The 71,334-nt window shown below is 38.5% G+C and overlaps 4 protein-coding genes across 5 annotated transcripts; 3 read left to right on the top strand and 1 right to left on the bottom strand.

Annotated features, from left to right (window-relative positions):
- Window positions 1-28,011: 28,011 nt before the first annotated feature.
- LOC130720931 (uncharacterized) lies at window positions 28,012-32,726 on the top strand. The gene is made up of 6 exons (XM_057571636.1): window positions 28,012-28,193; window positions 28,666-28,818; window positions 29,346-29,481; window positions 29,640-29,797; window positions 31,416-31,482; window positions 32,435-32,726. The coding sequence occupies exons 3-6, from the start codon at window positions 29,350-29,352 to the stop codon at window positions 32,531-32,533; spliced, it is 456 nt and encodes a 151-aa protein (XP_057427619.1). The 5' UTR covers window positions 28,012-28,193; window positions 28,666-28,818; window positions 29,346-29,349; the 3' UTR covers window positions 32,534-32,726.
- A 13,338-nt stretch (window positions 32,727-46,064) lies between these two features.
- LOC130717175 (glucosamine inositolphosphorylceramide transferase 1) lies at window positions 46,065-51,236 on the top strand. Its single transcript, XM_057567312.1, has 4 exons — window positions 46,065-46,626; window positions 46,991-47,113; window positions 48,862-49,029; window positions 49,158-51,236. The coding sequence occupies exons 1-4, from the start codon at window positions 46,282-46,284 to the stop codon at window positions 50,841-50,843; spliced, it is 2,322 nt and encodes a 773-aa protein (XP_057423295.1). The 5' UTR covers window positions 46,065-46,281; the 3' UTR covers window positions 50,844-51,236.
- Window positions 51,237-53,771: 2,535 nt separating this feature from the next.
- On the top strand, window positions 53,772-60,817 carry LOC130718170 (3-phosphoinositide-dependent protein kinase 2-like). The gene is made up of 11 exons (XM_057568679.1): window positions 53,772-54,475; window positions 55,663-55,843; window positions 56,008-56,060; window positions 56,417-56,518; window positions 56,592-56,700; window positions 56,789-56,867; window positions 57,111-57,276; window positions 58,623-58,766; window positions 58,894-59,060; window positions 59,915-60,137; window positions 60,378-60,817. The coding sequence occupies exons 1-11, from the start codon at window positions 54,284-54,286 to the stop codon at window positions 60,459-60,461; spliced, it is 1,500 nt and encodes a 499-aa protein (XP_057424662.1). The 5' UTR covers window positions 53,772-54,283; the 3' UTR covers window positions 60,462-60,817.
- A 2,148-nt stretch (window positions 60,818-62,965) lies between these two features.
- Window positions 62,966-65,182, bottom strand: LOC130720876 (probable phytol kinase 1, chloroplastic). 2 transcript variants are annotated; one of them, XM_057571577.1, is made up of 6 exons: window positions 64,806-65,182; window positions 64,574-64,641; window positions 63,987-64,118; window positions 63,777-63,892; window positions 63,575-63,689; window positions 62,966-63,325 (listed from the first exon to the last, which is right to left on the bottom strand). In XM_057571577.1, the coding sequence occupies exons 1-6, from the start codon at window positions 65,124-65,126 to the stop codon at window positions 63,139-63,141; spliced, it is 939 nt and encodes a 312-aa protein (XP_057427560.1). In that variant the 5' UTR covers window positions 65,127-65,182; the 3' UTR covers window positions 62,966-63,138. The 2 variants fall into 2 exon arrangements, with proteins under 2 accessions (XP_057427560.1, XP_057427561.1); XM_057571578.1 differs by lacking the exon at window positions 64,574-64,641 and having other exon boundaries at window positions 63,987-64,123.
- Between the last annotated feature and the right edge of the window lie 6,152 nt (window positions 65,183-71,334).

The raw sequence follows: 71,334 nt of genomic DNA, 5'->3' as shown, positions 1-71,334 counted from the left end.
TTGAAAGAAAGAGGATCTTGGGGAATGTGGTGGAGAGGTGGTTTGTGCGGCTGGCTGGGATTCAGGAATAGGAGTGAGGGGATTTGAGGAGTGTTGGAGCAAGGCAGAAATAGGAAGTGCATCAAATAAATTCAAATCATCATCAGAAGCAAGTGCAGGCTTACTTGAATGTGCTGATGATCGAGTCACTCTGGCAGGAGGTTCAGTCCTTCTGACCACTGCAGCAGCTGGTTCCACCCGAGTAGGCTTCACCACAATTCTGACCTTCTTCTGCTTCTTCTTTGGAGGACCATCCTCACTATCACTATCATCACCATCATCAGGCTTTCTCTTTGCCTTCTTGACCAGAGGGACATCAGATTCCTCAGAAGATTCGTCCATAACCATCTTCCTCTGAGCTTTCTTCTTTGAAGGAGAAGGAAACTCTGGAGCTGGTGGTAGTCTGCTGACGAAATCATCAAGGTCAATTTCGAAACCTTGAGCCCTGAGGTCTTCAACATAGCATCTGATGGCTTCAGGATGGTCTGCTTGTGTCCACAGAGGGTAGTCATTCAGAGGCATCCTTCTGCTTCTGATCTCAGAAAGTGTGTCTTCATGAGCAGGAGCAATCTTCTTCTGGATTAAGCCCATCTTCTTCAAGGAGTTTGCAGTGAAGACATCACTGACAATTGTGCTCAAATCCTCTGTGCAACCAGCATTGATCAAATCTTGCACCAAGTTGCTTTCAATGAGAAAGTCTGATAGCAGCCTCCCAAAAGGGATATATTTGATTGCAGACTTGATGGAGGCGGTGGTGCGAGACTTCCGGATGCATTCCTTTAAGTAGGAGAACAGGAAGTAGGGAAGGCAGATCTTCTCCTTGTCTTGAATGAAGAACAGCATCGCCTTCTGGTTGAAGTTGATGTAATCTGGGGAACTGCCCTTCGGTCTCTGATTGATGCAGTTGAGCAGGATCTTGTGCCATATTCTGAGTTTGGGATGAAGATTCATCACCTTGTAACTCGTCTTGCCCGATTTGAAGGTGGTGTACAGGGCCTTGTTGACTTTGTCTTTGGTGCTGGGTTTCAGCTTGGATTCCGTCAGTTGGAACCGATACCCATAAGCAGTTTCTGCTCCTAGCAGATTCACGAATGACTTCTCAGTGATGATGATCTTCCTGCCAAGAATGTGAGAGACCACTTGAGTATCATCGCAGTCTGCGTGCTTCCAGAATTCCTTTACCAATTTTTCATATACCGGTCCTCGAAGTCGATTGAAGTAGTTTCCCCAACCTTGAGCTTGGACTTCAGGACGAAGATCAAACCCATTTGCAGCCAGGTTGTCGAGGTCGAATCTCCATTCTGCTAGGACTTGGAGTTCCTCAGGCGCAAATACGCAGTGAACGGCACAGCCCCGTTCTGCAATTGGAACAATCTGCTCTTGAACTTGAACTTGTTCTTGTGCCGGGTTCTCAGAGCCCCTTTGACCCGTTGCCAAACCAACTTCCATGTGAGGGAACTGAGGTGCATCTGCAGTAGATCTTCTGGTTTGTCTCACCATTTTGAGGAGGTTGAAGGTTTGAGGTAGAAGATGAAGTTTGAAGGATGAAGAGAGATCGAGAGAAAATCAAGAAAGAGGCGGTTTTGAAAAGCAGAGAGTGCGAGAGTGAAAACCGGAAGTGAACGAGGACGTGTGTGTATAGTGGGTTTTATCAAATAACCGTTGTTGATTCAAAAAGCACTTTAAGATCAACGGTTGAAAATTAAAGATAGATAGTAAAATACACAATCACACACAGGAGATAAGCATATCTACGCGCAATCATAACAGACTGTCACACGGGCACAAGGAATTATGCATCAGAAATTCTGACACACGTGTTGTTGTCTCAGCTTCAGAGTCAGTACCAGTGGGCACACACACTCTGATTGAGTTACCTTCTGGACTAGACATCTTCTGATCAAGAAGTATCATAGTCAGAGGTTCTGATCCATCTTCACTCTGGACAAAAGTCCATGTTTAGATTTTTCAGAATAAAATTAAATCTATCCTCTGCTAAGGGCTTTGTAAAGATATCTGCCCATTGATGGTCAGTATCAACAAACTTGAGAAGAAGTACGCCCTTCTGCACATAATCTCTAATGAAGTGATACTTTACCTCAATGTGCTTTGCCCTTGAATGCAAGATAGGATTCTTGCTCAACGAGATTGCAGCAGTGTTATCACAATAAATTGGGATATTGCTCTCAAGGATCTGATAATCCTCCAGCTGATGTTTCATCCAGAGCATCTGAGTGCTGCATATTGCTGCTGAGATATATTCTGCCTCTGCAGTTGATAGTGCAATGGTTGATTGCCTCTTGCTTGCCCATGAGACTAGATTGCTTCCCAGAAATTGACAATTTCCAGAAGTACTTTTTCTCTCTGTTCTATCTCCAGCATAATCAGCATCACAATAACCTGAAAGCTTATACTCTGATGTTTTCTTATACATCAAGCCAAGGTTAGTGGTGCCTTTCAGATACCTTAGGATCCTCTTAACAGCAGTTAAGTGGGTTTCCCTTGGATCTGATTGGAAACGAGCACATAAGTGAACACTAAATAATATGTCTGGCCTAGATGCAGTTAAGTATAGAAGTGAACCTATCATTCCACGATAGAGCTTCTGACATACTTTACCACTTTTATCTTCTTTCTCCAAAATGCATGTAGGATGCATTGGAGTCTTGGCCACTGTAGATTCCAGCATATTGAACTTCTTCAGAAGTTCTTTAGTGTACTTGCTCTGATGGATATATGTTCCTTCTGGTGTTTGATCAACTTGTATTCCCAGAAAGTACTTTAATTCTCCCATCATACTCATCTCAAATTCAGCCTGCATCATCTCAGAAAATTCTTTGCATAGAGATTGATTAGCAGAACCAAATATAATATCATCAACATAAATTTGCACAATTAAGATATCATCTTTATAAGTCTTGCAAAAAAGAGTTGTATCTACTTTACCCCTTACAAACTCATTCTCCAGAAGGAATGAGCTAAGTCTCTCATACCATGCTCTGGGAGCTTGCTTCAGACCGTAGAGTGATTTCTTCAATTTGAACACATGGTCTGGTTTCTTTTCATCTTCAAAACCTGGGGGTTGATGAACATAGACTTCCTCTGAGATATAACCATTTAGGAAGGCACTCTTTACGTCCATCTGATGTAGAACAATGTTGTGATTTACTGAGAAAGAGATCAACAGTCTGATTGCTTCCAGTCTTGCTACTGGAGCAAATGTTTCAGTGTAGTCTATTCCTTCCTGCTGGCTGTAGCCTTGAGCAACTAGCCTTGCCTTGTTTCTGACTACATCTCCTTTCTCATTTAGCTTGTTTCTGAATACCCATTTCGTTCCAATAACATGGACATTCTCAGGCTTCTTCACTAAGCTCCAAACATCGTTCTTGGAAAATTGATTCAATTCTTCTTCCATGGCCAGAATCCACTCCTTGTCCTGAAGAGCTTCATCTATGGACTTGGGTTCAATTAAGGACACCAATCCTTTCAGACTAAGCAAGGTCTCTTCAGAGGGTCTGAAGGCAGATCTGGTTCTGACTGGTTCATCTTTGTTGCCCAGAATCAATTCCTTAGGGTGAGCTGCAGTGATTCTGCTCTTCTTCAGAGTTTGTGAGTTAGAGGGACCAGCTTCTTCCTCTGGTTCATCTTCCTCTGGCTCAACTTCCTCTGGAGCTTTGCCTTTGTCAGAAACATTAATGCTTAAATCTGCAAACTTTTCAACTAGCTTTGACTGGTCAGAGTCAAGCTTATCATCAAATCTAACATGAATAGATTCTTCAATAGTCTTAGCATCAGTATTATAAAATCTAAAACCTTTAGATCTATCAGAATAACCAAGTAATAGACACTTAGAAGACTTAGCATCAAATTTATGCAATCTATCCTTAGTATTGAGAACATAACAAACACAGCCAAAAGGATGAAAATAAGAAATGTTGGGTTTTATGTTCTTCCACAATTCATAAGGAGTCTTATTCAGAATTGGTCTCACAGAGATTCTGTTCTGAATGTAACATGCTGTATTTACTGCCTCTGCCCAAAAGTGCTTAGCCATGCCAGTTTCTTGGAGCATGGTTCTAGCCATCTCCTGAAGAGTTCTGTTCTTCCTCTCAACAACACCATTTTGTTGAGGAGTTCTGGGACAAGAGAAATCATGTGCAATTCCATAGGAATCAAACAGACTCTCAAACTTGTCATTCTCAAACTCTCCACCATGGTCACTTCTGACACGCACAATCCTACAAGCCTTCTCGTTTTGCACTTGAGCAATGAAGGTAGAGAACACAGCATGAGACTCATCCTTGCGGGTTAGAAACTTTACCCATGTCCAGCGGCTATAGTCATCAACGATAACCATCCCATATCTCTTGCCACCTATAGACTCAGTTTTCACTGGTCCAAAAAGGTCGATATGCAGAAGTTCCAACGGCCTTGAGGTTGAGACAACATTCTTTGCCTTGAAAGGGACTTTTGTGAATTTGCCTTTCTGACATGCTTCACAAAGAGCGTCTGAAGCGAACTTCAGATTGGGTAAGCCCCTGACAAGGTTTAGCTTGCTCAGCTGAGAAATCTTTCTCATACTGGCATGCCCTAACCGTCTATGCCATACCCACTGCTCTTCATTAACAGACAGAAGGCACTTCACATTCTGAGCTTCCAACTCAGATAATCTGATCTTATAAATGTTGTTCTTCCTCTTGCTGTTAAACAGAACAGAGCCATCGATCTGACTTACAGCCCGGCAGGACTTTTGATTGAATATAACATCATAACCCTTGTCAGCTAATTGACTTATAGACAATAAGTTATGTGTTAAGCCGTCTACCAATAAAACATTATCAATGCATGGACTACTATCTACACAAATAGTACCAGTACCAACAATTTTACCCTTTTCATTTCCTCCGAAGCCAACTTCGCCTCCAGGCTTAAGTTTCAGCTCTCGGAACATACGTTTTTCTCCCGTCATGTGACGCGAGCATCCACTGTCCAGATACCATGATTGGTGTTTCAGTGGAGCTATCAAGGATATCTGCAACATAGATAATTTTGTCCTTAGGTACCCACTTTCTGGGTCCTCTTTTGTTAGTTACCCCAGAGGTTCTGATCACCTTGGGTGTCTCAACATAATATTTTAAAGGAATATTTGCATGATATTTAGTCATAGAGAAAGATCCCTTTTTAAGAGGATGTTTAGCAACTTTAGCAGGTACAGGATCAGGCAATATGGTACCAGAGGGAACAAAGCATTCATACAGGGATTTAGCTTTAGACACAGAAGGCTCATTTCTAATTGGTTTAGAATAGCCAATGCCATGCATTCCATTTCTGCTTACGCCATAGATCATGGAAGCCATTAAGCTTCTATCCACGCTTTTAGCTAGGAATCTTTGAAAAGATTTTTCATACTTAGATTCATTCCTACAATCAGAGGCATCACAGGCAACAATTTCTTCTAACTTAGCAATCTGGTTCTTAAGCACAGAGTTAGAATTTACCAAAGCATGATTTTCATTTTTCAAATCTGAAATAATTTTCTCATGTTCAGAAGGAGTCTTGGAGACAGCAGATAAGTTCTTTTTCAACTTTTTATGCTTAGACAGTAAAGAGTTATACTTATCCATGATATCAGACAAAGCATGTTTCAGTTCAGAGGTAAAGAAAGAAGCAAATACCTCATTTTCATCGTCTGAGTTAGGATCTCCTTCTGATTCTGAGTCAGAGTCAACAGCTTCCTTTGACTCTGATCCTTTGTCTTTGACAATGGCCATGAGTCCTTGGACTTCACCATCAGAGTCAACATCCTCTGACTCTGATTCATCGAATGTCACCATCAGACTCTTCTTGGTCTTGAAGTGCTTCTTTGGCTTCTTGTCTTTCTTCAACTTTGGACAATCATTTTTGTAGTGCTCAGATTCTTTGCACTCAAAACATGTGACTTCCTTGATTGAAGACTTCTTCTGGCCTGAGGACTCATACTTTCCTTTTGCCTTTCCAGAGCCTTTGAACTTGCTCTGCCTGTGCTTCCAGATGCGGTTGAATCTCTTGGAGATCAGAGTCAGCTCATCTTCATCAGAATCTTCTGATGCTTCTTCAGATTCTTCTTCTTCAGCTTGAAGAGGCTTTGACTTCTCAACCTTAGCCTTTTCCGATTTGGATTTCAAGGCTGTGGACTTTTTCTTCAGATCTTGCATCTCTGAGCGCTTCAGCTCATGGCATTTCAAAATGCTGATGAGTTCTTCTAAACTCATATTCTCAACGTCTCTCGTGAGCTCTATTGAAGTCACCAAAGGCATCCAACTTTCAGGAAGACACCTGATGACCCTTATGACATGATCTTTTGTTGTGTAGCTCTTGTTGAGAGGTCGTATGCCAGCTACAAGCAATTGAAATCTGGAGAACATTTCTTCAATGGACTCATTTGGCTCCATGATGAAGGATTCATACTTTTGGATCAAAGACAATGCCTTTGATTCTTTGACTTTCTTGTTTCCTTCATGAGACATCTTCAGAGAATCAAAAATGCCTTTAGCAAACTCACGATCTGTAATCTTCTGGTACTCCTCATAGGAAATAGCACTTAGAAGAATTGCTCTTGCTTTGTGATGTTGTGAGTACAGCTTCTTTTGATCTGCAGTCATCTCTGACCTTGGGATCTTCTTGCCATCTGCATCAACTGGACGCTCATAGCCATCCACAATAATATCCCAGAGATCTGCATCGAAACCCAGAAAGAAACTTTCCAGTCTATCTTTCCAATATTCGAACCTTTGACCATCGAACATAGGAGGCTTTGCGTTGTAACCATCTCTTTGAGTTTCACTGGTGGTGGCAGCCATTGTTTTTCACACCGGCCCGGATCACTGAACACTGTTAGGTGTGGTAATCAGAACTTGCGCTCTGATACCAATTGAAGGTATGAAAAACGGTAGAAAGGGGGGGGTTTGAATAACGTTTTCAGTACAAAACTTCCACCTTAAAGATTTTGGCAAATCTTTCGAGAACTTAAGTGCTAAAGATAAGAGATAGAAAAGCACACAAGGATTTTATCCTGGTTCACTTGATAAATCACTCAAGCTACTCCAGTCCACCCGTTAAGGTGATTTCTTCCTTCTTAGAATGAAGGCAATCCACTAATCAGATAAGAGTTACAACTGCACTTGAGACCTACAAGTGACTAACAATTACACTGACTTAGCTATCACTAAGATTCACTCTCTTAGTCTTCTCTAGGATCCGATCAACCTTGATCTCCTAAAGGAATCACCACTAAGATTCACTCTCTTAGTCTTCTTAAGGATACTGACCTACCCGGTCCCTTAAGGAAAATCAAACAACTGTTTGAGGTTGGTGTTTACAAAGGTTTTGCTTCTAAATAAGCTGAGTGTAAACTAAATGAATTTCAGATGAAAGAAAGCTTAGAATATTTTGAATATGTCTTGCGCGTGTGTATTGCTTCTTCGTAGTTTCTTCTAGCCGCTTCTTTCAATCTTCAGCCTCTATATATACTCCAAGGATTAGGGTTGAGCGTTGCATGGGAAATGCTACCGTTGGAGGGCAGTTCTGGAAAATCCAGCTTCTGCTGTGGCTGAGAACGTTAGGTAGGTCGTCAGGAAGGTACACTTGCTTGTGTACTTGGATAGCGACTTGACCTTTTAACCTAGGAGACTTCTGATCAGGGGAATACTTCATATTGGAACTTGTGAAGCCGGTTGATCAGAGTCAGAGGGAAAGCACAGATCCTCTGACCATTGTATCTTCTGATTCTGAACTCAGAGGGAAGAACATGGCCTTCAGAGTTTCTTGCTTCTGGACTTCAGAGTTTCCACTATTCAGCTTCTGGATCTTCAGAGTCTTCTACACCATCAGAACATCTGAACCTTCAGTGTTTCTTGGTTATCAGAACTTCTGGATCTTCAGAGCTTCTAGCGACTGAGTCCACATCAGAGTTTGTATAGCTTCAGAACTTCTGAAGCTTTTCCACTGTTCATACTGAACATGGTGAATGCGAAAGCGTTGCTTGGGTTACCCTTTATACACAGTGCTTCTGATTTGTGTGAGATTGAGTTGAGGTCAGAGCCTGTAAATAGCACACTCAGAAAAACACGTTAGAGTACCACAATTGTTCATATCAAAAGGTTAACTTGTAATCATCAAAACATAGAGTTGTACTACTAGATCAAAACTTGATCTTACATTTTACACTTCCAACCGTTTGATATATGAACATAGAGTGATAAAAGGCCATTAAAACCACTCTTTAACGTCATATGCACGTTGATAAGATAGAGTGTAACTGATATGTTGTATTCTAACATATTGATGCAATAAAATAATAATAGAAAAGGTTGTAACATATTAACTCCGTTCCTAAATATAAGACCTATTTTAAAAATTTGCGCTTATTAAGAAAACACTTAATGTGAGTATGTGACTAATTAGTGTATTAGTTTTTTAAAAATGCATACATTCTTCCCTATTTATCCTTTATCATTTTCTCTCACTAATAATCATTGCATTTATGAAATTGAAAACATACAATTTATGTGTGGGGTAAATATGGAAGAGTACAAAACTTTTTGCTAGATTATTCTAAGAGGTCTTATATTTAGGAACATGAAGTTTTGAAACTAGGTCTTATAATTAGGAACGGAGGGAGTAATTACTTAGTATCATTTATCCTTCATAGATTACTCTAGAGAAAATCGGTCGCTACTTTGCATTGTTATTTTTATTCTATTTCTTAGCGACGGAAATTTCGGTCCCTAACATTTTAGCCGCTAAATCGGTCGCTACTTTGTATTGTTAGTTTTATTCTATTTCTTAGCGACGGAAATTTCGGTCGCTAACATTTTCGTCGCTACTTTGCATTGTTATTTTTATTCTATTTCTTAGCGACAGAAATTTCGGTCGCTAACATTTTCGTCACTAAATCGCTACTTTGCATTGTTATTTTGATTCTACTTCTTAGAGACAGAAAATTCGGTCTCTAACACTTCCGTCGGTAAATCGGTCACTAATAGCGACATATATATCGGTCGCTAAATAATTCATTGCTAAAACGGTAGCTACTTTGTTTTGTTATTTTTATTCTACTTTTTAGCGACGGAAATTTCAGTCACTAATAATTTTGTCGCTAGCTCGGTCGCTAATAAGTCTAATGTGGAGTATGACCAAAATATCATGGATTCCATCGCAAAATCTGTCGCTATTGTGACTGAAATATTTCGGTCGCTAAATCCGTCGCTAAAGAGCGAATTTCTAGTAGTGAGGGTTGTATAAATGACTCATGAGAACGTTTAGGTTAAATAACCCATCGTTCACTCACATTAAAAATAAGTAAGTTGAAATTTCTAAATTTTGCAAAATAAAAATGTGAAATAGCGTCGACCAAAAACCAATGTTAAACAACTAAAAATCAATGCAAAAGCTGATTTAGAGTTAGCCTAGCGTCAGCGTCGGGTGGAAGTTGAAAGGCTCAAAGCTAATTATTTGAGTCGGTCGGATGACCAATTTTAAGAATTAGGGTTACCAGCCGACTCAAAGCCGACATAACTCGTTGGAGAAACAAACTAATGTAACTTTAAAGGATTGAAACCATCAAAATGTTGATACAAGGATGGATTCCAAAATCTCGCTATAGTTCAGGGACCTAAAACTTATTTAACCCAAAAAAAAAACATAACTAATACTGAATTGACTTGTAGCATAATGTGCTGGGAAGCACGGATACCGCGCGTAACCGCCGTATCGGCGTATCGACACGCCCTAGATACGGGAACGCGTGAGATACGCCGTGGAAACGTGTCGGATACGGCGGGAAAGCTCCGGATACGGCAGCAAGAACGGATACGGCGCGCGCGGCGTATCGGACACGGCAGGGAGCGACGGATACGCGTCTCGTCAGTGACGGAGCAGGGGAAGGAGAAAGAAGAAAGTGGGAGAGGGAGAAAACCTGGTAGTTGACGGCTGGAGGATGATGAACAGTAGCAGAGGCAGAAGGTAAAAGAAAGGATACTAGGGTTTGGTATTTGGGCTTTCCTAAAAAAGAGTTGGGCTAAAGTGGGCTGGTGTTTCTTTTAAAACATTTTCAAATTGGGTAAAAAAAACAATGACTGGGTAAACATTTTAAACTCGTTTAGTTTTTGAAAAAAAAAACTATAATATTTAGTTAATATATATATTTTAAAAAGTGTGGCCATATGTAATCATATTCTATGCTCCAATATTTTTTTAAAAAAGACACTTATTCTATTAGAAAAAAAATTATCCCCATATCCTACTTTTGATAATATGTTATATGACATGCTTTCTTTATTTTAGTTTATATATATATATATATATATATATATATATACCGTATTCGCGTATCCTACTTTTTTGATTTTAGCCGTATCGCTGTATCCGTGTGTCTGTATCCGTATCTGTATTCGTATCCGTGCTTTATAGATAATGTGTCAAATGAAATGTGTGGAAATAAAATGAAAGAAAAAGTGAGTGTGAACGAATCATTACTCAATTTAGGAATCTTATGGAAACGACTTATGGTCTACTATTATAATTGTTTTGAACTTATTTTGTTGTTTATTGGGTTGAAGCACATTTTGTTCTTCCTCTCAAATCTCAATGCATTTGGCTTTTCCGAAAGAGCCCCTCAATCTTAACCGCCGCACGCCTCTCCCTTGGGATTTGGGTTTAACACCCAACCCATTAGGCCCCACGCCCCACCTGAAGGGGCGAAATTACCAAAAAACCAGTTAATTAATAACGGTAAATGATTACCCGACACTATAACGGGTAATCATTTACCGATCGTGTTTAAAACATATAAACTCGACTGTTTGGGTTTTGAAACCCATTATTTCAAAACCCAAATTTCCCTCCCCAAATCACACCCTCTTCAATCTCTCTCAAAGCTCGGTTCCACCACTTCAATCTCCCTCAAAGGTCGGTTCTAATCATCATCAAAGCTCCCTCAAAGACCCATTCCATTACATTCAAAAGGTAAGTTTTGATTTCAATGATTCTCACATTTCAAGTTTGAATTAGGGTAATGGTTGAACACTAGGGTAGTGCATTTGTGATTAGAGGTAGGTTTTGTTGTGTTTTGTTGCCTGAAATTCCATGAAATGAGTATGGGCACGAGTGGGGTGCATTTGGGTCTGTTTCTGGGTTCACTGTAATATCGGAAAATCAATTTCCGATATGATAATGGAAAATGATTTTCCGATATGATAATGGAAAATGAATTTCCGATATGACAGTGCAGACTTCCAAAATTTATTTCCAATATTTAACCATAGCATGTATTTAACTTCCAGGATTACTTTGCTGATTTGTTGAGAATTGGAAAAGATCAAGATATATTTGAGTTCCATATTCTTCATGTGTTGTTATTAGGAAAGTTGTTTCTTGTTTTTGTTTGCTTGTGATGATGGTTGCTTGACCTTAACACAGTTAGAAATTTAATTTATTCACATTCACATGCAATGTTATTATTTAGAGGTTTTAGCGTCTTGATATAGAAATGACGGTTGAGTTAGAACTTACAAGTTGTCCTTTTTGTTAATTCTCTATTTTTTCCTTTTCATATGGTTAGTTGCTAAATGATTGGTTGGAAATTTCCTGATTAAGTAAAAAAATGACTCAAATGATATGCTCATATGTGAAAATGCTTTACTTATTATGACAAGTATTGTTAAATTTGTTTGTTTTGCAGAGATAGCGAGAATGAAGGGCGGGAGGAAGAGGTCGCACATGCTTCTACTAGTGAGGATCCAGCGGATCGACACGAGTGCTTGCATGCTTCTACCAGGCGCGGCGACCATATTGCAGCCACTCAGGCGGTAGAGGCTTCGGCTCCGTCTCCATCTCCATCTGCTACTCCGGTCGGGGCTCCGTCACCTACTCCGGCTCCATCTTCTACTCCGGTCGGGGCTCCGTCAGCTACTCCGGCTCCGTCTCCTACTAAGGATGCGGCTGAGCTGGATCCTACTCCGTTGTCTCTGATGGCTGAGTTACCTCGTCAGGAGACATCTAGGGAGGAGTCTTCTTCTGAGCCTAGTGGCGAGAAGTCTTCTTCTGAGCTTAGTGGTGAGGAGGAGGAGCCTCTTATTCTCCAGGAAGAGATTGATGCTGCTGATGTCGTGCCAGAGGAGGGGGCACAGGGCGGTGTGGATGACCTCATCCAGAGGGTGGCACCGTTTCCCGGGGGGCCTGAGGATCTGTCGCTTCTTGCGCATTTTCCTGACCACAAGGCTCCTTGGACATGGCAGGCACTTCTACGCACAGACCCGCGGTACGATGATCGTCGGACACTGAGGGTGGCCACTGTTGGGGGGAAGGTATGGAACCTCCCCTGTGATGGCGATTCAGAGGCCCATACACATGTGCGACAACTGCTGCAGCAGACGGGTTTGTATCACCTGCCTTGGTGCGGGTTACCGGAGACAGACCCACCTCTCATACTGGACCTTGTTGAGAGATGGCATGAGGAGACGAGTAGCTTCCACATGCCGTTCGGGGAGATGACTATCACCCTGGACGACGTGTCGGCTCTTCTCCATCTTCCCACTATGCTTCTCACACCCCCAGAATGACATATTCTTTTCTTCCCTTCGCACCACTATCAGACTTTGTTGTCACCAAAACAAAATTATTTGTCATAGAAATGTCGCGAACCCATTTCATAAGATCATCTTTCAAAGGGAAACGCTGTTTCAGGATAAACAAGGCATAAGGCATAAAACAAGGCATAAACAAAGCATAAACAAAACATGCAAAAAATTGTGTAATGAGTACCTGTTTACAGTGTTTTTTGGTAAACAAATATCCTCTTAGTTCGACTAAAGGAAGTTTAGATTCAGGGTCCTTTTGGGAAAACGTCTTGCCAAAGTGTTGTGTGTGAGTTGATATTTTCGACAACGATGAAAAATTCGAAAGAAACTGGATTTCATTAAACACGGATCAATTACATGAAGATCAAAGTGTAACAAAGTGAAAAGAAAACTGCCAGAAACGTAAATTTCGACAGGAAAGTAAACAACAGGACTAGTAAATCCCAGGAAATTAACAGGTAACGCGACAAGCTTAAATGCAGGAAAGATAAACAACTGGTTCTGCAACGTACTCCTCCATCATCACGTCTTGTTCCTTGAGTCTCATTGACGCGGACATTAGAGCGTTTTAGTGAGTTTTTCAGAGTTGAGTTGGGAACCCCTTTTTTGACTTGAATTCTCCTATTTATAGAGCATGTCCTTGGCGGTTTTCTTCTTCTTCTTGAATGGGTTAGTGGGTCTGATCCCCTCTTCCCACGATCTGCAGTTGGTTTTGGAAGTTCCTTGTGCAGTGGTGGAGATCGTGTGCCTCAACTGCTTCAACCGCTTCTTGGCCACGTATTCAACCATCGTGGCGAGAATCTGACTTGGTCAATGCTGCACATGTTAAATGTGCCCGTGTTTGTAGCAATGGTCCCCGTTGTCGAATTCGACTGCTTATTTAACTTGGTGCATTTTTCCTTTCCTTTCTTTAGTCCGAATTCGACTGCCTTGTGTGCTTTGGGCCGAATGTCCTTGGGCCAAAATATTGGGCCAACAGATGCCCCCCAAAAATGTTGATTCTCAACTACCAGGTCTTGGAGGGATCAAGCATTTTTGATTGTGAATTTCGAACGAAACTGATGGTCATTTGCAACTTCTGCCTTTCTGACTTCAAGTCCCATCAGAGATCCTATCATTTGACTTTTGCCCCAATCAGAAGCTTTAGCGTCTGACTTCGTTTGTCATCTGTCGTCTCTATTCTTAGGGTAATCATGGCCACTTTTTAGCCTTTATGTTAGGGTTTGCGGTTATATAATAAAATAACCGTTGGATTTCAAAAAAATTTATGCACCATCCCGTAATGCAGCTTCACGTCCGAATCTTCATTTGCCTATAAATACGCCATTGTTGATTCTTTACAAGCTTTACAATTTTTCAAACATTCAAGCTTTGTCTGATTTTACTTGCGATCATCTGCAATCGACTGATTTCTGCTTCTCTGTTGCATTGCATTCTCTGACTGCTTCAATGGCTTCCGGTTCTGACAAAATTATGCCCTTGGCCGCTGCTTTCGAGATGAATGAGGCCAAACGAGTTCCCATTCCAGACCCACCGTATGAGGCGGAGAAGAGGGCAATCTGGAAATCCCAGGTACTTATTCCTATTTCTGTTAATGGCGCTCTGCGTGCCATTTTAGGTCCTTTGAAGAAGGCGAAGAGGAACAAGCCTGATAGCCTTCCGGAAGGTTACGAGCAGTTTCACCCTAGTATTCGTGGGGAAGAGCTCATCCTTGCCTTTAAACCTTCTTACCGCTTCCCTTTTCTTAAAGATCCTAAGAGGACTTTTAGGTCTGCCCCACCCAATCCAACTGCTGGTGATGGGGCCTATTTGAAATGGCTCGACAGGGTAGAAGCCAGTAAGTCCGGGCATTGGAAAATCGCTGGGATTTTCGACCTCATTCAGTTGTCGAGGTTGCCGATTTCCTACAATCCTGCCATGCTTCTGAGCTCTCTTTTCTTTTGGGAGCGGTCTACCAATAGCTTCCATGTCCCCTTTGGTATGCTCACTCCCACTCTTCTTGATGTTGCTGCCATTACTGGCCTTTGGGTGGTGGGTGATGATTATCATTCCTCTGCTGCGCCCACCAATCCCATTGCCATCTCGACGGACAACGTAGCTTTCAGTAAGTTCATCAAAGATCACTATGTCGAGAATGGTGAAGTCTCTGACGCTGAGCACGTCGCGTTTCTTCTATATTGGCTTTCTGCCTATGTGTTCTGCACCAAATCCTTGAGGATTCCAGCTAAACTTCTTCCTTTGGCCAATCTGTTACATGAAGGTCGAAAACTCGCTATGGCCAGGCTTGTGCTTGGCAATCTTTATCAGATGATCAATGAAGCGATAGCCGACATTAGAGATCGTAAGGTTGTGTCTTTCAATGCGGCCGGTCCTTTCTGGCTACTTCAGCTTTGGATGAATGCGGTCTTCAAATCATTTCTTCCGGCCAAGAACCCTCCTCCAGTGGTGTCTAACACAAGGGTTGATGCTTTCAGGCTTGAAGCTCTAACTCCCCCTTATGACGCTTCCACTTTTGAAGCCGACTTTAAGAAGTATTTTACCATGTTTTTCGAGCTGAAGCGTTTTCGCTCGGTCTTTGCGCCGTACAGCAAACTTTCTTACGACCCTCGGTGGCTGAAGAATTCTTACCCCAACCTTCCTGGCTCAAAGAACCTCTCTGAGCATCAAATCGAGCTTTGGCAAACCATCTTATCCCCCAGGGTGTTGACTATCAATTTTGCCAGCAATGACTTCACTTTGTATGGCTACAATCCTCAACTTGTGTCTCGACAATTTGGGCTGAGTCAGGATTTGCCCAACACTTTGTTCGACCAATCCCTGGTCCTTTATCCTGGTGCTATTACCAGACGCAGTGCCTTCGACACTACCATCGATTACTACAATAATGAGCTGCTCGGCCTCAGCCCTTTCAACTTTGCTCCATCTTTTTTCATCACCAAAGCGTTTAAGGCTTGGTGGTCTGCTTGTTGGAGTGATATTTCGATACCGATTGAAGATTGCTTCCGACGCATAACGAATGTTTGTCTTTTGCAGAAGCAAGCTCCGAAGAAGACCAAAGGTATGCACACGTCTGAGATCAACGCTTTCCAGCAATTCTTCGGTGTAGTATACTTTCCGGGTCCTCGACTCCAAGAGACCGTTGCCAAAGCAGCTCAAGTTTTAAGGCAAAAGTGGGAATTTAAAGCCAAGAAAACTCGATTGATCGTTCGTTCTGGTGAGGATGGTCTTTCTTTTGTTACTCGAAAAACGGGTTTTAAATTCCCACCATTGCCTTCTTGTAAGTATGCTTTGGCCTTTCCAGTGGTCCTTCCTAAATGGGTTGACCACGTAAGTATCAAAAACTTTTACCATAGTGCATTGCCCCCTCGGCAACGGGTGACCTGGACCAAGCGTTACTTATGGAATTTTCCTCTCCATGTACCGGTCGAAATCTTCAACCACATATCGATAAGAACGCTTATTGGTCAAGGTAATTAGTTCGACCTGGCATCTTTGTGATACTTATGTCTTAACCTTTTTTGTTTTTCTTTTGTAGCTGAGCCAATTCCTCGACCAACCCCTCAAGCTTCCCCCCGGGGTGACTTCTGCTACCATCGAGATTGAGGATGATGATGATGATGTTACTCTGGCGGATAAGCTCAAGATGCCTAAGGTAGTGTTTAAACTGTGGAGCTTCTAGTCTTTATTCGATGTATACCCTTTGTGACCTTTTGCCTTTCGTTTCAGAGTCAAAAACGGGGGGGGGCACACCTACCACTTCTGCAAGCCAGAAAAGGACCAAGGGTGCTGGTGAATCTGCTGTGGGAAATCCTTCTCCTGCCAAGTCAGCTAACCAACATGACGAAATGCAGCAAGGTGGTGATCAGGGTGTTGATCAGCAAGCTTCCAGCCTTCTTCTTCAAGACACTACACCTATTCCTGTCGAGATGGCTTCGGCCAAGAAGACCTCCAGGAAGAAGTCTAGTCGTAAGTCTGGCAGCTCCTCTTCCCGCCACTCCAAGAGCTCAACCAGTTCCAGTCCCCTCAAAGAGTCTGGCCCTAAGGTAAATCATTATGATTCACATCTTGTCTTAATTTACTTTCTTTTCTTCCCTCTCAACCATTTCCACTTTTATTCTTCAGAGGGTTGGCATGTCTAAAATGGCTGTGCCTCGAGCCACATGGTTTTCTTCGAAACCCCCACCAGTTGTTCCGTCTAGCTCTTTAAGCAGTTTAGAAACCTCGAGCTCGAGTTTTGACTCTAATGAGTCGGACCCTGTGTGGGACAAGTTGACATTCTATTTTAACTCGAAACCAATTGCTTGGCAGCATCCTGGCTGTGAACCTTATTATACCAAAGAATGTCGAGATAACCTTTCTAATTTTCCTCCGCAGGATATTCAGAACGTAGCTTCCCCTGCTCGCGAAGAGAGTGCGCCACATGTCAAGATGCAGAGTGGCGAAGGTCAAGTGCCCCCAATCATTCAGCCTGACCGGGTGATTGGTGTTATGCCCCCACCAAAGGCTGATGTTCCGTCCTCGACTCATTCTGAACCTTCTCCCCAACAGCGTCAGCCTTCTCCCCAACAGCTTCAACAGGATGCCAGGGTCATTTTGCTCTCTCCTCACGCTAAAGGAGGTTCAGCTTCTTCTAAGAAGGCTGCCTCTTCCCACACTTCCGGTGAGAGGCTTAGTGCTCTTTTGGTTGAGGATCCTCTTTCCATCTTTCAAAGCTTCTTTGATGGTACTCTGGATCTCGAGTCTCCGCCACGTCAAGCTGAAACTACTGAGACTGCTCAGTTTGGTGGAGCAGTTAATGATAGCCAGATTGAGGAAGCTTTCAATAAGTTGAAAAGGCTGATTTTCGACGCAGGCTTCGTCGACGGGATCCAAGCTAACCCTCAGCTAGGCCAGGAAGTTAAAGAGCTGCTTGCCTTCTTATTGAGCCAGCGACTTGACCAAACTCGGGCAGATGCTCTCGTCGAGCTTCAGACTCTCTTGGTTAATATCTTGGCCACACTTGACAAGGCCACTGTGGTGGAACGACTCATCGAGACCAAAAGGGCACAAGTGGCTTCCAACACCAATGGACTCTTGCCGGCAAAGGATGAAATTCTCAGGCTGACCGCTAGAAAAACTCTTATCGCGACTGAGTTGTCAAGTGTTGATGCTCGACTGGATGAGCTTCAGAGGGAGATGGCAAGACTCGAGAAATAGAGAGCAGCGTTGATTGATGAAGGCCCGGCTATGAATTCCCAGCTAAACACTCTAGCTGCCGAGTGCACAAATGTGATGTTGTCGACATCTCAACTCTCTAAGGAGGTTGCAGCGGAACAGCGTGTGAAGCAAAGCTTGGATTCCAGGATTGCTGCTACCAGGGTTCAACTTGAAGCTTTCAAGTCGAGGGTTTAGGTCTTGTAGTTTTTATTCGTTGTAATGGCCATGGGTATGTGGCCTTTGTTGCCAATATTGTAATGTCCAACCTTGTAACTTTGACATTTAACAATGAATGAATTTCGTATTGGTGATATTCGACATGATTTACTTTCTAATTGCATTATTGTCGATTTTTCATCCCTTTGTTAGAATACTTTCTGCGTAGCGTTTCATACCATTTAGCTTGACATTTAATCTAACTTTTCATCTTCCAAACCTCCTTGGAAACCATGGTAATTTATGACGCTCTTTTACCACGTTCTTGTTCAACGACTTAAGGACTTCCTCCACTTACGGTAGTGGCTGACGTGGCTTGCCGTGTTTGGCTGACGCTTTGGAAACTGCATGTCCTGCATTAATGCGGGTGTTTGTTACATCCCTATTATAAATGAAGCCGCTTTTTACTCTTTTCTCATCAGTAACTTTCCTTTTTTCCATTCTCATCTTCTTCCTGCTACTGAGAACCTTCATCCTTGACTATGGATAGCAGGCTCATTCTTCGTCGTATTAAAGACCCGGCTTTCCAGGATAACCTTTTTCAGGGCCTGTATGAATCTTCTTCTTGCCTTGATGAGCTTTTAGGGATCATTGATCAACTGCTTCACAGGCCCATCATTGCCCGTGTTAAAATTCCTCTTCAGAAGTTCCGGGGGCTACTCTTGGAAGCCAAGCCCCTGTTTGAAGAATTCAGGGAGTTTCGGTGATGATGTTCTTTCAGGAATACCAAATAGATGAATGGAAGGAGAAATTCGATTTTCTCCAGGCCTCTTTAGACCAGCAAGACCCGGAAGGTCTCGTTCGACTAGCCGTCGAGATGTCTGCGGTTTCCTTTGAAGACCTGGCTGGTCGCCAAAAGAAGGCTCGACTTGAGGGCCAGATGGCAGCGTTGGTGGATCGATTAGCACCCATGCAGGCTAGATATGATGGATATAAAGGCAGTCTCCCATTTTAGGCTTCTAGTTTATTTGTATTTTGCCATACCTGTAATGTTCTTTTTCAATCAATGAATGCAATTTGGCAATTTCGACGCTTGTTTTTCATTCGATTTTGATTTCGTGCAACATTGGCTTATATGCTTTTAGATACTTGCCATTTATCGTAACGCACTGACGCCGATCGCTCAATTTCTTAATCACGTAGGCATTATTAGGTAACGTTTTTTCGACTTTAAATGACCCTTCCCAATTAGGGGTCCATTTCCTGTAGGCCCTATCCTTCTTATCCATTGGGAGGATAACTTTCCACACGTAATCTTCTGTGACAAAGGATCGATTTTTAACCTTCTTATTGTATGCTTTAGCTATGCGATCCTTTTGCCTCGTTAGAACGTCTAGTGCCAAGACTCTTTCTTCGTCGAGGTTAACCAATTCGTCTAGCATCATATTCCAGTAAACTTCACTTGGAATTTCCTCTTGTCTTTGAATTCGACACGATTGCAAATATACTTCTGCGGGTAGGACGACTTCTTGGCCATAAGTTAGTCGAAAAGGTGTTGTTCCTGTCGCTTCCCTTGGCGAATTCCTGTAAGCCCACAGGACTTGGCTCAAAGACTCGTGCCAGCTTTTTGGCTTTCTACCCACGTGCTTTTTTATTAAGCTTATTAGAATTTTATTGGCCGCCTCTACTTGGCCGTTCGCCTGAGCGTAGTAGGGGGTCGAGGTTAAGAGCTTGATGCCCCAGGATTCTGCGAAGGCTGCCACTTTGCGTCCCACGAACACTGTGCCTTGGTCCGTCGTGATTGACTCTGGTAATCCAAATCGATACACAATGTGGTTCTGTATAAAGTCGATCACCGTTTCTTGTGTCACGTTTTGTAGTGGAATGGCTTCGACCCATTTAGTGAAATAGTCAACTGCCACAATGATATATCTGTGCTGCCTTGACAAAGCTGGGTGAATCTCACCAATTAAATCTATTGCCCATCCCCTAAAAGGCCATGGCTTGATAATAGAATGTAATTCGCTAGCTGGCACATGTTGGATCCCTGAATGTTTCTGACAATCTTGGCAGCCTTTTGCATATTCGATGCAATCTTTCATGATAGTTGGCCAATACAACCCTTGCCTAAACAGAATCCATTTCATCTTTGCCCCTGCTTGGTGAGCACCACACAGTCCATCGTGAGCAGCTGATACGGCTATGAATGCATCGTCTTCGCTTAGACATTTCAACAATGTGCCATCGACGTTCTTTTTGAACAACTCATTACCTAGGATAGTGTAACTTAGAGCCCTGTACTTGACTTTTCTATCAGTTGACCCCACTGGGTTCTGCAAGTATTCGACAATTGGCTTTCTCCAATCATTGGGGGTCAGGTTATCAATAACCATAATGTCGAGATCTGAAGGGCTCAGCTTTTCTTTGATCTTGATTAACTCTTTCAATTTCAGCTTATCTATCATGTACCCAGAAGCAATCTGCGCCAATTCGTTGGCTTCCTGGTTGTCTATTCTAGGAACGTGACCTATTCCCACCTCGTCGAATCTAGCCAACAAATTATTCGCTTTTACATAATATCTGGCTAAATTCTCGCTCACACACTTGTATTCTTTGGTGAGCTGCTTTACTACCAACTCAGAATCTCCTTTTACGACAACGTTCTTCGCCCCAAGAGCTACCAAGATCTCGAGACCTGATATTAACGCCTCATACTCAACTTCGTTATTTGAGCAATTATCCTTGATCCTAAATTTGAATTTAGTGGGGATGCCCTGCGGGGACACTATGAACATTCCAATTCCGGTTCCATCTTTATGGCTGGAACCGTCGAAAAATAACTTCCAAGGCTGGATGCCTACGTAAGTTATGATTTCTTTAGGCAGGGTATGATCCGCCAAGAAATCAGCCACTGCTTGCCCCTTAATTGCTTTTAATGGGGCATAAGTTAGTGAATATTCGGTTAGGGCCAAAGCCCATTTGCCAATTCGACTGTGCAAGATAGGTTTGGATAACATGTGCTTTATTATATCATAATGAGAAAAAACCATTACATCGATTGGCTTTATATAATATTTCAGCTTTACACAAGAGAAGTACAAGCATAAACACAATTTTTCGATCATGGTGTATCGAGTTTCTGCGCCGTTCAACACTCTACTTAAGTAAAATATGGCCCTTTCGTTGCCATCTTCATCTTCTTGAGCCAGCATGCTTCCAATGGTTTCGTCTGTGGCAGAGATATACAGCTTCATTGGCCTCCCTCTTACGGGTGGTACCATCACATGTGGGTTGGACAGGTACTCTTTGAGTTCATCAAATGCTTTTTGGTGCTCTGCTTCCCAGCGGAACACGTCTACTTTCTTAAGTCGAAGAAGTGAGGAAAATGACTTGGTCTTCTCGCTGAGGTTGGTAATGAATCTCCTCAGGAAGTTAATCTTTCCCAGTAACGACTGCAGTTGTTTCTTGCTGGTTGGTGGACTTGTGTCGAGAATGGCTTTAGCTTTGTTTTTGTTGATCTCGATGCCCTTTTTATGCACCACAAAACCCAAAAAGTCACCTGCAATAACACCAAAGGCACATTTAAGGGGGTTCATTTTCAAGCCATATTTTCTCATCCTCTCAAAGGATTTCCTTAGATGCAATAAATGGTCATCCCTTGATGGGGATTTCACCACAATATCATCAATGTAAACCTGCATGAAAGTTTCAATAAAATCATGAAAAATGGTATTCATTACCCTTTGGTAGGTCGCGTCAGCGTTTTTCAACCCAAATGGAATGACCACCCACTCATATGTCCCTAAGGCACCAGGACATCGAAAAGCTGTCTTCGACATATCCTCTTCTGCTATGAAGATTTGGTTGTAGCCTGAATAACCATCCAACAAGCTTAAGTATTCGTGACCAGCAGCTGAATCCACCATCATCTCAGCAATGGGCATGTGATATTCATCCTTTGGAGTGGCAGCATTAAGATCTCGAAAGTCAATGCAAACTCTCATCTTTCCATTCTTCTTGATCATCGGGACCACGTTGGCTAACCAATCCACATATCGAGCCGTTCTGATGAATTTGCACTTAAGGAGCCTTTCAATTTCTTCCTTGATTTTTACCAATACATCTGGATGGAACCTCCTGGGTAATTGCTTGACTGGTTTCTTGTCTTCCTTGATGGGTAACTGCAATTCCACCAGTTCTCGACTAAGTCCTGGCATTTCATCATAATCCCAAGCGAAACAGTCTTTGAACTCTTTGAGTAATTTCACCATCCTATCATTTAGCTCCGGGTCAATAAGGGCGCTGATGTATGTTGGCTTCTTCTCTGAGCCATCTCCCAAATCTACTTCTTCTAAAGGATCCTGTGCTTCCATTTTCTTGGAAACATCGATCACTGGTTTCTCGAAGCCCAATGGGCTATCATCATAGATACAATCTAGCCTCAAATTGCGGAGATCTTTGAATTCTTCGATGCTCTGCTCGTCCTCTTCCAAGCACGTGTTATCCTTATTTGTTGTTGCCTCCTCCTGAAGTTTCGTTTCGATAGGAAAAATTGAGACATCAGCTTCATCAATAGCCATTTCTTTGGCCATTCTCGCGGCCTCTAAGGCCGTTCTTACTCTATTTTCGGCCGCGTAAGCCGAAATTCGAGCTATGCTCGAATTAATCATCTTTACCATTGTTTTTACACTCAGTAGTGGCATCCTTTTCTTCATCGCTGTGCCATCCACTCATGGCATCAGGTTTACAAGCTTCATTGAGGTTTAACCCCCGGATGAGATCCAATGTCACTGAGTACTCTGAGTATGGATTGAAATATTGATTGACCATTGTGTCCAAAGGAGCAATTGTGGCTAAGCTCTTCTTGAAATTCTTCTTGCCAACGTAGCCTGTCTCTGCTAAATAGTAGCTTTGATATGCTTGTACATTTTCGACGACCCCATCTGATTTCCAAATGGATATACGTTGGTGCAAAGTTGAGGGCACTGCCCCCACGCCATGAATCCATTCTCTCCCCAGCAACAAATTGTAATTGGCCTTTGAGGGGACCACAATGAACAATGTGGAGCGGGCCACCGTTCCTACGGTTATGTTCAGCATGATTTCCCCCAAGGAAGAACCCGTCTTTCCTTCATAATCAGAAAGTACCATATCATGGGGGATTAGGTTTGTTTCAGTTTTGCCCAACTTCTTGAGCATAAACCTAGGCATCAGATTGATTGCAGCCCCTCCGTCGACAAGGACTTTGTTAACTCCTTTCTCTTCGACTTTAGCCCAGACGAATAGTGGCTTCAAGTGGCTCTTCATCTGCTCTATTGGCCTCTGGAAAATAGCTCTCTCATCCTCGACATACCCTTTTTGCATCACATAGTAACACAAAGGATTATCGTCTGGCTCTTCTTCAACATAGTAGTCTTCCTCGCTTTCTGTAACCTCTGAGATTCTATCGAATTCTGCGGGTAAGATAGACACTATGCAAATGATGTTGAGGTCTTCTCCATCGCTGTCATCGAAATCTTAAAGCATGTCTTCATCCTCATCTTCAGCAGCCTATTTTCCTTTTTCTTTGGCCGGGTTTGGTGGCACAGTTGTTCCCTGTTTGATGGCGTGGTCCAGCTGATTGATAATTGACGCCACACTAGGTTCATTGCTAGGATTGTCTTCTGGCTTTATGTCTCATAGTGAACGAAACTTGCCACCTCTTTCCCTTTCAGCTTTCCTTTTCCTCAGGAAACGTCTAAACTGAGTTCTGGTCATTTGCTCAGGAGCATAGTAGTTCCCGGAGCCATAGGAGTAGCTTCGCGACACACGAGAATTGTTGATGTAAGAAGATCCCTGGCCCAAGTCGATTTTCTGCCACTTTTGGTGTTGCTTTGGCCTTGGAGGTGCTGGCCTGAACCATTGGTTTTTTAGTAATCCAGCATCGGGGACGTAAGTCTTGTCCTTGCTTCTTAACTTCTGGCATTTATGGCCATCGAGTTCCTGGTCTCTCTCAACCCACTCCTCGTGGGGATACTTCAGCCTTCTAAGCACAGGCGCTTTCTTTTGATAATGTTTTTTCATTTCAGAATCCTGGTAGGCTTTGGCTGCGGACTTGTCGAAGACGGCGCTGCATCGAGGGCACAACATGACTTCTTTCTCGCCATCTTTGCTCCGGGATAGAAATTCAACAAGAGTTTCTCCATCCTTGGGGTAGACTTCATCCAAGCTCACCTCTTTCTCGATCTCTGGTTCCTCGACAGCAGTGTTTTTCTCTTTTGCTTCCCCGAGTGTCAAACCCAAATCTAGCTTTTCAGAAATATCGACCATGCAAATATGGAAAGGTTCCACATAGTTGGTCTCAGCCACCTGCAACGGATCAGAGTCAATCTTCATTTGTCCTTTAGCTTTCTCATCATACTTGAGTCTCCCTGAATCCAATGCCCCCTGCACAAGATCCCTGAAACGAACACACTGTGAGGTACAATGACCAAAAAAGTTGTGATACTTACAATATTTCTTCCTTTTCCTTTGTTCAGGAGAAGGAAACTTTTGGTCTTTAGGGACCACAAGCAAACCATCAGACACAAGTATATCATAAATTGCATCACATTTGGTCACATCAAAAGTGTAAGTTTTCACAGTAGGAGTGGTATCCTTGGGGCTTTCTTCCCCAAGTTTGTTTTCATATGGTTTCAATGCTTTACAAACGTAAGGATCGTCTGGCTGGAGCTCAGCCAAATTGACATCATTTATGTCAACGTTTGCAGAGATTTCTCGATAGACACACGGATTTTGACACATTGGATCAGCGTCTATATACGCTACTTTTTCCTTCTTTGGCCACTTAGTGGTCTTGGCATTTTCTTCAGACTTTTCAGCCTTTAGTAATTCGATATGCCTCACTCTGTCTGCGAGTAGGGACATATCTCGAATATACTGAGTATCAATTTTCTTTCTAATAGAATACTTTAGACCCCAGCGGCTAAGACAACTAGCTCATGTTCAGGGACATGAGTGAAACATCGCGATTTAAGCATCCTAAACCTGTTTAGATAATCATCAATGGACTTTGCTGTTTTCCTTTTGACACTAGCCAAATCCTTCAAACTCACCTTGCACTCTCCCCTAAAGAATTGTTCATGGAAAATTCTTTTCAAATGGGCCCATGTATGGACTGACCTTGGGGCGAGGGTGGTGAACCAGGTAAACGCATTCTTAGTCAAAGAACTTGGGAAGTACTTCATTTTCAGATTTTCATTGATGGCTAAGTCCCTTGCTTCGATCTGGTACCTGACAATGTGCTCTACAGTAGACTCTCCCGAATCCCCAGAGAACTTGGTGAACTTAGGGACCTTCCAGCCTCGAGGAAGTTCAGATTCGAGAACTTCTTCTGTAAAGGCCGATACAAAATGGGGTCTATTCGCGAAACCTACGTTGAAGCCATGTTGGTTCAACAATTGTTCCACTACCGCAGCAACATTTTTTTGCCCCCAAGCGTTCTGGTGTCGAATTCTTTCTAGCACACCATCAGCTTGCTCATCCCTGTTCACCATATACACATTTTGCAATGGTGGTTGCACTGCCTCGTTTCCTCCAAACAAAGGGTTTGTCCCCAAGTCTTGGTGTTGTGGCGCTTGATAGCGCACAGGAGGTGGGAACTGGTTAGGCAATGGGATTTGATTAACCCCTGGTGCCGGTTGGATTTCGACCGGTGCCCCCAGGGCTGTAGCCAAACGATCCATCTGATGTGCCAAATGCTGATTATTGGCATTATTATTTTGGAGCACGGGGTTAATTATTTCACCTATCTGTCGAGATAGCATGTTAACCATTTCATGGTTACTATCATCCACTTGCTGCCTAATGGCTTGGAGTGAACCAGAGTTCATACCTGTAGACAAATAAATTTGTGAACTGGGCCCGGGGGTAGGGCCAGGAGGACTAACTCGACTTCCTAAGTTCAACATTGTCCCATTTGCCCCAAAACGGGGTATGCTAAATGGGGGAATATTCTCGGGGAACGTCGAATACGTACCATGTATGCCTTGCATTATAGATGTAGGCATACCGTAAGGCATGTCTCTCGTGGGCAAAGACACATTATGCATAAATGAGGTTGGTGGCACATTGGTCACTCCCCTTGTGACCGTTGGGACAATTTGTGCCTGCACGGATGTGGACACAGGCATTTCTGCAACTGCAGAAATTGCCGCGCTCTGGGTGGGCATAGTGGTGCCAGTCCCCATCCCAGTATATACTTCTTCGTTATTGTTACCGCTACTTCCCCCGGGACTGCCCTGACTAACCACGTTGGACCCTTGAGGGGAGGTTCTCCCTCGATTGCTTGTCATACTCACAGTTCTACCACTTCTCAAGTGCATATACAACGTAAATCACAAGCAAGGCAAGTAACAAGTACCAAATAGCATGCAACAAACAAACAAAACACACAAAACGCTTTTGTAAAACTTAGTTTTCACAAAAACGGTCCCACCATGTGTGCCAATTTGTTTACAGTGGTTTTTAGTAAACAAATATCCTCTTAGTTCGACTAAAGAAAGTTTAGATTCGGGGTCTTTTTGGGAAAACGTCTTGCCAAAGTGTTGTGTGTGAGTTGATATTTTCGACAACGATGAAAAATTCGAAAGAAACTGGATTTCATTAAACACGGATCAATTACATGAAGATCAAAGTGTAACAAAGTAAAAAGAAAACTGCCAGAAACGTAAATTTCGACAGGGAAGTAAACAACAGGACTAGTAAATCCCAGGAAATTAACAGGTAACGCGACAAGCTTAAATGCAGGAAAGATAAACAACTGGTTCTACAACGTACTCCTTCATCATCACGTCTTGCTCCTTGAGTCTCATTGATGCGGACATTAGAGCGTTTTAGTGAGTTTTTCAGAGTTGAGTTGGGAACCCCTTTTTTGACTTGAATTCTCCTATTTATAGAGCATGTCCTTGGCGGTTTTCTTCTTCTTCTTGGATGGGTTAGTGGGTCTGATCCCCTCTTCCCACGATTTGCAGTTGGTTTTGGAAGTTCCTTGTGCAGTGATGGAGATTGTGTGCCTCAACTGCTTCAACCGCTTCTTGGCCACGTATTCAACCATCGTGGCGAGAATCCGACTTGGTCAATGCTGCACATGTTAAATGTGCCCGTGTTTGTAGCAATGGTTCCCGTTGTCGAATTCGACTGCTTATTTAACTTGGTGCATTTTTCCTTTCCTTTCTTTAGTCCGAATTCGACTGCCTTGTGTGCTTTAGGCCGAATGTCCTTGGGCCAAAATATTGGGCCAATAGTACCTGATCAGTCTGATACAAATGAGAGACATCTATAGATATAATCGGAGGTTCAACTAGTGATGGTTGCTCCTCTGGATTATCATTTTCCAATCCAGCAGCATGTATCAATTGTGATTCACCAAAAAAAAAAGGACTCTGTCATCCCTGTAACCAAAACGGTAAATCAATATCCGACCCATTAACGACAAATCAAAATCCGGTCCTATAACGGAAATTCATTTACCGATACAGTTCACGATACAGCAGCCTAAATTACCAACTTAACTAACTACTTAAACTAACAACTAACTACTTAAACTAACAACTAACTACTGAGGTAAAGTACCAAAAAGCTAACAACACTTACCAGGAGTTTAGAGCTTCTCCTTGGTGGAGGTGGTGTTGGTGGTGGTGGTGGTGGAAAATGTGGAGATGGTGGTGGTGGTGGGAATGTGAAATGTGAGGGAGGAGTGGAGTAATGGTGGAATAAGGTTGTGTGGGCGAGTTATGGGGGGCAGGTGGAGGGAGGAGTAATGGTGAAGGGGTTGGTGGAGGGAGGAGTAATGGTGAAAAGGTGATCAAACTGACAGAAATCATAACGGTTAATGATTAACCGATATTGTTCTTTGTGTTCTGGTAATGGTATGAAGGTGTTCATACAGAGGAAAAATAACGGTTACGATGCGTATATTTATATCGGTTAATCATTTACCGATGGGTACTTTTGGGATAAAAAAAAAAGCTGGGACGTAGGGTCTAATGGGTGGGGCGCCAAACCCAAATCCCCTCTCCCTTCGTCCCTTGTTTCCTCCACACCCTTCAGTCATTGACTGAGCGCAGCCACCACGTACACGTACACGCTCCAGTCGAACCACCGTGAGTCTCCGCCACCGTTCGTCCTTGTCATTCCACAGCGCCGGTAAATATTTGTGTTCTATTTACCTTATTTCATTTACAATATATCTCTGTTGGTTGATTTGAGACCTGAGATGATGAGTCTTCTGTGTTTGTTTCTTGACATAAATTAATATCAATTTTTGAATTGCCCTTTTGTTGAATTTTGGAACAGTGGAATAATGTTTTCTTGACATTGCTAATAGTTTGAGGTGTTACTAAGGATGATCTTTCTCAGATAAAAAATTGATTCATGTAGATATTGGTTCATTTGTTTCTCACTATTTGTTTGATTATGCCTGTGATGGACCATTTGTGATTTTTATTCTTTAAGTGAGATTCCTTTGATTTGCATGAGTTGTTTTTCTGCATGGGCATCCACAATGGTAGATTTGCTAACTTGGGGTATTTTACAATATGCTTCCTTAATGACTATGGGGCTAATTAATGATAACTTAAGAAAGGTGGAACTGCATTTTCAATTTTTAATATTATAGGGGGAGGGATTTGGCGACAAAACAGTAACAACAACAAGGTCCTCATTCTGAAGCGAACCCTAATTCTGAACAACCCTGAATCTGTGGTCATAAGTGGTGGACGGAGCTGCAAACAGCAAGAGAATAACACAGCGAGCCAACCTCCGAAGAAAGGTATAGCTTTATATGTTTTGGTGAATGTTTTTTCTTATGTGTCAATGTAGAGCTCTGTTTTTTTGTGGCAAAAGCTGTCAATGTTGCAGCAGCCAAAGAATTAATAGTAATTGCATCACCACTCACCAGGACAATAATTGTAAGTAGTTATTACATGTGATCTTGCAAGCTCAATCTGGATAACCTTTGTTTCCCTTACTTGCAAGTAACTGAACTAGTTAGCTATTTCGTTATAGCTTCATGAGGAATGAATGCATTGTTGATTTGTCTTTATTTGTACTGATTATAACATAGCAGAATTAGGTAGGATGGCAGATAGTGTACAAAAGATTTATTTGCTGGAGCTATTGGCATGCTTGATTGAGTCCTTGTGCAGTTAATTGATTCAATTCCAAAACTTTATTAATTTTTTTATCATTACAACAAGAGTTGCTAGAGTCTTGATCGTTATTGTTGTTTCATACTTGCTCCACCTCAACGAATTAAGGTAAACTGATTGAAGTGCGTGTTCTAAAATTGTGGTCCAGGAGAATGAGTTACATGTTAACAACGTTGTCGAAGAAGAAAGAAGTGGATTCCATCATCAGAGACACCATCGATAAGGTCCTTGTCCTCCGCTTTGGTCGTGCCTCTGACCCTGTCTGTCTCCAGCTCGATCAAATTGTATGCTGTCCCTTCCCTTCATCATTTGTTTTCATGCATTTCAATTTTATCGTTTCTTTCTCAAATTTTTTTCTTGGGAGCCCATAATTTTATTGTTTTTTAATTTTCCCAAATGAAACCTTTTTTGTTACGCTTATGGTGGCATGTTGTTGATACAGCTTTCTAAAGCAGCAAGGGATGTGTCCAAGTTTGCAACAGTGGCACTGGTTGATGTTGATTCCCCAGACATTCAAGTCTATGTCAAGTATTTTGACATCACTTTGATACCATCTACTGTGTTTTTCTTCAATGCCCATCACATGAAAATGGATTCTGGGTATGGTGCTATCTGCTCTTTTGTTTTCTTGCCTCAATTTCTCGCTTCCTTTTCTGTTTTGGTTCATTTACATTTTTCTTCAACGGACATGTTGCTCATTGCATTATGTTTGAGATGCTGTGTTAGATGATTTACTCATAGAGTACAGTTATGATCCCCCTCGACAAGTATTGCTTTCAACAAGAGAACTTCATTCATATTTTAGGAAGTGGTGAAATTTTCTGTCTTTTTTTATTTTAATATTTGAATTTGAGTTCTTTCCCTTTGAATCTGCGATGCTGATCCTGCCAAAAGAGTCTATTAATGCTATGACCTATACCTGGTTAATATGTTATATGCATAGGTAAGTGCCAGAGTAGATAGCAAGACTTCATTTACTATTTGTTCAATAGCGCTAGTATGCTCCTTTAATCGAGATCATGCCGTCATGAAAAGTTGAAGATAAGAAACATGGCTGATAGAAGGTCTGAAAACTGGAACTAGTATTTTCTCTTCAAGTTTCATAGCACTGTTAAATTGTGTCTAAACTTTGAATGATGTGTATGTGTTGGACGTCATGTGTGGGTTTGAGGAGAGGGGAGAAGAGAGTTTATCTGTGGAATTTAGAAACGCCTTCCTTTAGTTACTTTTCCAGCTGTGCAAATACAGTTGTATTGATCAAATTAATTTGTCATTTAAATAATTTAGGAAGGATATGTCTATGTTGAAATAAGGTTGCATGAATTCTGAACTTGCTTAACTAAACAGTTCTATTTTCTCTTTCAGTTGCCTTGGAGTTGTTATTCCTATTACTTCTCTCTGTTTTACTGCTTTATCTTTGACCTCTTTTTGGTTGGATTTAATAGACATGCCTTACTGTATTAAATCACCTAGTATTGTAGAATATAGATAATATTTTAATAACTTTTTATGGAGTAAAAGTTTGAGGGCTTAGAAAATTTTTAATTTCATGAATGTTTGATGATCTGTTAATTACAAGTGTAACTTAGTAGTTTTTGAATGATCAAAAGTTGAGGCATGATGGTCTTTATGGTAAAAATTACTCAGAGAAACAATACTGATCAAATTAGCTTATTTTTATTATCAAGCCAGCTTGTTGTATACTGGTCAAATTAGCTATTTTTATTATCAAGCCAGCTTGCTGTAAAACTAAGTGTTATCCTTTTGCTCGGATTAATGCAATCTGAACTAATTAATCACTCAAAGGTTGGGTGGGGTAGAGGTCTTATCATTCAAGTTTAGTTTGTGACTTCGCAATCATATGAAGTGTAATTAAGTTTGTGATTGGGCTCTAGTTACATGAAATGTTGATATCTAAAAGGCACACCTGTTTATATGAAAAAATCATCATCTTTGGAGTACAGTTAAAATTCATTTTATAAAGAGCTTTAGTTGGTGTCAATACAAACCAGTGCACTACTTTATTTTGGTATTTTGTAATCTCTTTCGGCAAAGGTTAACTTGGAATTCAAGAAGTAGTATCTTGTGATGTCATCATTTCAGTTTTAGGAAAGATAATTTTTTTTCCTCAACTTGTTAGCTATGTTTATCTTGTGTTCTAACTTGAATCAATGAATTTAGACAGTAAGTTTCTTGACATTTTGTTTTACAATTGTAGGACTGCTGATCATACTAAATGGGTTTGTGCTTTTCACAAAAAGCAAGACTTCATAGATGTTGTAGAGGTACTTATCTTTGTTTTTGGACTAAAAATGTTTTTCATGTGGATCATTGAATGGTTGGAAACTTGGAATGATCTGCAAATTCTTTATTGAATGCTGAATTCATTGTTAAACTAGTAATAGATGTTGATCATATGGTTTGCATATATAGGAGTGCTTGCCACAGATGGACCAGGGCCATCCTTGTGTTTCATTTCAAATGAAAAAGGGCTGCCTGGTGCATCAAAGCTCCCACTATGTGGGGCGTTTTTCAAATTAAAATGAATAACAAAAGTTAAAAACTCGATTTCAAAAAAAAAAAAGTTAAAAACTCTGTTGTTTTCAACCCACTACACTACTAGGATAGGATTAAGTGTTTGATAGGAAACTGCATGAACAGTACTCGTGAACAGTAGCAGTTAGGAAGTTATTATTTAATTTATTAGTTGGGTAATTTTATGATTAAAGCAGTTAGGTAACTGCTATGGTTTGAATTTAAATAATTTAGGAGTGGTTATAAATAGGAGTTGTATCTTCTGTTAGGATTATTCAGAAGTTGTGTGTTATGGTGGGAGAGGTCTGGACTCTCAAATTCCAGAACTAGGAGAGGCTGGCTCTCAAAAACCAGCGCTTGTATAATTATTCTATAATATAATTCTCTGTTCCTATCAGTGTTTCTCTCAATAGATAAACAAAGTGACTGCTGATCTGTCATTTTACTTAAATATTTAAAAAATTTATTTCTTTCCTCAAGTTCCTAATTCCTAGATCAACCTGTACTTGATGAGTTTAACATATTTCATTTGCAACTCTACAATTGGAGTGTTCTAATAGATAATTTTCTGTTTCAGTTTTAACTATACCATTTAAAAATCTCTTTAAAACAATTTGATTTCTTTCCAGTTCACAGTTAATATCTGGACATGTTTGCTTCCAGGTTAGCAGAAATCATGAAACTGTTTTTTCACTGCTGCAGGCAATATTCAGAGGAGCAATGAAAGGAAAGCTTATTGTGAATTGCCCGCTCCCACCTGAACGTATACCAAAATACCAATTACTGTACCAGGGTGTCTAAAACTTATAACTCAACCCCTCCCTAGGGGTGGGGATAATTTGGCTTGCAAATATTCTAATGTAGAAACTGTTCTGTTTTTGTTCTCGTCTTCTCTTTTTCTTAGCATACCGCAAAAGCGAGCCATGTATATATATATATATTGGATCCGATGATTCAAACTCGAGTTCGTTGGTAGCGCTATTTGATTCTATTATTTCTGTTTTCCTTATTTGGAATATAAGATGTTCCTCTTGTATTCCATGAACATGGTATGAATTTATAGAATTGAATCCCCTTACAAACTAACAGGAGAGTACTGAACTTTGAAAAAACCACATCGGTGAAATCAAAATTGACATGAAAGATAGTTGATATGACTTGCTTAAGCATCCTCTAAAGAAGGATGTATGAATCCCAGGTTTTTTTATGGTCAAGGAGATCTGATATTAAAAAAGATAGGCCCAATGGCCGTGCCCATAACAGGAAATACACAAGTATAAGCTGGGATACACCAACAAGCACCAGATAAAGCTACAAACCATTGGATACAATCAAACTTTGAAAAACTACAAACACTTAGAGTGAATCCCAGTTTCACTCTAATTTTAATCAGATTTATGTAAATAGTAGAACAAATCTGGCCCAAAACAAAATAAAACTTGTGATAAAACTTTGGCCTCATAGTTTTTAAACTTTGCTAGTTTTAACTCAAATCTGGCCCAAATGTTAGTATGATTTGTAAAAGCCCTAAGTTGAACAAAAAAGTATTTTCTCTAAGCCTAAATTTTAGGTGATGCACATGCAGTATTACTGAATCATTCATCTTTAAAATAACAAAAATCTTTCCAAATTCCAATTATGAATTTTATATTCTAACCATGTTCGGCATAATGTTCTGTGTTATTTCATTTTTTAAATATTCTTTTGAGGATTTACAAATCATTTCATTTTAACTTTTAAGGGAAATTCAAAAAAAAAAAACTTTTTTCCTTCAAAAAAAAAAACTTTTAAGGGAACACTCTTCAGTCTTCAGTCTCTTTTATTTTTGGTTAAATGGAAGTATGGAAGAGCTAGGCCCCGAAACAAAATAACAGCTAACCATGAGCTAAAACGGGTGAAGAGGACATAGCCTCTGCCTAATTCTAGTTAATCAACCTGAGAAATCTTCCATAGGAGAATTAAATGAATGAAAACCAAATGCTTGATATGGCTTCATGAAGGACCATGGCATTGTTTGAACTGGTCAATAAAATGAGACCCAAACTTTTAATGCAAGGTCCATACAGCCTGCAATCTTATTAATGAGATGGAGACAATACTGCCTTAGGTATAAGCTTAGATGACTACTTTTTTTTTTCTTTTTAATCCAGCTTAGATGATTACTAATATAACATAAATGCAAAAGGATGATTTTTTTAAAGGACTGCAAAAAGGAAAAAAAAAATATGAATAATGTGAAAAAAAATTATTTACTAAAAAAGGGTTAAAAAAATCATATTTACCAAACGGGTGTGTTTTTGAGAAAAAAAAGCCACGGAAGCAGGGTCACCGTTATAAACCGTGGCCTAAAGTCGAAAAATGCAACGGTTAAGAGCATCAGCAACAAAGAAACTTTGTGAGTTTCTTTATGACATGTCATCTAAAGTAAAGTTTCTTAGCTGTTGTAGAAAATTAAGTTTCTCCACGTGGCAAGCAACTTTGCTCAAAGTTTCTCTTCTAAATTTAATGATTAAAAAATAAATAAAAAACAAATAAAAAAGCAAATAAATAGGTAACTGGATTTACAAGAAAGTAGTGGGGTATATTGTGGGATCCATTTAAGAAACTTTTTAGAATTTCTGGATTGGAGTAAAAAGTTAGTAGAGTTTATTAAAGTGGTTTAAATGACGTGGCATTACCAAAATTTAAATTAGAAACTCTAATGAGTTTCTTGGATAATGATGCTCTAAGGGAAGTGTGGCCTAAACACCGGTTCTAGCCACGTTTTTTTAACCGTAGCCTGTAATATTTATTTTAAACATTTAAAGAAATGAAAAGCCGATATTTACTTTTGTTCTTAAAAATAAATATCTATAAAAAATAATAATAAATATAATAAACTCATATGAAATTATAAAAACATATACAAATTCATTTGTCATAAGTGGAAATAATTTTATACGAATTTTTTGGAGAAGGTGAATTTTAGTGTGAATGTGAAAAGGTACAGGCTACGGTTCCGCAACCGTTGCAAGAATAGTGACATTTTACGACTTTAGGCCACGGTTTATTGCCTGTGGCCCGGCGTCCGTTGCTTTTTCTCAATAACACACTAGTTTGGTAAATATAATTTTATTACTTTTAACTTTTTCCTAAATCATTTGAATAGGAAATGGAGATCTTAGAATATTTGTCTACGAAATTGGCAAAGGAATCAAATTTATTTATTTTTGGTACAAAAAATTATTTATTCCTAAAATTATATGAATACTTAACTATGGAGAAATACATGATAACATGAATGACTAAAATCACAAAGAGTCTAAACTACATGACTAAAAGTGCAATTAGCCCCATAAATATTAAGAGAAGGGACAATAAATTGAGGTTTCGGTCAAGTTCAACTACATCGAGCTTTTATTCCATGTTTCTTAACTTGTACAGTGTGTTTGGTTTGAGGGGGAGGGAAAGGAGTGGAAAGAAAACACAAAAACCAATGCATATTCCCCTGCATGGTTTGGAGAGAAAGGGGAGGAAAAGAATGTTTTTTAGTGGGTCCCGCCATGAAAAACTTTCCGTCCAAATTGGAAAGAAAAGAGTGGAAATGGGCAGATCTTGTGTAAATGACCATTGTGTCCTTATTCTTTTGATTATTCACTTATCTACCTATGCCTTTTTCACCGTTAATTTATTTTTTGGTTAACTTCTACTTTGTATGCCTTAAATCTAAAATGGATACTTGTCTTCCCTTTTTATTAGATTTTAAAAATAATGAATATTTTTAATTTGAAAACATATTTTAAAATGAGAGCTGTACAATATTTGTTAAAAATATATGTTAATGGTAGAATAGTAATTTGTCACAAACTTCTTTTCTTTCCTTCCACTTTTTCCTTCATACCAAACAACATAAAAAATCATCTCTCTTTCCTTTCACTTTCTTTCCTTTTCCTCTCTTTTCTTTCCCTTTCTTTCCTCTCACTTTTCTTTCCTAGCCAAACAAAGCCGTAGTGATGGAGGAAGAATACGTACGAGGTGGTGTTTATACTGAACTGGAAAAAAAAGGTTATTTATCTTGTTTTTCCCCCTAATTTCTTCTTATTATTCTATCTAATATTTTTTGTCATTATGTTTTAAATATGCACATTTATCCAATAGGTGACAAGCTTTCTTCTTTCGTGGCCCCACCACTTGGAGTGCTTTGAAACCAGCTGGGAGTTTCTCATATCCAAATCAACCTAAAATAGTTCCCATTAAAAAGAGCCAAGGGCAATAAAATTGAAAATTCGTATATGAAATTATTTCATATATGAATATATAGTAACGACACCTTCCGTATATCATACCTTTCTCATTTATGATATTTTACTTTATATCACATTACATTATATATCATATTTATCATTTATCTATATTCTCTTTATATATGAATACAAGTATGTACATTTTTATGTGTTTACCAAATATTTTCAATACGAAATACGAAGTCATACATGCTTTTAGAGAAGGCATGGCCATCGAAATTGTTGGTTTAGCCGTAGACAGACGTAAATTCCTTAAGGATGAGGTCATGAAATTAAATCTTCAAAAAAATCATTTGTTAGAATAACCACTACTATATCTTAAACGGTCAACACATTCAAGAAAGAAAAAGTTTGTTTGTTTCAGATGTGAAAAAAACCTCCAGATGGTAGAAATTATCTTTCTACTATTCTTGATGACTGTTTTCAGTTTTGTAATTCCTTTGATTTTATTTCTCTTATTTTTGTTCGTCGTAATGGCAATGGTGTTGCAAACTTTTTTGCAAAAAATGCTTCCTCCTATGTTGGCAGTGTGTGACCAGAGGAAGTTGCTCATGAGGTTAACTCTCTCATAACAGGGGATATTTTGAGTTCTATGCCGTACATTTTAATATTCTGTCATGATTTGTTTTAAAAAAAAAACATGGTCAACTTGGTTCCGTTTACCAAGAAGACTCTGAATAACTTTCATCTTTACAAAAATGGAAAAATTTATTATGGACCACTTTTTGGTGGTGCAAAGTTGCACCACCCCCTTTTGACTCAGAATAGCAAGTTTTTAAAAAAAAAATCAAAAAACACATTTTCTTAATCTTTAATTAATTACCCATCTTCCTCATAAATTAACCCTCCACCATCTTCATCTACCTTCATCCTATTCATCTTCATGTACCAAAACATCATGGATCTGAATGTTTCTTTTTGAAAAATTACGGCAATTGCAAACTTTAACCAACACAAAGCCTAAAGTTCGAATCAAAGTTACTTAGCACAGAAATATGGAGAACAAAACTGAAGATCTGCAACCTTATAATCAATAATCTTCTCCGTCATCACAATCTTCACCTTCACTAGGCTCTGCACCAACTTCCTCGTTGGATCTGGAAGTTCTAAGGCCAAAATCCACACAAAGAAAATACCCAAAAACTAAAAGCCAAAACCCAGACACCCAAAGGAAAACCAACCACGATCTGGAACCCTTGCCATTCTTCATCGGACAAAAACCCCAACACCCTTCCTTCCATAACAAACACTTTCTATTGCAAAATCTCAAGATGTTCCACAAAAGCCACAACAAAAATAGACATACAGGAGTGTAACGAAACTTCCGTTTGGGTGGCTCGTCTGACACGTTGTCGGAACCGCTTTGGGACTCTTCGACGGTGGCGGAAGGGGCAGTGATAGGGGTCTAGCGACAGAGAAGGAGGCGAGAGGAAGGTTTGTTGTTGTTATGCGATTGAGAAGTGTTGTTGTTGATGTTGGGTCCAGGTGGGCCAGCATCCTGCCTGCAGGTAGCATTCGAAACGGGGCGCTGTCTGCTACGCTATAAGAAATAACGTTGCGCCCTCACTAACACCAATTGGTTTTGGCGTAGTGGTAAGCGCGTGATCCTACAAGTGGTATCAGAGCCAGGTCCCGTGTTCGAATCCCACGGAAGGCATGCTGTGCAGCTAGTTTGGCTGGCAGGTGCTGGGGGGGGGGGGGATTGTTGGGTCCAGGTGGGCCAGCATCCTGCCTGCAGGTAGCATTCGAAACGGGGCGCTGTCTGCTACGCTATAAGAAATAACGTTGCGCCCTCACTAACACCAATTGGTTTTGGCGTAGTGGTAAGCGCGTGATCCTACAGTTGAAGGATGAAGGGGTGACGTGGATCCACTTCTTCTTCCAAGTCGCTTCTCCCTTCCCTGAACGATCCCGACACCGAAAGCGGCGCCGGCGCCGACACTCCTTGGTGGCCGCGCAAACCACCACCGCTCTTCCCAGGTCACCCTATGCTTTTTCTTCTTCTTCTTCTTCTCTGGGTTGTCATGGGTTTCTGGGTTTTTGGGTTTAGGGATGGGGGTTGGGGGCGATGGGTTTTGGGGATAGGGTGGGTTGCGATTGAGGGCGGGGGTTTGTGATCTGAAGAGGTTCATAGCTTTCTGTGTCTGTGATTGAGGGTTGGAGGTGGTGGCGGTGGTGGTAGGGGTTTCTGATGAAACTTTGAGGAAGGAGGAGGATAATTTATCCACTAATAATTCACTAATCATACTCTAATATTTTGATTAATAAATATGTATTTTTTGTTTTTTTTTTAACCGGAAAACCTGCAATAGCAGGTCAAAAGGAGAGTGGTGCAACCATGGACCAGAAAAAACTGGTGCATGTTAAACGCCTCCTACAAAAATGTCTCTAGTTCATCTTTTCCCCTTTCACAGTCCCAATTCCAATTTGAATACTGTTTAAATAGTTTTTAAAATCAAAATCTAGTTATGGTAAAATTCAAGTGACAAGAACTTGTAAAAAAATGGAAACAATTTAACAAAATGCAAGTCGGGCCAGGTATGTTTAGTAGGTAGATAAATCATTTTCTTTTCTTTCCATTTGGGTAACCAATCCAAATGAAAATGTATTGGGACGTATGTGTGTTTTCTATCTAGCCAAAATCTTTCTTCTCCTTTTCTCTCCAAACAAACGAAGCATAAAGGAAAAGTCCCCATTCCAAAACTATCCATATCCGTGTGAATCCATGGAGTCTCCGGAGACCATTTCGTGTCATGAAATAAAATAATACAAGGAGAATATAGAATACCCATAAAGTAAATTTTGTCAAATTATTGGTTTCTTGCAGAAGAATTCATAAGCGAATGACTTTGAAGTCAACAAGGAGGGGACCCTTAAGTACAAAGATGAATTAAATAACAATGATTAATAGAATAATTTTGTCTAATACAAATATAGGAGGTAATCATATCGAGCATACAACATCCATATCATGATGAGTGAACTTTCGTAATAATTTTTTTTAATACACAAGACTCGAAAAATTGTTTAAATAGAATGAAATATGAGTTGGCCGTGTGAATGAGGAATAAAATATTAAAAAAATTCCATATTAATTGTACTAAGAAAGTAAATCACAAGTGAACTTAATAATTTATCTTTCGACCAAAATCTTAAAAGTCTTAGATGTATGAGTCTTCTCACTTATATAAATGGTTCAGTACTTTTTTTCTTTTAATATGAGACTTATTCACACTTGATATCACATAAATATATCCCTCCTCAAGTACGACTTTATCTCAAACTAAAGCCACCAATACTGCACTGTTGTTGGGCACATCAACAGACACGCCATCTAATCTCATATTGTCAGGAAGACTTTCATACAAAAAGCAATATTGACAAAATGAAAAAAAAAAAATCATCATCGTAACCACATTAATCATCAACTTTGATATCACTGTCATGCTGCGAGAGAGACATATAAAACTCAAAATAATTATCTCCACATTGAGCTAAGAGAGCAACACCACATTTTCACTCAAAATCTTAAAGTCTTGACTATACGAGTTATCTCACTTATAAATTGTTTAATATCTTTTTTCTTCCAATGCGACCAAGAATATGTATCACACAAAACAATTATGTATTTTAATTCAGTGAGGATAAAAGAATAATGTGTGGCCATCAATTAGCATAATTACTAATATGGGTTTTGAAGAAGACACCCATTACAATGTTCAGTGGCGGAGGCACAGGGGTGACTCCCCCCTGCTTAGTCACCCCTGAATTTTTGAAATTTATCAAAGAAAAAAAATTTGAAGCTGAATTTCTCTACAGCTACAGCGCAAAAGAGGAGCAAATTGCCACCGTGCCAACCCAGAAAACAGAGGAGCAAAGGAAAAAACGAAACAAGTAGAAGCAAAACAGAGACATTCATCGAAATCGAAGAGCAAAGGAGAAAAAGAGAAATCGCCAAATCAAGTAGAAGAGCAAAGGAGAAACACAGATCTAATTGAATATTCACTGTCAGATATACATGTATTCAATTTGATGGCCAAATCCCCAAATTTGAAGTGCTCTCGTGTTTTCCAAGACCAGGTCATGTTTGGCACTTCTTATAAAAAAACAACTTTTAAACCTTCTTTTTACACGTACCACCTCTTCTTTTTTTCCTTTTTTTTTTAATAAACACTTGTCATGTGATGGGACCCACCCACTCACCCTATACAATTTAAAAAAATAACAGATTACATTAGTGAAGCCGTGAAATCATTAAGAAGAAAAGCAAAGAAAAAAAAAATGAAAAAACAAGACAAAGAGTAGAAAAAAAAAAAAGAAATTGCCTAATTAGATTTGTTTAATTGAAGAAACAACTCAAATAAGACAAAGAGAAGGGATTTGTTTAATTGATACACCATTTAGAACCTTTTTGTTTTCCCTCTTCCTCTTCATTTTTCTTATGTATGGCTTTTTATGAATTCAAACTCGAATTTATTGATTTAATTATCTTTTTTATTTTTTAATTGTTCTGATTATATGAAATTAAATTTGTGGTGCTTGTGTTTTGCTTGGAAAAAAAAAAGTGATAAAAATTATGCATATCAAATGTTTGTAAAAAGTCTCTTTTGATATTTAGTCTTGAACAAATGAGTTTTTATTGTTGTTGCGCTGCTGCTTCCTTCTTATTATGTTATTTTTGATGTTTTTTCATGAAATTGTTAGTGTTAATGATATAGATTTTGAAATTAATTGTTTATTTTATTTTATTAGCTTGAAAAACGAAGGGGAAGGAAACTATTAACTCTTTCTTTAAGAGAAAAGAGAGAGACAATGAAAGAAGCACAACCTTCATTTGTTTCACCAACTTCAATAGATATTAATATTCCAAATATCATTGTAGTCGGACAACAAACTCAATCAACCGTAGAACAACCTCTCCAACTTTCATTGGTTAGTATCTCTTGCACTCAAACTAATCTTATATTGATTATGCTCATATATAATACTTCTATCACTTACACTCAAATTATTTTTTTTATCACCAAAATACCTAATTTTTTTGCGTATTCTTTATTTGATAACAATTGAAATTTTCTTACAAATTTTATTTCTTTAGATCCCAGTCACCCCCTTCTAAAATTCCTGCCTCCACCCTGACAATGTTCTACAATGCAAATATTCATCCATTGACTAATTTAAAGCTGTTGCTTTCATTGTGAAGTTTCGGCTTTTCCAAGAGCTGCCGTGCTGTTTGGCCTGCCTCTACGAAGCTTCTGATATGAATAAACGCCACCAAAAATGCGACACAAATGAAATGGAAATACCTCACGGGCACGAAATTAATGCTTTTATATTTCATGAGAACTTTATTATCTTTTGGATTTAGGATAATGTTAGTACCCCCTGGCCTCTAGCTATTTCTTTTCATCTATCCCTTTAAAATGTTAGCTTAATAGTTCAATAAATGTTCTTGTTCGTTTTGAAATTGTGACTTTTCCTTTTTATGTATTACATTGAGAGGGCTATTCTCTTTAGCTTTCTTTTCTAATAAAGTTCATTCCTTTTGCTGTTAAAATAAAAAAATGTATTACACTCATCATCTCTCTTGAAAATTAATTTCATAGTAAATTACATTGAGAATTTAGTTACATAAGTATATGAATAGTATCTTTTTAGTAAAAACAAACCCCAATGCGCTGCGTTAGGGTTCACAACTTCCTTGGTCACCCTCGGTGGCGGCGGCACTTCCCTCCATTCTGCGGAGGCAATAATGCTTCCCTTCCTTGGTCCGTGGAGGCGTATGCTTGGTGCTCTCTTTCATAGCAGTAGCTTATACATCATTATAATCCTGTCAAACTTTACCCCACCTCTGTATGTTGGATGCATGAATTTAGGCTTGTCCATTAAAGCTCAACTCGTACCGCACTTGAAAAAACCAAGGTCTTTTTTGTCTAGTCGGATGGGTCGGACCAAAACTATAATTCCATGAGTGAAGAAAAATAGGTTAATATGGTTTTTGTTTGGCCTCCTCATCTGCCAAACCGAGCAAAATATGTAAAAGAAAATCAACTTGAAGTCCATATCGTGTGGGCAAGACAGAGGCCCACACATTCTAGTTATCACGAAGTTCATCATATTAATTTTAAATAATTTTTATCATGTGAAAAATTCACATGAAGTGGTTCATCCTCCTCTTAGAACTTGTGTTAAATCCGGGAAACAAGATAATTAAAGGCTAAGATTTCTAATGGCTCTAAATTCTTTTTTGTGCCAAAAGACAACATGAAAGTGGTCAAGAGCATTGGGTGAGCCGTTGGTCCAAACAAGAAACAAACGTATCAAAACAAGGAAGAAAAGGCATTTAAATGATAATATTATATACATCTCTTACTTGTAAAGGCAAAAAGTTAGAAGATTTTAATTAAAAGATTTTTAACTTTCCCATTGTTGTTTAATCTTTATTATATTATTCATTCGGGAGAGGCCAAAGGTGTGCAGTCAAGCATGGTGAGCCGTCTCTCTGGTCCAATGCTGAATCATGCCAAGCTACCTCAATTATGAATGCCACCAAGAAATCAACACTTAATTATGAGATCATACAACATTATCTAGAAGAAAAGTCGATCAAGTTCAGCGATATATACAATTAGCATCACTTTCAAAGTGTCCCATTTGCATCCCCACAACATGGAAATTGTATAATTTTAGTCCTTCATGTTAACTCTGTTAACGATTTCAAAAAAAGAAACTGTTAACAACTACTATGATTTGGTGTCTAACAGAGTTTTACCTAATTTTGTGCCACATAACTTGTGTCTAACTATCATACATGTCAAATTTAATGGTAGATATGCATCGGTACGACACTGATTATTAGTTGCAGGAATCAGGGCCGGCCCTGGCCTGTGCAAGCAGGCCCACAGCCCAAGACCTCCAAAAAGAAGGTGCCCAAAAAAAATTTGAATTTTTTTACAGCGGTTGTCCTTAAAGAACCGCTGTAAATAATCTATCTTTTACAGCGGTTCGGACCGCTGTATAGTCTTTTACCGCGGCGAGCTCTACAGCGGGTCCAAATCGCTGTAAAAGGCAAACTTTTACCGCTGTAAAAGGCTTTTTTTGGCGTAGTGTTCCCCTTAAACTTTCTCAAAAAAAAATATTTAAGGGTCCATTTTTATTATTTACCCAGGACCTCCAAAATGTCGAGACCTGCCCTGGCAGGAATGCGAGTGAGGTGTTTTAGAAGTTGGGCCGGGATCAAAACTGAATAATTAGAATTTTATTGGGATTGAAAACATATTTAAACCAAAATAGAATTAAGTATAAACTTTACAACTACTCCTTACATTCAAGCCTCATTCCCTAACTCAAACGCAAGTTTGTTTGTTCAATTCGAAAATGCAAGCTTTAAAGACTAGCTTAATGAAACCAATTGAATATGCAAGCTTTAAAGACTAGCTCAAAAAATGTCAGTGGCCATAACCAATTTGAATTGCATTCTTTCAAGGCCAATTCGAATAAGAGTTTCAAGACCAATTAGTCATGTTAGCTATAGTTCCCCAATACCAATTCAGACACAAAGCCATCAAAGCCAGAGAAAAAGAGATATTTATTATTTGAACGTTAGGTACAATATTCATTGAGGGACATTATTTGAGGATCTTTAAGGAATGATACTATTTTTATATGAAATAGAATTTTACTTGTTTAATTAAGCTAGAAGCCAAGGCCGGATATATCCCTTGATATACCCACCCTGTATAAAGCCTTTTTGGAATTATTATTACTAGTTTAATGATATATTTAATTTTTGTGCACATCATCGTAAAATCCTCCCTCTTTCCTTGTTGGAAAATTAAAGCAAGTGGACCCACCCAAAACCTCATGTCCGTGTCTGCGCATTCAACTTTGAAACCAACAAGGAAAATATAGGGAAAAAAGCTTCCAAACCAAAAAATTGAAAGCTTCAGGAAAATATATAAGGTCAAGTGGTCAACTTGTACTTCAATAAAATCAATTCAAAGTCGCAAACAATCTTAGTTAGAAATTGAACCTACTGACCGTAACAGTCGCTAGCCTAAAAAAATTCTTTTTTAACAATGGTTCAAAACATTTTTTAAGGTGATTTAATGATGCATGTTACTTTGACAATAATAATGAGATGAGTGACTTATATATAGAAGATTAATTTCCAACATTCTCATACGAATGTAAGTTACAGATCGGGTAGCTAAATATTATAATTGTTGAACACATTTAACAAATATTTAATACCTCTACACGTTGTTGCCGTATTGATAGTGTAGTTTTGCCTTAGGATGTAAGAAAGAGTTTCAACTTTGATGGTTTCTAATTCTTGGACCTAATAAAATAAAGCACGGGGCTTGTTTCTCGATAGAAAATTAAGATTGGACTTCTTTTAAGGAATTTAACTGGTATATTCAGGGTTTGTTTGTTTTAAAGTATGATAGAATTAAGTTTGGAAAACATATTTGTGTTTAAAAAAATATAAAAGTAAATTCTACAAAACGAAATTCAGGTAAGTCAAGTCAACTCGTGAATAAATTTATTTTTATTTTAATCTAAATTTAGAATATTGAAATCTAATTTAGAATATTTGTAGTCATGAATAAAGTGGTTTTTCTAAAATAGCCACCGTTACTCGAGTTAAGCTTTTATCCATGAGACATTATTTAGAGCTTCCGTTTGCTTAACCCATCATTTGTGCTGGGTTAAGTCGGATCATGAGTTTAAAGTCTCATAAAAAAGGTGAGTTATATTGACTAATTAATGTCATTTTTTAGTGAGTCGGGTTGATTCACTTTGATTAAACCTACGCAAAAGTATGTATGAGATTACTTTTTCTAAACCTAAGTTTTTAAGGCTAAAAACTCACTCTTACTTAACTAATTAAAAATACATAAAGAAGATGACACATATAATAATGCATGCAAATCCACTTAGACCGCGTTTGTTTCAACTTATTTAAAAAAAATTATTTTTAAATTCAAAAAAATATTTATTTAAAATTTTAAGATGAATTTTAAAAAATCATTTAAAAAAATTGAAATATGATAATTAGAAAAATACTTTGATTAACTTATTAGAAAAATCTATTATGATAGATGAAAAATAAGATAAGAAAGTGATTTTAATTAGTGAATCAAAGGTAAATCAGTATGTTTTTGTCAGAATCTCCAAAAATTATTATCTTTTCTACACTGTTAAAAGTCACTATTTTTTTCGACAGTCAAAAATCAATATTTTCTAATTGAAACAAACGCATTAATTTTAAGTAAAACCAAAAAATGGGGCTGATAAAAAAACTTGTACAATCACTTTTTTTTTTAATCTTATTCTCACTTTATCTTCTGATTTTCTCTTTTCTATCGGTGCAATCATTAAAAAAATTCATTTTTCAGGTGTGGGCGAATTTTTTATACAATAGATGTGGGTGAATTTGAAGCGTGAATAAATTTTATTGTTTTTTAAATTTAACATGCAATCAATATTAATTCATTAGTTTTTATTTTATTCACTTCAGAAAAATATTCTCACTTGGAATGACTTTCTCCCATTTATCTCCTCGTTTGGTTCGTTCCGTGTTGAATAATTGTCACACCAACTAGTTTTATTATTTAATCCCATACGCGCACAATAAACGTTTGACAAAAGTAATGAATAAAATACCAAACAAGTTCAAACACACATTAATTTAATTTAATTGAGTTTTTTAAACATTTAGTTTAAAGTTTGATATCTGGACATAACAAGAAAAATGTGTTTAAAGAGACTCACTCACTTAACGTGACTCAAAACTCTTGGGAGATTAGTTTCATTGGAAGAAATCTACCCGTTTAACCTAACTCGAACTCTCATAAGGATATTATTTTTTATCGAACCCGGGTCAGAAGCCTAAGCGAAATCCCTTAAGGAAATGTACATTCACCACTTGTGGCACCCCTTGGGATTGTAGAACAAATAAATTAATTAAACTATTTGTATTAAAATATTTTGAAGAAAAAAAACCACCATTTCCATAAAAGTTGTATATATAGGGAAACACCAAGCTAAGGAAGGGTGGTTGTGGTTCAGTCACAGAACAATTGTCAAAATTACAACATTGACCCTGTCAACCTCGTTTTCTGAGAAACCCAAACAAAACCAAAAGATAGAAACCTGGTTTGCGACGAAATGCCAGTGAAACAGTTGTAACACGGTGGCGCTGCCACGGCAGTGTGAGATCTTCCGGCGGAACTGACCGTTTTTCTCTGCCCCTTTTGCGTGATGGGTTCCGGCCAGATTGGCGGCGGCGGTAGTGGCGGCGGAGGCGGCGGTGGTTCTAGTGGTGGTGGTAGCAGTAGTTGCTGTGACATGAGTCTCAAGTGTTGGTGTAGGTGGAGATTGGAGGGCCAACAGTGTTATAACCGGTTCTTCTCTTCTGGTTTCGTTTTCTTCTTCGGGTGTTTCGTTTTGTTTGGATCGATTGCTACCCTTTATGGTTGGCTCGCTTTTTCTCCCACTGTGCACACTGCTTTGTCTCCTTTTGGTTGTCAAGTTGACAATGAGGGTTCTTGGTCAATTGGGATTTTCTTTGGTGACTCTCCTTTCTCTCTAAAACCCATAGAGTCTGTAAGTTTCTTCTATCTCTCTCTAATTTGCTCTTTTTTTGTCCTTGGGGTTTTTTTGTGGGTTTACTGTGTTATTTTTCATATGCATGGTTGTGTTAATTGTTAATTTCTCTCTGAAAGTTGTCAATTTTTGAAAGAAAAATTAGGATAAAAGTGATTTTATTTTTGCAAGTTTTCACACACTCTAGATGATGATTACTTGAGTAGTGTTTGGTATTATGGAGTATGATGTTGAAAATTTTGGTTTTGTTCTGGTGAATTGATCAAATATGAAATTATTTCAATTGGGAATTTGTTTTGTGATGTGAATTTGAGGGATGAAATTGTTTCAGTTCGTTTCAGTTGATGGTTTTGGTTCTGTGCAGACGAATGTATCGAATGATGACAGCGCTGCTTGGCCGGTTGCGAACCCCGTGGTGACGTGTGCCTCGGTCTCTGATGCTGGTTTTCCCAGTAATTTTGTTGCTGACCCTTTTCTTTTCATTCAGGTAATAGGGTCTTGTCACTCTAGCTTCCTTCATATATTTGATGTTTCAGATTCTTTGATATAGTTCAAGTCCCTTTCCCTTGCTGTTTTTTGTTCTATTTGTACATTTTTTGCCAGCAAAATTCTACCTATGTTTACATGCCGTTTTTTTTGGCCAAGTCAATGTTTGGATTCAACCACTAATCCACAATGATAGAAGCCTGGTGTTAGAAAAAGATAATACATCAGTTTGTCTTTATTTCTACAATTAATTTGCCTGTTTTTGGAGATATTTGCTTGGAGTTTAAATTTGACACGAAGCAGTTGTTTAGGCTTTTTCTCAGGCTGAAAGAAGCCTGGATCTAAACTAGTAATATTTTGTAGTTGCTTGAGGTAATTCCAGAATTATTTATGGTAAATGAGAAACCATCAAACCGTTGAAAATTTGAAGATGGAGGTCAGAAAATGTCTAAAACATTAAATTGAGAAATGAGATGAAAATTTATAGCTAGGTTGGGTTCATGTGATATCTTGTATGTTTTTATTGTCTGCAAAATCCTGCTCCTAAATACAGGTTAGGTTGTGTGGGTGACGATTTCACAGTAAACCCGTCTATTTTTTGTACTGTTAAGGAGCTAATATCAGTTTACTGAATAACAAAAGTTGGCTTCTACTTACTCACTGTATGTATCCTTCTGAGTTGTGCTGTCATCACATAGCTGATAACTATACTAATTGGGGTCCTCTTTTGGATTTAAAAAGAAACATGGGGCCCTCTTGGTCATCCATATATTGAAGATTTTGACTAGTTTTATGTTGGCTGCCGAGGCCTAACACAACCCTCTTGGTTATCCATGTTGTAAAATTTATAATAAAGCTAGTAGGAATAGGTCCAATTATATAGTGAGCGCCTTGAATAGTTGCATAATCTCCATTTTATCAATTTTTATTTTAAAATTTACATTTTGATTCAACTAGTGGTACTTACTGCGTAGAGGTGATTTATTGAGTACTGTCAACCTGATTTTTCTGCCTTTGGACCATCATATTTTGCTTGGGGTAGGAAAAAATACTGTGTAACATCCCTGAAAGTTCTTTTCTGGAGTTGTAAACGAAGTTGCTTTCTTACAAGGATGGACAATTGTAGACTCTACATTTGAACTATGTAGGTTTTTCTAAGTGTCTTTAAAAAGAGTGGCCTCATAGACAAGGCTCTCACCACAGTAGGAAGAATGTTTGAGTTTTGTCAAGGGAAGATATAACAGGTGAATTAGGTCCAATATTGGATAACAGGGTGGCATTTCTATGGACTTGTTCTGACAAAACGAGTAGTGCCTTTCGTGCATTTTACTCTTAAATAGTAAAATTTCATAATGGATAGAATCAATTTTTTTTATCTCCTCTGTCAAATTTGTCTGCCTAACAGTCAGTTTATCAGTTGCTTCTGAAAGGTTACAACAAAATATTGCCTTCATTATTTGTGTTTGTATCTACTTCAGCCTTATGCCCATATAGGTGTCTGTCCATCGTTTAAACTATTTATCTTGTTGGTTTGAAACCTGAGTTTGTACTTTGTACTAATGTTTGATAGACAGTTTCCAAAGAAAATATAGTATTCAAAAAGCCTATAAATGTTTGTATTTTTACAAATCAGGACATGCTTGATCATGTTTTATGTAGATATATCAGTGATGACCGATGAGAAATATTAATGGAAAAGAGTTAATATCACATTATGAACTATTCACTGATATGACATTTGCAATTCAGGGAGATACTCTGTACCTGTTCTATGAGACAAAGAATTCAATAACAATGCAAGGTGATATCGGAGTTTCAAAAAGTACTGATAAAGGAGCAACATGGCAACAGCTAGGAATTGCCTTGAATGAGGATTGGCATCTTTCTTATCCATATGTTTTTGAGCATGATGGCCAGGTATTTTTCCTAAGAAATGATGTGTTTGTTCATGCATTTGAACTTGTCTAATGGCTCATTTACGACTTAAACTTGTCATTATAGTTGTTGTGATCCTCATTTTTCTTTTCCCAATTGTAACTTCACAGATATATATGATGCCTGAGGGAAGTAAAAGAGGAGATCTTCGTCTCTACAGAGCAGTTAACTTCCCTTTGCAGTGGAGATTGGAAAAGGTCATAATGAAAAAGCCCCTTGTTGATTCCTTCCTTGTCAATTATGGTGGTAAGTATTGGCTTTTTGGCTCAGATCATAGTGGTTTTGGCACGAAGAAGAATGGGCAGCTTGAGATTTGGTATAGCAGTTCACCTCTTGGTCCTTGGAAACCTCACAAGAAAAATCCCATTTATAACATTGACCAGAGCTTGGGAGCTCGCAATGGAGGCAGGCCATTTGAATATGAAGGAAATCTTTATCGTATGGGTCAGGACTGTGGGGATACATATGGGAGACGGGTGCGTGTTTTCAAGATAGAAACTCTTACTATTGAAGACTACAAAGAAATTGAAGTTCCATCGGGGTTTGTTGAGCCAAACAAGGGGCGAAATGCTTGGAATGGTGCTAGGTACCATCACTTGGATGCGCAACGTCTGCCATCTGGTGGCTGGGTTGCTGTTATGGATGGGGATCGTGTTCCCTCCGGGGATTCAACCCGGCGGTTCATGGTTGGTTGTGCTTCTGTTACAGTTGCTGCTGCGCTCATTTTGCTATTGGGCGTGTTACTCGGATTTGTAAATTGTATTGTTCCTCTCAATTGGTTCATTCATAACTCTGGGAAGAAGAATGTTGCTATATTGTCTTGGGAAAGATCAAATGTGTTCTCTTCAAAAATAAGACGGTTTTGCAGCCGCTTGAACAGGGCCCCAAATTTTCTCCGGGGCAAGATAAAGCACAATGCTTGTGCCAGGAGGTTTGTTCTTACTGTAATATTTGTAGTGGGGGTCGGATTGATGTGCGTAGGATTTAAAAATATCTACGGGGGTAATGGTTCAGAAGAACCTTATCCATTCAAAGGACAATATTCCCAGTTCACCTTATTGACAATGACCTACGATGCTCGTCTCTGGAACTTGAAGATGTATGTGAAACACTACTCAAGGTGCTCTTCTGTAGGGGAGATAGTTGTGGTGTGGAACAAGGGAGTCCCTCCAGAATTGAGTGATCTAGATTCTGCAGTACCAGTGAGGATCAGAGTAGAGGAGAAGAACTCTCTCAACAATCGCTTCAAGGCTGACCCGTTGATAAAGACACGCGCTGTCCTCGAGCTTGATGATGATATTATGATGACATGTGACGATGTTGAGCGAGGTTTTAACGTGTGGCGTCAGCATCCGGACCGTATCGTTGGATTCTATCCTCGGCTTATCAGTGGGAGCCCACTGAAATACAGGGGAGAAAAATATGCCAGAAGCCATAAAGGGTACAACATGATTCTCACCGGCGCAGCGTTTATTGATTCCCAAGTAGCTTTCAAGAGGTACTGGGGTGAGGAGGCCAGGCAAGGGAGGGAAATGGTGGACAAGTTTTTTAACTGTGAGGATGTGCTTTTGAATTATCTGTATGCAAATGCGAGCTCATCGTCGAGGACGGTTGAATATGTGAAACCGGCTTGGGCCATTGACACTTCAAAGCTTTCTGGCGCGGCTATTAGCCGGAACACGAAGGTGCATTATGGATTGAGAAGCCATTGCCTTATGAAATTCTCAGAGATGTATGGAAGCTTAGATGGTCGGAAATGGGGATTTGACAGTAGGAAAGATGGTTGGGATGTATAGTAGGGAGTTTTTTTATAGGTAGGTTTTGTCAACCTTTTTTTTGTATTTTTACATCTTGGTGGGTATAAAGTCTGGTCTATACTTGTACCCCACTCACTGTGAATCTTATTTTAGGTGGTTTTGCTATAGAATGTCTGCAACATGTAAATTGGGTTTAAAATGGCCTTTTCATGTTATATTTTTTTAATTTGTGCCTCCAACCCCCTGGGGGTGATCTGTGATGATGGAAGGTGGGAATATAGGGAAAAAGAAAGCCGAGACAAATGGAAAACTGGATAGAAGAGTGTTTCTTTTTAAGACATTCCTTAGAAACTGTAATTCTGATGCTGGTGTTGATTCTAATTTTGATTGCTTTTTAACTATCTGCTACTTTTAAGGGTGGCTTTCTTTTAATCTTTGATTCTTAGATTGTCTTTTGGTAGTGGGGTGAATCTGAACCATACATGGAGCCTCAGATTGGGTTTAACATATTGGTTCAACTGGTTATCATGTAATATGTAAGGTTTGCAACTAACCTAACAGCAGCAGTAGGATAAAGAAGAGAAGAGAGAAGAGAAAAAGAGAGAGGGATACACAAACAATCCTAATTGACTTTAATTCATACTTTAACCTAAGGAGAGACTCCTATTTATAATAAACTAATATTGCTAAAGAAATAAATATAGTCTTAGCCACGAAAATATAAAAATAGACTTAAGATAGAGATTGACTACAACTAACGGATAAAAATAAACTAAAGCAAATAAACTAAACTCAGACCCAAAAGCCAACTAGGCCTGATATCTAAAACCCTAACAATACTCCCCTCCAAAAATCAACTTTGTCCTCAAGGTTGGAAGTTAATAACATTTTGCACACTTCCTAGTAGACAAAATCATCTCTGGCAAGATCCGATTGTAGGCAGCGAACCGGGCAAGTGTACAAATGTCAATCTCCGGCACAGTTGGAGGAGGACACTTGGCGAACATGGAAAGGGCCTATAGTGCCACCGTCGTTGAGAGCGCACCCTCATTTGTCAAGGAAACCTCCAAGTTCTTGGTCAAACTAAAGTCTACATGAATGAATGAATCAACATTAGAACGTGACAATGGTTGTGAAGAGAACATCATAAACCTGAGAATATCTTTCTAATGTTCAATCAATGTCAGCTCACCCAATTCCATGTTTTGAACATGGGAAGCTTTCGTTGTTACAATATCGTTAACTTCGGCTTTGTTGCTCGTTGCCCTTGGATGACGACCTAGCTTCATTTCTTCCTTGGGTTCTTCTTCTTATGCCACCACAATACTAGCCACGATTCTCCCTTTGATGTGAGAAGGTGGAGGAAAATAAACCTCTTGAACCAATGATTGTTTTTTAGCAAGGCAGAAGTTCTCAGCGACGTCCCGTGAAATCTCAATAGCACACAACACCTTTGTAGGAAATCTCTATAGCACACGACACCTTTGGAGGGTGGAAATAACACATCCTATGATGGACCACTTGTTTGAGACCCCTAGAAGATACCATAACGGTTGTTCCTTGGAAGGATTGGTAATTTGGGCCATCAAAGCTTCAAATTCTCGCAAATAATCATCAATGGCTCCCCTCTGTCTTAGAATTTTCAATCTCTTGTAAATGTTTCTTGTGCTAGATTCTTCATCCTTCACTCGATGAATCTCAAGGAATTATGAAATGCTAAAAGGTGTGGTGACCGCAATGAATGACAATGCGTTTTGGTGGCCAAAATGAATGGCAAGGTTGGACTATTTTTTAGATAAATCACTTTTAAATTAATTAAGTTATTTTTTCAATTCTTAAGATGTTTGTTTAAGCATTTAAGAAACCATTGTTCAAAAAAAATAAAATCAGATTATTTCGAAAAGTTACTCTGGTTAACTTATAAAAAAGATTATTTTGATAGAGGAGAGAGAAAGTGAAAATTGAAAACAAGATGGACTTATATGACAAAAACACCTTGGAAAAATTTATAAAATGACAATCACTATCGAGATCGTTTTCAAAACAAATGCAAATAAGTTTATGCTTTTTATAAAAATCTCTTTTTAGGAGCCAAATGTATTCACCACCGACAATAATAATTAATTTTCTCGGCGTAGGTGACTTGACTAAATAGTAAACGATTGATGACATTCCAAAATTCATTCTCATGAAGATCGAAACCCCGACTTCATAATTAAGAGATGAGGTGAGCTAACCACCACACCTTATGCTTTTTTAGTTCTTTATAAAAATGTCTAAATAACAATATTTTTATGGAGAACTAAATATCAATATTTTTAAATCTTATATAAATGAACTCTCAAACATTTCATCAAAATCAATTTTTTACACTGCTTATCTACTAACATCATTTAAAATTAGTTTTGAGAATGCTGATCAAATTAGAATAAAGTTTTGTTGGCATATAAAACACACTCTCACTTACAACTTTATGAAGAGAGAAAAAAAGAGAGAAATAAGAGATATAATAAGTGATTTGATAAAAATAGAAGTGAGAGATAAAAAGAGAAAGATGGTGAAAATAGGATAATAGAGTATAAATGACTCAAAATCCACCTAATTAACCTTTGTATAGGGGTTCCCATAATGGTAAGAGGATGTAAATATATGTGTTGGGAAGGTGGGTGCAGAAGGCTGAAGATTATCTTTCCGATATTTCTTTGTTTAGTGCTATTAACTTTCACTTTTGGTGTAAGACAAATATCATTTTTCGAAATAAATTTATTCGAGTCAAGAACACCCACATCATGATAGTCCAACTTTTCCAACAGAGTTTTCACCCATTTATAAAGCTCGAGTTCGAGACATTCTTTATAGAAAATTAAACATGTACCACTTAAAAGAATGATCCGAAGTACCTTCCTTTCACTAAACTCACACTGATTAATGTGAAAACGGTCAAAGCATTGAATCTGATTTTCGAACTTGTGCCTTGGTCATCATGGGAATACTCTATCCATTGGAAACAGGGCAGTGACACCAAAAAGCATGAAATTGCACAAAAGCTTTGTAATCAAATCATGTGCATTATTTGTGAAAACACTCTCCTTCCCATGACAAGTGTTTCCCTTCCTGATTTAGGCATAGAATACTAGTTACCTTAGCCACACACACACAGAGAAACAAGGAAGCCAAAAAAAAATTGAATCATCATCATCATCTCCATCATCATCATCATTATTCATTATTTTTTCCCCATTCTTTCTTCTATCTAGGGATAGGGTTTTCAATTCCAATCAAACCCAACACAAAGCTCACGCCTTTCGCATTGGAATCACAAATTGCCTTCGCCATCTTCATTTTCAGCCAAAAGGGTCTCCAGGGGACTTGTCTTTCCTTGCCCATTCCGACCTAGGCTTCTAGAGAGAGAAAAAGGGGGTTTCTAGAGAGAGAAAGTTGTGATGATGGGAATGTAGCGTGGAGCTCTCATCCGAGCAATGTTGGAAATGGAGAAGGATTTTGATTCCAAGCTGAAGATTCAAGGGAATTCTTCGTCTTCCAATGGGGGTGGGGGTGGGACTGGGAATGTGCAGAGATCCAAGAGCTTTGCTTTTAGGGCTCCCCAGGAGAATTACACCATTCAGGACTTTGAATTGGGCAAGATCTATGGTGTTGGCTCGTATTCTAAGGTTCTGAGACATAGACATGTTTTTTTTTTTTTCTTTTTGGTTTTTATGATTTTTTGTTTTTGTTTTTGTTTTTGTGCAATGCTTTGATTTGATGGATGCATGAATCCCCTGGATGATGTTGGCACTGTAGTTTTGGCAAGTAATACATGTGTTCTGTTCAGTTTCTTTTACTGTTGTAGGTTGACAGTTGAATGGCCACTGATGGTTGTGCATTAGATAACATTAGGCAATATTGTTATTGGTCATCCTTGTTGCTATGTAATGTTGTGTGAAACACTATTTGGTATCTTTTTTTTTTGGGAATTTTGCTTTGTAAGGGGGTTTCTTCTTTAATGCTCTGGCATCAATGGTTGACAAATAAGGGGGTGGGGATTGCTCCATTCATTTGATATAATATGAAATCACTCTGCATTATATGTTGTATATTGTTTCTGATAGTTCTGACTGGTACTGTGAACTAAGTTCAAAGATTAGATTCAAATATTAAACCATTTGAAAAAATAAATCCTCAACTTCACTTTTGAAATAACTAATGAGAAACACATAAGTTGCAGAGCTCAAAGTAAAGCAAATTGTAAGCAGTAGGAAAAGCAAACTGAAGTAATGATCAGTTGATTGTTTACCCAGTTGGAATTGAAAAGAAACCATTGATGCATGAAATCAACATCATACTCTTCCTTCAAGTGTCTTATGTGATTCCTTATTTCTTTTGTGAAGAATATCTCCCAACATGTGGCTTATCATTTTGTGTACTTATTTAAAATGCATTGCTACTGAATGCAAGTATGTGACATCTTACCGAAAACCCTTTTCTTGCTACTAACGCCTTTATTTGCTTCTCTTTTTCAATTTATTTTCCTTTCGTTTTAATTGATGTGTTTTGGCTTGCTATTGTGGTATTTAAAATGCATCAATAGTTCTAATTGTTTGAATAAATATTGTGACTTTTTCAACCCTTTGGGACACTTTCCAGAATTTGGATATCTATACAGAATATATAGCTTCCAATATTTTCAGTGTTGTGAACTTCTTGAACCTTCTAGCTCATGCACTTTTTTGGCTGCCTGTACTAAAAAAGTTATGACATGGAAGGAAAAAGCTTTTATAATTTGTACTGTTTCAGAACTTTCTTTTTCTTTTATACTGGACAGTTGTTTGAGTAAATATCATTCTTATTATGTTTATAGGTTGTTAGGGCAAAGAAGAAGGATACAGGAACTGTATATGCATTGAAAATCATGGACAAGAAATTTATTACCAAAGAGAACAAAACAGCTTATGTGAAGTTGGAACGTATAGTGCTTGATCAATTGGATCATCCTGGCATTGTGAGGCTATATTTTACATTTCAAGACTCATTTTCTCTGTGTAAGTAGCCTTGGGTATATTTTCTCTTTATAGTTTCTTTTCCTCTGGGTTACTCTTCTCTGTGATTTCTTCTCAGTCTTCGTTTTGCTTGTTCGCCAAGTCAGTATACATTATTTGACATTATTTTTCGTTTTCCCCCTGTTGTTCCTTTTAAATTGGAGAAGACATGGCACTTGAATCCTGTGAAGGTGGAGAACTTTTTGATCAAATAACCAGGGTAAGCTAACACAACTTCAATGCACATTTTCCATGTGCTGGTGTATAATTCATTTGTCCGGAAAAATCTTCTTTAATATGCTGATATTATTTAATCCAGCAAGTTCAAGGTTTAGTCCTACGTTTGGTCTTACTATAAAAAAACATTGTGATTTTGTTCTTTTTAATTTTCCAAAAAGAGGAAATTAAATATAGTGCACCAGATTTTTTATTTCTTAATACAAGGCTTTCCAAGGTCCAGTATAAATTAGTATTATCTTTTTTTATCATTTCTTTGTACATGCATAACTGCATAAGTGCAGATTTTAAAAACAAGAGTAAATTACACTGGCAAACATTCTGCCTTTGTTTGTGCAGAAAGGTCGTCTAACTGAGGATGAGGCACGATTCTATGCAGCTGAAGTTGTGGATGCTCTCGAATACATACATAATTTGGGAGTGATACATCGTGATATTAAGGTAGCTCTGTGGCATGATTATACTTTGTTGAGATATATGGCCGTGTGTGACAATTAAATTTCTCCAATTGCAGCCAGAGAACTTATTACTTACGGCAGAAGGACATATTAAAATAGCTGATTTTGGGAGTGTGAAGCCAATGCAGGATAGCCAAATCACTGTCCTTCCAAATGCAGCTTCAGGTAAAATTGGAGATATGTCGAAGCTGCTTTTTTTACTTTATGGCTATTCTTTTATGTTGTCTTCATTCATTTGTTTAAAAATTTCTAGATGACAAAGCCTGCACATTTGTGGGAACAGCTGCTTATGTCCCTCCAGAGGTTCTTAATTCCTCTCCAGCAACTTTTGGGTAGGGACTATATTCAAATGAATCTTATTGTTATGTTAATATTATCTCATGCCAGTTTTATGTTTGTAGGTTGTTCTTAAAATTGGTTCGTGATTTTTTTCTTCTAAATTAATGAATTTTTGACAATTCAGATTTCAAGTTTGTTCGTTCTTTGAATTTCTATTTTGCTTTTGTTTCATGCCAGGTCCCCATATAATAACTTTTTATATGTTTTGTTTTTCTTCCCTCAATATTTTACCACAGAAATGACCTCTGGGCACTTGGTTGCACATTATACCAAATGCTATCTGGAACTTCCCCTTTTAAAGATGCAAGTGAATGGCTTATTTTCCAAAGAATTATAGCAAGAGAAATTCGATTTCCAGATTACTTTTCAGATGAAGCAAGAGACCTTATTGACCGTCTATTGGTTAGTACTTAAGACTGTACACTGAAATCCCAGCATCCCTTGTGTGCGTTCTAATTCTTATACATTTCTACAGATTTTACAAATTATCCTCATCCTATTTTTGTAACCTGTAATTCGCTATACTTAATTTGACTAACAAGCATAAAGTAGAGTGAAATCTAGAATTATAGCGTTTCTTTTCTGGTTTTCCTGTAAGATAGTATAATAAGATAGGGTGATGTGCAAACACAAGTTTGTTTGTTTTTTTTCCTGTTGATTTGGGTATAAAATAGTCATTTTCATTCCTATAAAGCTGTTACCCTTGGGAAGAAAAGCTCATCTAAAGTAAAATTGTGTGTAATGTGTGGAAGTACGTGTGATTTAAAGTGTTTTTTTCTTCTGTTATTCTGTATGCATACATATGAATTTATATGCATATTGAAGGAGGCCTAACTTAACCCAAAAGCTAGCTCAAGAGTTAAGGTTTGCACAACCATATATAAGCAATTGCTTGGCCACATCTCTAGCCAATGTGGGACTCTAACACACCCCCTCACGCCCAGTGTAGAACATCTGGAGCGTGGAATGAAACTGATGGCCCAAATATGGGAGGTCTCCACAACAAATGGATCTAGGATAGGGGCCCAGGCCCATGGTCAATCAACCATTGGCTCTGATACCATGTCAGACAACCACTTAATCCCAAAAGCTTAAGCTGTTGGGTAAGGGCCACTTTAATGGTTTTATATTATACTCTAACACACCCCCTCACACAAGAGCCCTTTGGGCTTGAAGCGTGGATAAATGCACAGGCCCACCTACTATGGGAGGTCTCCACAACAAATGGATCTAGGATAGGGGCCCAGGCCCATGGTCAATCAACCATTGGCTCTGATACCATGTCAGACAACCACTTAATCCCAAAAGCTTAAGCTGTTGGGTAAGGGCCACTTTAATGGTTTTATATTATACTCTAACACACCCCCTCACACAAGAGCCCTTTGGGCTTGAAGCGTGGATAAATGCACATGCCCACCTACTATGTGCTTAATTAAATTCCACTTTTTAATTAGAAAGTGAGGGGAGCAAGGATCGAACTCTAGACCTTTCGGTCATAGAGGCTCTGATACCATGAAGGAGGCCTAACTTAACCCAAAAGCTAGCTCAAGAGTTAAGGTTTGCACAACCATATATAAGCAATTGCTTGACCACATCTCTAGCCAATGTGGGACTCTAACACATATACATATACAGGAAATTTTCTAAGTCTTAAGATTAATCTTTTTGATATACGATTAACACCAACCTCCCCAATTAAAGGTATAATCCTGATTATGACTACTATGAGTATTGTAACTATGATGCAGGATTTGGAACCCAGCAGGAGACCAGGTGCAGGATCTGATGGTTATGCAACTTTGAAAAGGCATCCCTTTTTCAAGGGGGTTGACTGGGATAACTTAAGGGTACAGGTTCCCCCAAAACTTGCTCTGGAACCTGGGGTTAGTGGGGTATGACTTCCCTTGCTTTGCTTGCTCTTTCAAATGTTATTTATAGAGAATAAGAAAAGGAACCTTCATTTCCTGTCCACTTTATTAGTTTTAAAACACAATTTCTAACTATCATTTTCACTTCTAGACTCAGTCGCCTGCGGGTGATGATGCTCAGGACTCGTCATGGAGTCCTTCTCACATTGGGGATGGCTCTGCAGCTTCTGTTAGACAACCTGATGGAGCTACATCATCTACGGAAGGGACTGGTCACATAACCAGGCTAGCTTCAATTGATTCGTTCGATTCAAAATGGTATGCTGAAACCTTCCTGTTTATCTGTGAATTTTGTGTCTGATAATTTTCTGAAAAAGAAAAGAGGGCAAACCTGGTACTATAAATTTCCTGCTATGCGTGAGGTTTAGGGAAGGGTCAGACCCATTTTGTGGACCTAATGTGGGCAGCCTTACCTTGCAGTTTTCCAAGTGGCTGATTCCACGGTTTGAGCCTTTGACGCAAAGTCACATGGCAGCAACCTTACGTTGCGCCGAGGCTCGCCCTCTAATATCCAATCTTGTTCTAATGACATGAAATTGGTGTGATGTATTCACATAAATCATTGTTCCTCTGTCAGTTGTGTAACCTTAATAAGCTCAAATGCTAGTAAATAAGCTCGGATTTCGTCAAATAAAAAAAAACTTCAAAATATGTGTCCAGGGAGAATTTTAGAAGCAATATCCTGTGTTGTGAATTTTTTTTTGGAATGAAGCATCTCCTTTTATTTTATGTTCTTCAAGTTCTGGAGCTTTTCAAATCACCGAAAACCAGGGATTACAGTTTTAATATTCAGTTGCTAAATCCTTAGAGGACTAAACCTGTTCAGGTCTCATAGTCATATGCCATATTGATTGAGTTATGTTGATTTACACGCATGTTTATATTCCCTTATGATCTCAACCTGTTAGGTTTTCATCTATTTTACACATCACCTGTCCCATCAATTTCACATTTTATGGAGATATAAGTAATATAATAGTACATTCCTGCAACCCGCAGAAAATAATGGGAGAGTTAAAAGAGCATTTTGAAAACTCTTGTACACAGGCTATTTAAAAAGCCCATGCTTACCTGGCTTATCAACTAAGTCATTTTTTGGGCTCATCTAACAGGCAACAATTTTTGGATCCTGGCGAATCTGTTCTTATGATCTCTATGGTGAAGAAATTACAAAAACTAACAAGCAAGAAGGTGCAGCTCATCCTTACCAACAAACCGAAGTTGATCTACGTGGATCCGTCAAAATTACTTGTGAAAGGAAATATAATATGGTCTGATAATCCAAATGATTTAAGCATTCAAGTGACTAGTCCTTCACATTTCAAGATTTGCACAGTAAGTTTTCTCTGCTCTATAGGATCTTGCTATACAATTTGCACTATTTGTAAATAAAGGTAGACAATGGCAGCCATGCTAATAGTTGAAACTTGAAAGGGCTATAATTTAAATTCTTTTCATACCATGTTCAAGAAAGTGATTTTCCATTACTTGTGATGCACTTCCACTTATATAATCTATTCTATTTATGTTTTGGGACTTTCCTTCACATTTTCCTTATCAAATCTAATGATGCAGCCTAAAAAGGTAATGTCGTTTGAGGACGCGAAGCAAAGAGCATCTCAGTGGAAGAAGGCAATTGAAGGACTTCAAAACCGGTGAATTCATTCTGGTTGAGTAACATTCTTTTAGATATCTTCATATTATTCAGCAAGAAATGATATAAAACAACAGTCATTTACCCATCAAAAGAAAAATGAATTTGTAGATTTAGCTTTGCTTAAAGCTGGTTTAAGCTAATTCCTCGTAACAGCTTAATTTCGTGACTGGGTTTTTCCTTCCTCTTTCATGCTTCCACGGGATGACAAAATGTAGAAGTTCTAGTTGTTACCATGTTGGGGGTTGGAACCAATACTTTGTAAGAAAAATTTCAGTTATTTTTTTCATATAAGATATATTGCAAGGTGGAAGATATCGCATTTTGGTTATAGTATTGTATGAATCATTGAATTGCTCAACTTATTGTTTCTTCAGCCCTTGGTCAATGGTGAAGCCATCATCCTGAACTTTCAAAATTTTAGATTTGGCCCTTGGCAAATTGTAAATAATATAGATCCAATCATGCAATTCTATAGGCGTTGAGTTGTATGTTGCTTCTTTACAGGTAAGTTAAGACTGTTTTGGTCAGTTCTGCTCTATTAGTACTAATGCAGATCTAAGATCACTATTTATATGTTAGTTATACTATATAACAGATGAAGAGATTACTATAACTTGTAACCTATCAAAATTTCCCTAATAAATGGTCCAGATTGCAGATAAAACAAGACTATATGAATTCCATTGTTATGAGACTTGCCATTGATATTGATATATTCTGATTGTATGGCTTCAAGGGGACAGTAATTGTTTTACACCTAAAGTGGGTCTGAATTGGCATTTTTCTACTAACTTTTAATATGACAATTCAAATTGGGTACCTTAACACCAGAAAGTTTGGTGTGTTTATCTAATTTTGAGGTGCTGAAAAATAAATAATAAGACCCTCTGTTAACAAGGTTGTTATAGGGTGAACTATTTTAAAATTGGTTTATCGATGCACCGATTAAAATTACCATTGATTTGACTATATTTAATTCAGACGGGTGAGATGCATTAGTGGTTACTTGTTGCAGTTTACTTGACAAGAGTTACAATGTTTGCTAAGATACCCATATTTTTTAGAATTCTATCTCTTCAGCTACTTGAAACCACGAATCCGTGACCCAAGCTCCCACACAACCTTCTCGTTGTACTCCAGTCCCTCTCATTGCCCCTTTTGGCAAACCAACACAGCCAAGCTCCATGCTTCCATTGCAACGACTTCATGCAATCACCTTCCGCCATCGAACTACATCCATTGTCGTAAGAGACCCCAAACCATCATCTCATCCAAACCCCATAACCACAACCACCAAACCTGCCATCTCTGCAAATCACCACCCACCTACGACCTCCACTGCCATCTCTGCAAATCACCACCCACCTACGACCTCCACTGCCTAGGTCCCTCTTGCTGAAACCACTGAGCCTACCCAACTAGACCTTGCCTCCCCTCGCTCATGTGCCGCTTTTGCCGTGACCATAGACTACACACCCTTTGTCGGAGCGCGGTGTGTTTTTCATTTCCCCTTCCTTTCTCTAGTTTCTTCCCATTTTATGATGGTGTGCAGAGCCACACATTCCTAGCACCACCCTCGTGAGGCAAAGGAGATTGGGGTTAGTGTAGTATAAGTTTGAGTGGAGATTCGTTGTGGTGAAGGTGATTTGGCGACGTCAGATTTGGGTCTTAGACAGTATATTCAGAGCAAAGGGGAAAATTTGGGTATTTCTTGGTAGTGTGTTTTAGTGTTGTCTTGATCAGATATAGGTGCCATAACACTTGGTTGGGGCGGTTGTTATTGGATGATTTCGACATTCAGGGGCTATGGAAGGAAGTTGTAGCGAGTGGTGGCTGGATTTGGTTGAGGATGACTTGACGTGGAGGTCGTGAAGAGCGGTGGTGGAGATTTGGGGCTACAAGTAATGGTGGACGGGGTGGTTTTTGGCGGCAGAGAGGGATTACGCGATGCTTGTGGCAGGGAGGGATTACACGGTGGTTGTGCGAATTGTGCGTGGTGGTTGTCTTTGAAGTTATTGTTATTAGGGTTTTCATTAATTTTGAAAATTTTAAAACATCATATCCTTAATTGCAAATTTCAAAAGGTATGTGAAACCTATAATAATAGAGGGTTAAATGACTGGACACCCGTGGACCGATTTGAATTTGGTCCACCCTATAACAACCCTCCTCTATAAACTCCAATTCAATTCTAGTAGTAACTTGTTATTTTAAGTTGCGAGTGAAAATGGAGCCATGTGCAAACTTTCACCTAAATTATATTTAGTAAGGACCTACACTACGCTTTGGAATGTTGCTCCAAGATTCCAGTTGGGAGAGAGATTGAGTGCATGTTTGGATTCAAGGTGGAAAACTATAGAGAGTTAAAATTATGGTGCACAAAATAAACTTCCCTTAGCTTTTGTGGCTACCACTGTGATGTTAACTACATCACCGTAATTTTTTACCATGTATCCAATCATGCACTGAATTTAGTTGGGACGAGATAAATGTGATAGTGCCAATATCAACTTTAATCTTTGTACTCATTTATTGGGTAGACCGAACCTACTACCCATAATGATATATTTTTTGTGTCCAAATAATATGATACACTTTACCATCCCTATTGCCAAGAATAATTTCAAAGACCACTCTTCCAGAAAAAAATTGAAGAACTATGATCATATGGTCCATGAGTTAATGAGGGAAAGCAAAACATGCCACTGCCATGGTAATTAGTGGAACAGATAAGTTGTCATCTACCACCTCAGAAATGGGAAGGGACTCCACAACTGTTGCCACAATAGCTACAAAAGCAACTCTAGGCACAGCATTCCCCCAATCCAATTGCACATGTCCTAGAACTGAATAGTAGTATAGCATCCTACATGCAACAATATCAAAGCTGTCATGTCTATACATAGATAAAAATAAGACAAAAGAAATAGTTCTGTTAAAAAGCAGGATGAATTTGGATCCTCTGCCGCCAACTAACTTTTCTCTGCATCCCTTAACAATCTATCAAAACACATTTACTAATTTTGAAATAATCTTAAGTCATTAAAGATAAATGGAGGGTTAATATTTTGCAGGAGAGAATCCAAATTGAAAGTGGATTAGGTTTGTAACACACCCAATTGAAACCAAGAATCCAAACATGAGCATGGATATGCTACCAGCCCAACTCTTTTGGGGGTTGTAAGGAATCTTCATGGATCCATATCTTCTACCTATGATATCAGCTACACCTACAAACCATCAAGTTCAATTCTGATTAGATTAGTCAAATCAGAAAAGCTATCATTAAGATCACAATAAAAAGGAATTTGCATTACCATCCCCTCCACACATCATTGCCAAAGATACTACCCCAATTGGAGACTCACGCCAGAAGGCAAGAGCACATAATATCAGAATCAGAACATAACACAGGGGACCCCTTAGCAATTCTCTGCAGTTATGAACTAAGTAGATATTAATTGCTTTTTAACTCCCATGACCAATGTAGAACAATGCAAGTGACAAAAATGAATGAAGACATTTACCTTGGATCTCCTTCTCTAGTTACTGATTTGATCAATCCTTCATCAGAAGTCAATGAAAAACCATTCACCAAAAGCCTCAAGCAATTCACAAGAGGAACAAAAGCAGCAAAGTAGCGAGCACTAGGGGAGTTGCTACCCTAGCATTAATATTCAAAAATTAAAAGAAAAGCAATCAAATCATCATCATCTAAAACTTTTTCCACCATAATACTAAGAAAAAAAAAGCAAATCAATGCAGAGCTAAACTCCAAATGAAAAACCAAAGATGTGAAAAAACAAAACTTGATCTGAATTAGTGCATATTTGGATTAGCATTTATCAAAATTGATTTCAGTAAAATTGATTATGTGAGTTGAAAGTGAAGTCAATTGTTTGGTTGGATACATTTATAAAAATATGGTTTTGGTGGGATAACATTGTAAAACTCAGCTGCAAAATCAATATTCAGGGTCTGAAATCAATTCTGACTCCAAATATCAACATTTTCATCCAGAATTGATTTTACTCTGCCAGAACTGATTCTGGGGTTTCCCAATGAGAAATCAAACACAGTCTTAATCTGAAACACAAACACAGAAATGGGGTACCTGAAAATGGGCCAAGAAACCAGGAAAAGCAAACCAGATAAGATATGGACAAGTTTTCTGCTCAGACTCTGCCATGTGCCACCAATTTCCAACCAAGCACAAAGATTTCCATCAACAAACAAACCAATAAACAAAACCCAGAATTCAAATTGAATCAAACAAGCAATAAATGGATTCATTTTTTTCGAAATCTGTGAACACATGCATGCAATAGAAGTGAACTATCCATTACCTGTTTGATGATCTTCCTCCGAGTGAGATCATCAAAAGCGAACACGAGCGTATAAGCGCCACCAAGAACACCAACAGTGGCTCCAGCATTGTGGAGCAGATCATGAGCGTTGGCAGAGACAACAAACGCCGACACAGACACCCTTTCACCCAAACGGAGTACAGCTGGAACAACAGGGGAACAAGGAAACCGGACAGTGTCTGTGGTTGTTGTCGGTTTGTAACGATGAAGGTGGGTGGTGGTAGTGGTGGTTGCCGATGAGTGGCGGCGGCGGTGCACGGCGGAGAATGCAAGGAGGTGATGAGAGGATAAGAGCCTCATAGCTCTGGAAACCAGAGAGCTCAGCCAGAAAATTATACAACACACTTGTTGTTCAAGGATAAGAGCTTATTTATGTGAATTTATTTTTTCCTAATTAATTAAATTTGATTCCTTTCAAATCCCAAAAAAGTAAGCTTCATTTAAATTAATTAAGCTTACGTGTATCTTGATTTTGATATATTAAAATTTCTGTGATGTGCTTTTAACTAACATACATTTTTAGTTAATCATCATTATTATGCTCAAGTGTTGTTCTTTTTTTCTTTTTATATATAGGAGACAAAATTTCTACCACCAACCTCACACAACTACACAAACCACCCAAATAACTCTCCATTACCTCAATTAGTGGTTTAAATAACAAAGTGAATTAGTGTCGGTCACCATAATTGGTTATTTGAACTATTAGGTTGAGAGTTTAGTTTTTAGAAATCACGTTTTTTTTTTGAGATTTTTGACATTTATTACGCTTGAGTTATAATTGCGAAAAAAATTAAACATTCAAAAAATTAACAGAGCTCATTCAAATACTAATAGAGTATTTGGATCAACTTCTCAGTTGCTACTTGTGCTCACAGAAGTGTTTTTTTGCATAATTAATTATTTCTAGAATTAGTTGAAGAATAAATTCTGAACTAGTTGCATAATTTTATAAAATTTGTGACATTTTTAGCAATTACATTTTGGTGATAATACTTAATGTATGGTCCCTCCCTCCCAATACTATGTGCTTAGTTAGTTGATTGAGGGACGCTTGTACTAGTACAAAAGGAGTACCCTAAAATATAATAAGCCAATTGCCATACCCTGGAAAACTGGTCACTGATGTGGATGTGTATATATCCATTGCCTCTAATGAAAATCTTTTTAATTTTCTAAGTTTCCATGCTGTCCCCACCATGAAAGGAACGCCTCCATAATTGCTTGACATGTTTTTGGTGATTTCGTAGGAGACTTCATGTGACTGAGGTCCACTAATAAATAATTTGGGTAAGTGTAGGTAGTCATCATTGTACTTTAATCTTGGTTATTAGAAGAAAGTACAAGAAATACTTCAACTCAAAACACAACATAAGAAAAAAAAAAAACAGCAAAAGAATAATAAGAAAAAAGGATTCAGCACCTGTAAATTGTGACTGTTTTTTACCATTACAATCTGGAAAGTATCTAAGAAATATTTTCTGGTGGCTTGCACTGCACCTACCATCACAAAGTTGATTTATTTCATAGAGGTTTTACAACTCTCATATTAAACACATTCTTTCCTCTATTTTCGTTTAGAGTAGTAAAACACCGCCACTAAAAATATGTTTGTTGGAAATATAAGTATGTCACGAAATGCTCTTATCCAAGTATCTATCATTTCCTTCTTCACATTCCAAAAGCCAAAAACGTTGCATGGGCAAGAGCTAGCGTTAATGCTATTGAGCAGTGTGTGCTGACAGTTTTCATAGGACATCGCATAATTTGTATGTGTGGTAACTGTGAATGTAAGATGTGGCAGAAATAAAAACTATTACTATATTGTACACTCTACTAATTACCAAAAACAGAGTTGTGATGGGGAACATTGGTAAAAGGGGTTTGGGGATTTTTTACCACAAGGAGACACGGTCACGTTTCTCTGCTGCTTTGCAGACTTCAAGGCCCTACCATCCTTATTTTTCACGAGTTGGCACTGTACTTTTGCCACATGGGTTAGCAGGTTTTTAAAACTTGATCAATTTTTATAAGTATTAGAGCCCGTTTGGTGCGACCTAGAGTATAAGGCCGGATATGATAAGACTTGATAGTATTAGGCCTGATAGTATAAGCCCTGATAACTTTCTTATACTATCCAACGTTTGGTCATACTCTGTATAATTTACCATATCGTTTAAATTAATGCAATTTTATATTTAATAAAGTATTGAATAATGATATATAATAAAAATAAAATATGGAGGTGATTATAACGGTGGTGGCAATGGTGATGGAAGTGGTGGTAGGTTGGTGGTGGTGGTAGCAATGGTGGTAGGTTAGTGTTGGTGGCGGTGGTGGTGACAGTGGAAATAGGTAGGTGGTGGTGGTGGCAGCGATCACTACTACAGAAAATGTCTTTCGTCACGGTTAAAACCGCCCATTCGTCACGGTTTAACCGTGACAATAGAAGGCGTGACAATTGCTCAATTGTCACGGTTAAAGGCGGAACCGTGACAATTGATACGCCTGTTATCACGGTTTGCAAAATGTAACCGTGGCAATAGAGGTCACCTATTGTCACGGTTACCTACTTAACCGTGACAATTAATTAGCCTGTTATCACGGTTTGTAAAGCGTAACCGTGACAATAGGTTCCCTCTATTGCCACGGTTCAGTAAGTAACCGTGGCAATAGGTGGCCTCTATTGCCACGGTTATAACCGTGACAATAGGTCATACACCTGGTCTATGAAATTGCTACAGAATTTTTGATTTTTTTTTACCTGGTGTGTGCATAAATTTTAGTACGTTTATATTGAAAAATAAATTGCATAAAATCACCAACATTCACATATTCTAGCCAAATTACTCAAATATTCCAACCTTGAATAAGAAAACAATACATTTACACTAATTTGTCCAAAACAATATTAATTGTTGTTGAGAACATACTCTCACAAGGAATTAAACCAAATAGCCCACACTAGCCAGTACAATACACTGCTTGAACCAAATACTCTAAAAAAACATGCAGTACAGTTCCATACCATAAGTAGCCCATACTCTCACAAAGAATTAAACCAAATAGCCCACACTAGGCAAAATTCTTTAACACATAAGTAGCCCACTCTTCTTTAATTTCATTTAGTTGATCCTCATCATAGAAGCCAAATTGACAATCAGAGAAGTACTGCAAAATGATGGTAAAAGTAACAAAATTTAGAGCCACACTTAAAAATAGGAAAAATTAAGAATTTAGTCAAAGTTCCATACCGCTTGTGGAATTGTAGATTTTTTGTGCGCAATTATCTCCCTTAGAAAGCTTAGTACATAGTTTAACCCGTGGCAATATATGACCTCTTTTGCCATGGTTTAACCCGCCCATTAGCCACAGTTTGTTATATATCCTTCTTCAATTAAGATGAGTGGATGCAATATTCTTTCTAATAAAGATGTAACTGAATTTCATCTAATTAGAAACCAAAAGATGTGACTGCAAGCTACTTCTATAAATCATTCCCTTAAATTTTGCAAGCTACTTCTATATGCATCTTATCTCAGGCTGTCATAGTGCAAGAATATAAAATGAAGCTATATGCTTTTTAACAAACATATGTGAAACAGGTCTATATCTCTATCCCTATTTCTAATGAAACATGAAATCAAAAATTAAAAGAGAAGGAAAGCAGTAATCACATGAAAACAAAAACCAATTTTGTGATCATAGGATTTGTATTTTGCTGTCACCAAAAATCATTTTTGCTTACCCAAAAAAAAGCTTCAACCGCAGTCACTGCATTCATAACTCAGATGATTGAAAATGACATCACATTTTCAAAACCAATTGACAGCAACATAGTAAATATATTAATCTTTACTCAAAATTTCCATAACATATATAGAACACGCCTTTACAACAGATAAATATGAATCAGTCAAACCAAACATATTTTCCCACCAGTAAATTTCAAAATGATCTCATTCTCATGTACAATATTTCATGAAAAGTTTAGAAAGAGCAATGCAAACTACACATATAGACATAGTACTAACGGATTCATTAAGATTATCATAGGAATCTGCCATCGCTGTCCATTGCTGTAAATTAGGAGGTGTGGCGCGGCTGAAAAAATTATAAAAAGTGAAGTAGAATGATGTTTCCCATTGTCACTATATTTTTGAAGAGGAAAACAAGTAAAAGACAAATTAAGAACTCACTTGAGTAAGTTAAGCTGCTGTAGAATTGAATGGTGAGCATTTTGACTCTGAAAATAGCAGTCAATCATGAAGAGAGTTAAACAAAATATAAACTTTATTACAGACTCACTCTAAGTAAAAGGGGAATGTGCCAAATGTTTGGTACATCATGGATATTCAGAATATTATCAACCTGTGAAAAAATATACAGAAAATATCAATCAATAATAAAACAATGCTTGGTACTCTGCAGCAGAGGCTGCCACATTCAAGCCAATGTACTTTTACTCAGAAGTTAAGATTTGTAGCTTCTAATAGAAGTCATTATAGAGCATATCACAGTGGAAACAAACATGTTAATAGTCTGTCAACATGTATAATTATGTTTATTGGTAATTAAGGATACTACTTTGATTGTGCAGTGATACTACAGCAGGACTTGTTACTTTGTTATCTAGACCCGTTACATTTTATTACTTATCTAGGTGTAACTCAGCTTTATATAATTGATTGTTAATTAATCACTTCTTGATGAATGAAGAATGCTAATTTTGATAAGGTGCAGGGAAAACTCCAGTGTTTAGTACAGGATGTTGTATATGTTTCCAAAGCTTCTTTAATATTATATTGATCCTTGATATCTATATTCTAAATTTTATCTACATGTAGGCATTTGATGAAATCATTATATACAACTGCTGAAAAGTTAATCCGATATAATATTTTCTTTCTTTAGAATCAGTTATGTAAAGCAAAAGCTACTCACAAAAGCTTTTCCCTATAATTGATTCTGGTTTTAAAATCAATTGTAGAAGAATTATAAATCTTTAAATCCAAAGCTGTTAGTAAAGGGAAATGAAATCTGAAGAAGAAAAAAAGAGATCATTTTGGGGACCAACTAAAAAGAGAATAGCCAAGCTCAGTTCACCAACTAACTTTCTGGAACTTGGCAAACTGTGAGACTTTTCCTTGGTACTCTGCAGCAGAGGTTGCCATATTCAAGAACAAATATTTTAGCTACTAATATGTAACCAAGCCAGCAATTAAGATAAATGTAAAATTCTCCATTAAAATAATGACAAGTGGATTAGAACCTACGATGTCGGAGATTTTTTTGTTCTTTCACGACTCATCTAACTTATACTATCCAAGACCACCACAATCCCACTAATCACAAAATTTATGAAAATTAGCATGGTAAAACTAGCATGACAGTAAGCTAAAACTAGCATTGTCAGTATGCTAAAACTAGCATTGATATAAGCATGGTAAAATTTATCATGTGGAACAATACCTCTTGAGCTAGATGATTGGTTTACAGTGCCCTTGACAACTTCAACCAGCTCTTTTAGTGCTTTAGCACGAACTTTTAGAGCCTCAGATTCTTCTGTTTGTTGTTTCTCCAAGAGCTCTATGCATTTATCCCCCACTGCTGATGCCAAATCACCCTATATATGAAAATCAGAGTAAACATGAATGATTCTGGCTAGTAGGCAAGTCAAGGGTTGATAGCAACCCTTGGATTGTTATTGCACCACCCTGCAGTTGTTGTATTATAACTCATAGGCAGGGCCAGAGCACTTACAGGAGCTAGAGCTAATGCCCTTAACATCAATAATGCACCAAATATATCCATTACAAAACCTGTCAGCCATGTTCATAGCATATGACCTTAATACCTGCAAACAAGATGGAAAAATAACCCAAAAGAGCAATGTTAATACTTAATCAAACAGTCACACCCTACCCACTTAGCTTCAATGCAAAAAAATGGAACTTTTACCCAATTTTTCATAACCCAAAACCCCACCCTCATACATATGTACCCAATTTCACAATTCCAAAAACTTCAATAAAACATGCGTATGTTAGTAATCATATAGTTTTCTTGAAAGGAGAGATTTTGAAGCTAGAATCAGATCATAGTGGTAAAAGGGGTAGCAGAAAGAAAGAAAAAAGCAGAAAAGAGAAAGGGGAAAATTGAAAATGAGAAACATGCCTTGAACTTGAAAGAGAAAGGGGGAAGAATGATTGTGCCTTTCTTCTGAAGGATCTTGCCTACCAACATGCCCCAACTCGAGAGGAATCCCAGCCTCAGAATATTGCCCCCAAGAATCGCCGACACAGCCTCTGTCTCGCCGAGGTTCTTCAAGGCCTGAGCCACCACCCAGGCTTCTCTGATTCATAGGGAAATTGGGCGTGGGTTCAACTTCAAGAGGCAACGGATCAAGAGGGAGAGTGGGAGGGAAGGAGAGGGAAACGAGAGAGGGTGAAATTTGCAGAGTGTTGCGCGATGCATGCAAGCAGGTTGAGCTTTAGGGTTTTGATGG

The sequence above is a fragment of the Lotus japonicus genome, chromosome 5 (genome assembly GCF_012489685.1).
Source record: "Lotus japonicus ecotype B-129 chromosome 5, LjGifu_v1.2".
NCBI classification, from domain to species: domain Eukaryota; kingdom Viridiplantae; phylum Streptophyta; class Magnoliopsida; order Fabales; family Fabaceae; genus Lotus; species Lotus japonicus.
The sequence above is the reverse complement of the archived record's forward strand: the minus strand, read 5'-3'. Positions and strand labels throughout refer to the sequence as shown.

Bases quoted from the DNA above. Each gene is read 5' to 3' on its own strand.
- LOC130720876 (XM_057571577.1), bottom strand. From the start codon at position 65,126: ATGAGGCTCTTATCCTCTCATCACCTCCTTGCATTCTCCGCCGTGCAC. The intron at 63,893-63,986 runs GTAAATGTCTTC...TCATAACTGCAG, and splicing joins ACTAGAGAAGGAGATCCAAG to AGAATTGCTAAGGGGTCCCC. The intron at 63,690-63,776 runs GTAATGCAAATT...GATGGTTTGTAG, and splicing joins AATGATGTGTGGAGGGGATG to GTGTAGCTGATATCATAGGT.
- LOC130720931 (XM_057571636.1), top strand. From the start codon at position 29,350: ATGAGTTACATGTTAACAACGTTGTCGAAGAAGAAAGAAGTGGATTCC. The intron at 29,482-29,639 runs GTATGCTGTCCC...TTGTTGATACAG, and splicing joins GTCTCCAGCTCGATCAAATT to CTTTCTAAAGCAGCAAGGGA. The intron at 31,483-32,434 runs GTACTTATCTTT...TCACTGCTGCAG, and splicing joins ACTTCATAGATGTTGTAGAG to GCAATATTCAGAGGAGCAAT.
- LOC130718170 (XM_057568679.1), top strand. From the start codon at position 54,284: ATGTTGGAAATGGAGAAGGATTTTGATTCCAAGCTGAAGATTCAAGGG. The intron at 58,767-58,893 runs GTATGACTTCCC...TTTCACTTCTAG, and splicing joins TGGAACCTGGGGTTAGTGGG to ACTCAGTCGCCTGCGGGTGA. The intron at 60,138-60,377 runs GTAAGTTTTCTC...CTAATGATGCAG, and splicing joins CACATTTCAAGATTTGCACA to CCTAAAAAGGTAATGTCGTT.
- LOC130717175 (XM_057567312.1), top strand. From the start codon at position 46,282: ATGGGTTCCGGCCAGATTGGCGGCGGCGGTAGTGGCGGCGGAGGCGGC. The intron at 47,114-48,861 runs GTAATAGGGTCT...TTTGCAATTCAG, and splicing joins ACCCTTTTCTTTTCATTCAG to GGAGATACTCTGTACCTGTT. The intron at 49,030-49,157 runs GTATTTTTCCTA...GTAACTTCACAG, and splicing joins TTTTTGAGCATGATGGCCAG to ATATATATGATGCCTGAGGG.